Here is a 72,089-nt window from a genome sequence, read left to right as displayed (position 1 = left end):
TCACCAACAAGTATGGAGTCGGTTGGCGGATGTTCAATTCTTGATTCCTCAAAATAAATCTCACTTTCTTCCTCGAAGTTGGACTTTTCTTGAACTCTTTCCACTCTCTATAGTTGGTGGGCATAATGAGCCTCAACCAATATTTTCATTTGATCTTCCAAGGTGAAGGTATTCTCATCATTTTGAGTTAGTACTTGTTTCAAGTCTTCAAGTGCCAAGTTGTGCTTCTCCTCATTTTCAAGAATAGCCTCCAACATGAGCATCATCCTCTCATTTTTAGAATTTGAGAGTTGTTCTTGGTTTTGATCAAGTGCCAAAGAAGGATTTTCGACTTCAACCTCTAAGGAAGGTTCTTGGCTATCATTCACTTCCAAGGCTTTTTGGACCTCTAAAGTTTTAAGCATTTCTCTCATTTGTAAGTTCAACCTTTCAAGTGCCAAATTATTTTGGAGACTAGTTTCCAAAAGTTCCTCCAAGTTATTTTGCTCTTTGTTTCTTCCTTCAAGTAGGCATTCCATCACGAGCTTGAACTCTCCATTTTGACCATGATCACTTTCTTTTACTTCCATTCCCTATAATTATCATCATAAAAAGTAGAATCATCATAGCGGGGGTTGGGGAAGGGAAGGACAAATAAGCACAATTAGTCCAATGACCATTTTGACCACCACACTTATCACATATACTCCACTCATAGGTTTGAGATTGTGCACACAATCTGTCCCGGGAGAATTTAAACAATTTTACCACGAGTGTGGTCCTCCACAATAAGGACAAGGGTCATTAAAGTATGAATAACTACCATCCGACCAATTTTCATTATGCGATGCCATTTTTCAAAACTAAGAAATAAACAACAAACAAACAAAAGAACAACAAGAAAAATAAACAAAGATAAGAAAAATAATTACACAAATATTCACAAGTTTGGACCAAAGCACGTACGCTTACTTCTCAAACAACCTAAATACGCCAAATTGTTCCACGGCAATGGTGCCAATTTTGATGACGTCCAAATCCACTAGTAAAAAGCAAACGGACACGTTCGCATGCAATATAATTTACCCAACTATGAGTCGGGGTCGAATCCCACAGATAGCAATATGTAGACGATTAAGCGTGTAAGAGAATTATCACTTATTATGCTAAGCGAAACACTTAGAAAGGTTTTGAGAAAATATTTATAACTAATTGCGAAAATGTAAACTAACCTAGAAAGCAAGTAAAATGATCAATGGCTACAAGCATGGATGCATTGGAAATTCTTCTTCTTAATTTTCTCCTCCTTCTTTGCAGAAGCTTCGACAATGGGCTGCAGAGAAGCAGAGGGTTTTGTAGATGGGGTTGAGGTCACGGCATCAATGATTTCTTGAAGTTTGGTGGTCTTAGGCAAACCTGTGAAAAAAGGACTTAGTCATAATGATGACAACATAAAAAATGACCCAGAGAAACATTCAATCAAAAAAGGGAGGGCAGTCATCATGAGAACGAGCCTCCCACTTGCCTTTGGAGAGCTTACGCCACTTACGCTTGAAATAGGTGAGTTGCTTGCATGTACCCTCAACCCACTCCCTAAAATGTGGGACCGCATTGGGAACTCGGGGGACAGCTACATGTCAAACGAAACATGTCTTGAGAATGCAAAATAGATACAAGAAAGTACTTTGACGACTTAAGAGGAAGTAAACTTACGGTTTGGGTTTCATTTCTCGGGGAACGACATGAAATCAAAAGGAATGAGGTCCTCGGTCTTTATGCGAACAAACCTACCCTACCAACCTCAGTCCCTGTCTTTGTCTATACAGGAGAAGGGAGCTTTCTTTGCCCGACGGGCAAGTTTGATTAACCTCCTCGGATGATTCGGGGGCCATAAACTTGGAGCATGTGATCGACCGTGAGTTGAGGCTTCTCCGTATCATTCGTAATGACAGAGAAGGGTCACGATCCTCCAAAAGGGTAGGTGGAAAATTTCGTACCTTTTGGAAAACTTGAGGACCACCGTATCAACAGAACCAAATGTGAAAAGATACATGTAAATACTTAAGTATCCTTCCATGTGCGTCGTGATGTCCTCATCAAGATTGGGAACGACTATGTCCTTGCCTTCTCATTTACAGTCCTCTTGGACAACCTCGAGTGTCTCCTCGGTAATGGAGCAAATGTACCTCCACGCCTCCTCACCCCGATCCCCTTGTGCGGAGGCTTTCTCGACTTTAAAGTCATTATCTATGGAGTAGCCGCCGGGGATAAAATTGGTAAGAGGAGGTCCCGAGGCTACTACCGGAGGCACTGCCTTGGTGCCTTTGGCCGAAGAAGGAGTCATCAGTGCGGTGTTTTGGGGTACAAAATTTGAAGTCTTAGCCATCTTTGTCTGGGAATATGAATATTTGAAGGTTTGATATAAAGTTTTGAAGATTTGGTATGAAGATTTGAAGGTTTGGAGATGAACTATGAAGATATGAAGATGTGAAGAACATGTTATGAAGATTTGAAGGATTGGTGAACAGATTAAGGTATAAAAACTCTAGGGTAACTCAAAGAAATTTGAAATTAGAAAGTAAAATGTGAAAATAGGAAACTAGAACTTTTATAGGGAAAGTGTAATGAATGCATGAAGTTTCACATTCGGTAACTACCGGGGATGATCAACCGGCGGTTGGCGCGTGTCCAAAATTAGAGCAACGAGACTGATGAGATGTTTCGGTTTGTCAACATGCAATGGGTGTGCGAGGGAAGGAACCGGGGTCAATTAATCACTTCTCATCGCTCCTATAATCTACTCTCCGAGAAGTGTGGGGACTATTTGTGTACGGGTAAAATCAGGGATAGAGTTATCCCCGATTTCCCATTGAAGAAGTGAGGAACAACGTTACTTGTTGATGACGTCCAAATCCACTACTAAAAAGTAAATGGACGCTATCACATGCAATATCATTTACCCAACTATGAGTTGGGGTTGAATCCTACAAAGAACAATATATAGGCGATTAGGCGTGTAAGAGAATTATCACTTATTATGCTAAGCCAAACACTTAGAAAGGTTTTGAGAAAATATTTATAACTAATTACGAAAATGTAAACTAACCTAGAAAACAAGTAAAATGATCAATGGCTACAAGCATAGATGCATTGGGAATTACACTCAAGTAACGATCTAATGCATTTCATGATTTTACAAATATGAGCGAGTTTATGTTAATTAGCCTCGGGTAATAATTCTATATTAGCTTCTTCTGAAGACTAACAAAACTTCCTAATTGAATTATCCCTAAAACAATTAAGAGATTAAGCACACCCGAATATGGCTACAAGTAGTTCAATCCTATCCCTAGGTAGAATCTATAAAGTGAGGGTTAACGCCTCAGGCTCTTGTTAATTAATCTTTCCCAACCCCAAATTTTCTTTTCCAAAATCAATTTGAAGTTAATGGGCGAGTCCTAGAGTTAGTTAATCCCTTTGAAAATATTAAAGAACAAGAATAATTAAAGAAACAATAACTCACTTCAATATAAATAAAAATCATTCAATAGATAAGCACAACAAGATATTTAATCCACACTTTAAATGTGAATATTCCCATAAACGAGATTCAAGTGTTGAAAAAAATACTACACACTTAGATGTACAATACAAAGCAAGGAAATGAAGAAATGAACATAAATGGGTAAGAAGTTTTCAATCAAAAGTTTCAAATCTTCAAGACCCAAGTGTGTGTGCAAGAACCCTAGCTCCAAAACTTGTCTTCTCTAGTCATGAGACTGAAAATAAGCCAAAGATATCCAGAGATCGGCCAAAGATATTTTACAAATGAGCTAGGTCGTGTATTAAATGGTTTGGGAGTAAAGGATATAAAATTATAGAAGAGCCCGGAACTAAAGCGTGATCTTTGCATATACGAAGCTATGTTCGCATTTGCGAACTTTGACTTTCCTGTTGACTATCACATTTGCGATGAAGGACTTCGCATTTGCGAAGGTTGATAGTCTGGTTTGACTTCGCATTTGCGGACATTATTTCGCATTTGCGAATATTGTTTGACACAGTTGGATTCGCAATTGCGATTCACATGTTTGCATTTGCGAACGTTGACTTTCTTGGTTGACTTCGCAATTGCGAGCTACTGCTCGTATTTGTGACCCCTGAGGCCGATTTTCAGATTTATGCTTTTGAGCCCCTTTTTGACTTGTTTTTGCTTGGTTTCTTTCCGATCACTTTTAAATTACATAAAACCTATAAAATAGAAGTAAACAATATTAAACACACTATTTTATCAATCAAACATAGCAAAGATCTAAGATTAAAGATGAGATAAGTTGGTAAATTACCAACTTATTACTCGTTACTAGCTCGAATGAGACTGAAGGTGCCCACAGACCGGAACCAGGGGCGGACGAATGATACATCGGGAATCAAACATGGCAAACCCGGGAAGAATCAAGCTCGAGTGAAAAGAAGAATCGAGGGAAAAGGAAAGACGCTTAAGGAGGACAAATGGGGAGCCGAAATATCCTACATCAGTTAGATATTGCAGCACAGATCATACTCGGTATTAACTGCAGTTCATGTTTTCGTGGGAGGAAAGGAAGGGAAAGATTTTTACCTTATTTAGACTAATATTAGGGTTAAAACTCCTCTACTATATAAAGAGGAAGACCCCTTTATTTTTTGACACTGCTACTGGCACACATATCAAAGCAATAAAATTTACTTTAGCTTTTCACGATTGTTTAAGAATTCTTCAATTGTTCATCTGTTTATTTGAATTGGAGCCCTATCCCGAAGGCTCAATCGAGACCGACAACTGGCACTTAAGTTGAATCCAAGGCCTAATTACTACGTTAATTCGGTTTGATCATCTCATTTTATTTTAATTCAATTATTTACCGTTCTTTGATCATTTGTGTTAAATTAAACCACATATCCTTTATAACACGTATAAATTTAATTGTTATCCGTTTTAAGGGTAAACAGATAACATAAAGGTACCTTTTTTGGATTTCTCTCGTCTTATTATATCAACAAATATCTAAGGATGATGTTAAAAACAAAGACAAAATAAATTCTAACCACACGAGTTGGATAGTCTCGGCCTTAATGAAATAGCCACTCTCAAACCGAGCTCACTGAGACCAGTATAGACAAAAAAGAACAAGAGCTGGAGACAAAGAAAATAATAATATAATTGCTTTAGAGTTGTGTTACAGTGTGTTTCATGAATTATCTGACCCCCTTTATATAGTAGGAGAGTCCTATTTTAGGTACAACTCTATAAAAGGTAAAGAATCTTTTGATTCACTGATTGCCGGTTCCTTACCGATACGTGCCGAGACCCCGCCGTAATATTCAGCCGGTTACGGATATTTTGGCCTTCTGTTGGCTATGCTGGATTGTCTGACAATGTCTTTCGAAGTTGATCGAGGCTAAGACTGATTCCGAGACCATGGCCGCTATATTCTGGAAGGCAGGTGTCATGCCCCCGGGTTCTGGCCCGGTGAGACTTTGGCTCGATTTCGGTCTCGTGTTACCATATCTCGAGCCTGACTTATTTTGTCGGAGGTTAGGATGCACGATGAGCTCGATTTAACTAGTATACAGCTTTCTATGAAATAAATATAAGTATAATTTTAAGGTTGTTTAGGAATGGATTCCAGCAAACCTAGGGACCCGGATCTGATTAAGAAGACACGTCACATTCCCAGTAGCAGGAAATTAAATGCAAACCAAAAAGTATATGCAACTCATACTTCACTCCTCCGCAACTGCCGTTCTGTTTTTTCCTCCCCCTTCATATATATAATACATACAAATTTCCCACTCTGCTTCATCATATATATCTCTCGGACTAGCTGAGAATTGCTATTATTAGCACCGCCTCTTCCTTAGATTCTCCTAATGAGGTGGAAGGAAGATCTTCTTTCTTCTCCAATTTGCTGGGTAACTTCTTAGCTTAGTTTTAAATAAGGGTTTTTGGATGTCCGGTTTTTTTTCTTTCAGTTGTACCATTTGATTGATTTCATGTGTTGAACTGATTAAGCTGCAAGCCAGTGTCGTTAACTTGATGTGAGTATCTGATTGTCTCAAAATTGAGTTTTGGAGATCCACAGGAGGGATGATTTGGTTGGCTCTGTTGGTGTTGCTATTATCACAAGTGAATGGAAAGGGAGCAGCGGAAGCTTCTAATTACTTAGTCAGGCTTGGAAGCTATGATATTACTGGGTCGGTAGCTGATGTCAACATGATGGGATATGCTAAAACGGAACAGATTGCATCAGGCATCCACTTCAGATTGTGAGCTCGTACCTTCATTATAGCTGAACCTCAGGGGAGGCGTGTTGCTTTTGTGAACCTTGATGCTTGCATGGCCTCGCAGCTTGTAACCATCAAAGTTCTTGAGAGATTGAAGGCTAGGTACTCATGCCCTCCTTAACTGAATCTGTCAAGCATGACAAGATGCAATGCTGGGTACCCCAAGATGCGGAAGGGTGTTCTATAGTTTTAGTTCAGTATCTGTAATTCCTATGGTTTTGAGGCTATGCACAGGTTGCTATGATGTTCATGCGTTGTTATCGCACAATGTTGGTGTAATGGTAAGGTGCTCATTTATGTGTTGAGGTAGTGAATGGCTTGAAGAAAGGATTTCTCAGTGCATGATTAAGGGGTTCAACATTTAATTCATGCGGATGAAAGGCAATTGAACTATAGATGTCCAGGTTTGGTTGATAAAGTAATGAGACTTGATATTTTCAAGCGTGGTGGACTTTTCATTGTGATGCGGTGTCACCGTCCTTGTTTGAACGTATTACGGTTGGCCGGTGTTATGGTCTTCTTGGATTTTGCCTTCAAGGCAGGGTGTTATGAAATGGTGCCTGAGGGGCGATTGTCAGAGTTAACGGTGTGCAGTGGTTCAGAATCGAATTGGTATTTCTTATGTTGATGGCTCGAGGAAGATGATCTTCTAGGAGGTTTAGAGTTGGTAGCAATTCCTTAGTTCCGCTGCTATATGTATGGATTTGATTTGAGGCAACATTTGGGTGGCAAAGTATGAGGAAGGACATGGCGGGAGGTATCTCGCGGCGGATGAATTTCTAGCAAGTCAAGCATGAGAAACGGAGATCAAGAAGTTGCTTAAATGAGATGGTTTGACCGAAGTGGGAGTGGCAGAGTAGCATATGGATTCTGTGGTAGGATAGCCACGTACCTTGAGGAAGATTAGAGCGATTTGGGAGGCATGGTGGAAAGTGACTAGGTCCACAGATTATAATTGGAATGGTGGTTACTGTACTGAGAAAGATTGAATATGGCAGAAAGGAGTTTGCTTGAAATAAAGAGGGATGTGAAGATTTGATTATCGTTTCCGATGCAACATGGCTTCGAGTTGGAATGTGTTATCGCACTTTTAGTTGATGTCAATGGGGAATGAACAGAATGGTATAGTTGGTGGGCGAGCTTGGGCTCAGGAGAGTTTACTAATTTCGTGGTGGTTGTACCTAGTGCATCATCGTTGGAAAAGGTCGATAAGAAATTCCACAGGTGGGTTATCTCCTATGAGCAGGTTAGCGGTTGCGTAATGTTGATAAAGCTTCTACGATGAATACTACTTGCTACCCAGTAAGAGGTCGAATATGTGATTGTGACTGATGATTCAGAATGTTCATGAAAAGCTTAACAAAAGACTTGGAGAAATCTGGCAGATTAACGGTACGAGATCATGGTAAATAAGAAAGAGGAATCGTTGTGGGCTCTACATTATGTTATGGTAGCTTAAACCTAAGTAGGGGAGCCCCACCGTCTATGAGTGGATCGCGTGGTTGTCTGCTTGTGCGGTTTCTGGTTATCAATGCGTTGGTGGATTATTTATGACTAAGAAAAGGAACCATCAGGGGTAATTCAGCAAAGAACTTGATGAATGTATGCTATACTTCGCCTTATCGATTGAGGTGTAGGTTTCGGGAAGACCCATAATTTATGCTTCTTATGGATGTAATGTATAAGGAAAAGAATTCAGCTGGTTGCTTCTTTGAGGGGGGTGTTCATGTGCTAGCAGAGCATTGAAGTTTGGTTATATTCGGGATCAGGTCAGAGTGGGTGACTCTCAACAACGGTCCTAGTGGGCTCCAGAATTTAAATTGCAGTGCTTAAGGATTTCAGGCATGTTGTGTGGTTAAGGATCGAGTTTTCACACTGGATTACGACTGGGACTTGGAATGTTCTATATTATCAGTGGGTATGCGGTGCAGTATTGGAGGAAGTGAAGAGATAGCTTCGGATTCGCGAAAGGTCTTGCAGAATGGGTGTACAAGTTGAAGATTATATTGTGCGCGTAAAGAGGTATGAGATGATTCATGGATATTGAGACGATGTGGTCTCGCGATTCGGGTCACTCGGGATGAGTGCATATTGAGTTCGTTATGTTGTGAATAGAGCTATTATATTTCTAAGTCAGGTCAAAGGTAAATTGAAAGAAGTTGGGTCGATTAGTAATGGTTGAGTCGGCGTGATTGTGGCAACGATCAGTTCCTTCGGCATGTGAAGTCATACATGTGGTTGTGGTTGTACGTGCGAGCTTGACAGCCACCATAACTTGATTGATTTAGGAGGTACTTGATTTAAATGGCCTTGTTGTGTAAATGGATTTCGGAAGAGTCATGGCGGTTAAGATCATGTCTTGAGGTGGTATTTTCTGTGGTTTGGGAATTCAGTTACGTGTTGCATGGGCTTTTTGGAAATGAGCTAAGTGAAAGGTTTATAGCCAATGAAGTGTTATTCTACTGGTAGTTCATAGGTTATGATGTATTCTTGCGTAGCGGCATGATAGGTGTAGTGAGCGGCATGTGAATTTGAAAGTTGAGGACCAAGGTTGCAGTTCGGTGTTGACAAGAATGTCACGAGCTCGGATGAGCCGGGAAGAATTTAATGCTTAGAGTAAGCTGACATTATCCTAGTGTCGCCTGAGAATGGTGTTCTGTGGAAGGAGCATTGTGTATTGATTTGCGGATTCTTGATGTGCTTTACAGAATTTGTACAGTTGGTGGTACGGATGTGCGAACTTGGATACCTGGGCGGAAGGTCATGGGAGCGTACCCCACGGGGAAATTGTATGAGTGTGGCACGCTAGTCACTTGATTGTTAAATATCGAAACCAAGTACGAAGTCTTTTGGTACTATCGTTAATGTGAGAGTTTATGCTTGGAAGGCGCTCTATTCCTTTGGTTGTGAACTGCGGGGGGTTGTGCCGGATTGAGACGTCTTGATTATTCGTACATATGTTGAGGTACCGTGTAGCTTGTGGTGTTATATGAGCTGGATGGCTCTCGAGATGCATGTCATTTATCGCACCTTAGTCATGCTTAGGTTTTGTGGCGTATTGCGCTATCTGTCTCCCAAAGTTGTATCTTTTTTGCACTTGGCGTGCTTGTAGCCGATATTCGGTTCCGTAGGTATATGCATTATGACTTGATGGGTACATCCTTATTTATTGTTATCTGTGGATCGGGTGGCACGCCTCCACGGGTATATTATTTGGATCGGGTTGCACGCCGCAACGGTATCATATTTGGATCGGGTTGCATGACGCAACAATGAGATGTTGAGTACTGTCCCCTATTCTTATTTTGTGTATTTGTTTCTCATTCTCTGAGAAAGATTCATAGCATCTCTTCGGCCATTTTATTCATTACGCGGGTCGGGTAGTTCTTTTTCCAGAGTTCGTTTTTCCTTATGTATCACATTCGAGTTTGTAGCTTATTGGCGTGGTGGTGGTATCATATGAGATTCTAGATGGTGTTTGAGGTGGCTTATTGCCCGAGCAGCTTGTACTGGGTAAGACGAGATTATTGGGCCTGAAATTAGTGCAATCAGATTTATATAAGGTACATTAAAGAGAAAATATCATTATTCAGTTCAGAATGAGGTAATGGTTCTGGTCAGGGGGAGAGACTCTATGATCTATTGATTCGGCAGGTGGTTATGAGTTTCTACACGTCTCTTTCATCGTGGCAATATTGCGAGAATTTGGAACAGGGCTCACATGAGATATAAGGTGTATTGTAGGCATCGAATTCGTGGAATTTCAGCCATTGTGGTCGGGGATGTTATTATGGACAACCGACTTATGTGGTGCATGGTGTGATTTCAGCATAGATGCGTAATCATGTTTTGGTACAGCGTGTGGTGATTGGTACGGTGTCCGTGTGTTAGAATCAGGCCTTGTAAAGAAATTCGGAAGTCGGAACTTGGTTCTAAAGCTTGATTAGCTAAGGTTATAGGGAGGATTTTCAGTCTGGATCGAGCTAATGTGTTCAACTAGAATGTGGTGGCATGGGTGGGTGCACAAGGTGTTGCACAGTGATTTTGGACAACTCCGGAGCAGTTCTTAGCATGTTCGAGGATGAACGTATGTTTAAGTGGGGGAGAATGTAACGACCCGACCGGTCATTTTGAGCTTTAGCACATCATTCAGGGGTTTAAGGCCTTGAGTAGCTTCACTTCAGGTATTATGACTTGTACATGTGGTCGGAATTTAATTTCGGAAAGTTTGGATTTGATTTGGAAAGAAAATTCTAATTTCGGAAGATTTAAGTTAGAAGAATTGACTAAGATTTGACTTTTGAGTAAACAACCCAGAAATCGGGATTCGAAGGTTCCAATAGGTTCGTATGATGATTTTGGACTTGGGCGTATGTTCGAGTTGAGTATCGGGTCGCCCGGGAGCATTTCGGAGCTTATTGTGGAAAGTTGCCATTTGGAAGGTTTTAGAATTTCCTAAGTTTGGTTTGAAGTAGGTTTGGTGTTATCGATGTCCGTTTGGGATTTCGAGCATTGGAATGGGTTCGTATTGTGATTCATACTTGTACGCAAAGTTTGGCGTCATTCCGGAATGTTTTGGTATGGTTCGGATGCGTTCGTCGAAGTTTAGAAGATTGAAAAATTTTAAAAAGGATTTTGGTCGTAGATTTGTAGTTTTGATGTTGTTTGATGTGATTTGAGGCCTCGAGCAGGTTCGAGTCATGTATTGGGACTGGTTGGTGTGATTGGACGGGGTCCCGGAGGCCTCGGGTGAGTTTCGGATTGGAATCGGATCGAAATTTGAAGTTGAGGAATGCTGGTTTTGGCCAATTGCTGGTGCAATCGTACCTGCGGAAACAGGGCCGCAGATGCGACTCCGCAGAAGTGGCAAGGAAAGCGCAAATGCGGATTTTGCTGGGGGAAGGCTAGACCGCAAATGCGGTCGAGTGTTCGTAGAAGCGGAACTGCACCTGCGAGTAAGGCGTCACAGAAGCAACCTCGCAAAAGCGAGGAAGTGAGTCGCAGAAGCGACTGGAGGTGATCAGTGTAGAGGCCGCAGGTGCGAAGCATTTCCCACACCTGCGGGAGCACAGAAGCGGGCAGGGCTGTTGGGCATGACTTCGCAGAAGTGTGGACTTCGCCGCAGAAGCGGAAGGTCGTCTAGGCAGAGGTGTTTTTATAAAAAATGGGATTTGGCCCATTTTCTTCCATTTTCACTTGGTTGGGGCGATTTTGGAGAGCGTCAAGGGGAGATGTTCATCAAGTAACATAAGGTAAGTGACTCCAACCTATTACAAGTTAAATACATAGTTTGTATATGGATTTAGAGATGGAAATTAGTAGGAATGTGAGATTTTGGTAGAAAACCTAGAAATTGGTATTTTCTGATTTTGACCGCAAAATTGGACATGGAATTTGGAATAAATTACATATTTGAGTTAGTAATGTTATGGGTAATGTTTATCTTCGAAAATTTTCGGAATCCGGGCACGTGGGCCCAATGGCTGATTTTATAGACTTTTCGAGCGGGGTTGGGAATTATTATGAATTGAATTATTATGAGCATTGGAGTATATTTTGATTGGTTTGCACCTTGTTTGACTAGTTTTGGATCGACGGGCTTTGGTTTGAGGTGTTAGAGAGGCTTTGGAGCCTGTTATGGAACTTCGGAGCAAGGTAAGTCTCTTGTCTAACTCTATGAGGGGGAAACTACCCCTAGATGATGTATTTGTTATGTGCTACTTGTTTCGGAGGCTACGTACGCACAAGGTGACGAGAGTCCGTGCGTAACTAGATTCATGTTATGTCCGGGTAGACTTAGGTTCCCGCCATGTTATAACTGTACTATTTGAATTGTCTCTTGCCTATTAAATTCCTTTATTTTATATTGCGACTTGAGACTAGACTTGTGTAGAGTGATAGACTTGCTATTGTAGAGATTCGATGGGCTTCATGATTTGCCGCAAAATGGTTGTACTCCTCTTACGAATTTCTCCCGCATTTATGTGTTCTCATCGAAAGGTTTCCCTAAAAATTTATAACTTACACGTCTATTCGTGAGTGGGGTCAAGGACCCGTCAAGCTTCTTATTCTAATGGGATTGGGCCGTTCGCCTCGGCGGGATAGATACATTTATGGTTCGTGCCGTTCGACCCTCGGCAGTGCGCACAGTATGATGGATCGGGTCGTACGCCTCGACAGGATTATGTACCACACTCTCATGGGAGCAGATCATTCGCCTCGGCAATAAAATAGATGTATCTATGGTTCGGCAATGTTATGATGGATCAGACAGTACGCCTCGGTATTTCTATAAAATATTCTTATGAAATCATGCATAATAATTGGCAAGAAGCCAGCATATCTATGAGCTTTTCCTGATTGGACTGTGACGACCTATTTGGTAAGGTCCAAAATATATATATACTCCGATTGAGGAGGTAACTACTAGCTGAGAGTTTGAGTTATTGCTGAGAGGAGGATTGTGCCATGTATTATACTTGATACTTCGGTTATTTACTCTGACTCACACCTGTTTACTTCTACTGTATCTGTCTTATTGGACCACTAGTAAGTGTTGATGTCGATCCCTCGTCACTACTTCTCTAGGGTTAGGCTAGATACTTACCGGGTACGCATTGATTTACGTACTCATGCTACACTTGCTGCACTTTTTGTGCTGGTACATATATGTCTGGCGCTCTTTTGGGTGCCGAGGCGTGACTATTGCGGGGACTTTATCGTGAGCTGTATTTCATGTTACGATCCGCAGCCTGCAGAGTCTCCATCAGGGTTATTTATATTCTCCTGTCTAATTTGTATTCCAGACATATGTTGTATTTTATTATATTTCCTAGTTGATGCTCATGCACTTGTAACACCGGATTTTGAGGGTTCCTACGGGTTGTTCATTATTGTAGTTTGTGTAAATATTACCCTTTACCCTGTAAATTCTATTTCATACTATTTAATTAATGAAAATTATGATTCCAAAACACTAAAATGGGTAATTATTTGATCAATTACCGTTGACTTGCCTAATGTCGATGTTAGGCACCATCACGATCTTTAGCGGATTATGGGTCATAACAGTAGGGGAGTCCTATTTTAGGTACAACTCTATAAAAGGTAAAAAATCTTCTGATTCACTAATTGCCAGTTCCTCACTGATACGTGCCGAGACCCCCGCAGTAATATTCGGCCGGTTACAGATATTTTGGCCTTTTATTGGCTATGTTGGATTGTTCGACAATGTCCTTCAAAGTCGATCGAGGCTAAGACCGATTCCGGGACCATGGCTTCGATATTCTCGAAGGCAGGCGTCATGCCCCCGGTTTCTGGCCCGATGGGACTTTGGCTCGATTTCGATCTCTTGTTGCCATGTCTCGAGTCTGGCTTATTTTGTCAGAGGCTAGGATGCACCATGAGCTCGATTTCACCCGTATACAGATAGGCCCCTCATTTTTTGGTGAGTAAAAGACGAGAAACGACATGAGCTTCCGATTCTTATTTCGATACATCGTGACAGAAACGACAAAACAATCGAAACGTCTCGTTAATCAAGTCATAATGGCATTAAATGCATGTCAGCCGTAGGTCAGCCATCCCTGGAAGCGAAAAGCCGCTGAACTACTATAAATACCCCCTCATTTGATCATTTTAACTTTACATCCAAACCTTCTACCCTCGTACCTTTATGATTTCAATACTCTTTAGCACTTTTACCCCGGTTATTCGAGGTCCTTTGCAAGAGTTTTTACCCATCTTCATTCTCAAGCCAAAAAGTCTAATCCTTCAACTTCCTTTATTTCTTCTCCTTTCTCAGATTTTCCTCCATTTTCATTCTCTAAAGAAATGGCAAAAACTTCCAAAACCGCTCCCCAGAAAGAAACTCCTTCTTCTTCGCGGCCGGCTATTGAGGCCGAGGAGACCGCTTCGCATGCGGCCGTCGACGAACCAGTACCCGAACCCCCTTTAAATGTTCATCCCCGGGGGACGCTCAGTGAACGTCAATTTCAAGGTCAAAAAGCCTTCCTTGCTACAGGGCCAGTGTGAGGAGGTCTCGAGATACATCTGCTCGATCACCGAAGAGGTCCTCCCTACGGTCCAAAAAGATTGCAACTAGGTCGATAAAGACATAGTTATCCCCGATCCCGATGAGGCCATTACCACTTATGTCGAGGGATACTTAATTGTTTACATTGGGCCCGGTGGACCCGGTCATTATAGATTTCTATAAGCGATATGAGGTATGCCTCGATCAGATTCATCCTTCACTGTGGAGGATTGTGATCCTCCTTCGATTCTTTGTGAATAAAATTGATGAGTGCTTGTTCACCATCGACCATCTTCTTCGCTTATACAATCCCTGAATCTTCCGGGGGGGACTGATAAAGCTCATGTGCCAGGCCAGTAAATCCCCGTTCTCAAGTATTAATGAGGACCGGGATCGGGGCTGATAAAGCCGTTTTGTCCGAGTGAGGACTTCGGACTTGATCCCAGCTGAGTGTGGGCCATTCCCCGAGAAGTGGAATACATCACGTAAGTATAACTTACTTTCGAAGCTCGATTTCATACTTACTTCTTTTTTCCTTATCGGTGCTTTGTGGTGGTGTAGCCGTCACTCGGGTCCCAAATGTTGTCCCTCGACTCAAGGAGTGGGTCGAGTTTATCGTATCACAGATGCCCTACTCCGAATGCCCGTGGCGCAAACTCTCGAAGGGCCGTTGGGAGGCTCGTTCCCATGGGGAGACTTCTTTCCCGAGTAGGTAGTATTAGGATTCTCCTTTCTACGTTAAGTCCTTACTCCCTTTACTTCTTTTTGCAGGTTTATCTAAGGATGTCGAGCTGAAGCCTCCAGTCAGTGGCGAGGACTTTCTTGCTGAGTCCACTGTTCCGAGACAGGTAGAAGAGAAGAATAGGAAGAGGGCACCGAGTTCCCCAAGCTCGGATAAAAAGAAAACAAGGAGAAGGCTGGTGCGCAAGTCAAGAGAAAAACCAGTGCCCGAGCACTAGCTTCGCATTCGCTCTATCAGCTGAGGGACGAATCCGAAGAAGAAGAACCTTTTGTTCTAGTGGCCCGCGATCCGTCGCAGCTTGAAAAGTAGGGGGCCTCCGAACCAGAGATTCGTGAGGCAGATCTGCCTCAAGCCAGGGAGGTCGATCAGGAGATCGAGGCCGAGGCTTCCCAGGATGCGGGCAGTACCCCGAAGGAAGCACTAAGTGTGATAGACATCACCGAATCACCTCGATCACCGAGTCCATGTACAACAAGGCCCAAACGATGAAAGAGCGCCCCAACAAGGGCCCCACGGAGTAGACGACCCCTTCCGCTGCCCGTGGATTCCACCGCCACCGAAGACATCACCGGATTGGGTGACATAGAGGTATCGAGGAAGAGTCCGACATTGGGGGCAGGCGGGCCTAACTCGATCCCGAAATTGGTCAACTGGTTTCTTGCCTTGAGTGTGGATCCTGATCGGAAGGTGTCATTGTCATTACCATTCTGAAGGATTCCCAGGTTCTTTCCGCCTCGTAGGGGTGGCTAGTTACCTCCGGTGCCTGGTGACCGAAGAAGTCCAGGCCAAAATGAACGAGGTTGACGTGCCCTGCCTGTTCAACGAATCACAATAGGCGCTAAACCGGGTAACTTTAGATAAATCTCGATGATTTCAATTTCTCCTTTTATACTTGAATTGATTCATTAATAATTCTAATATTTTTCTTCGTATTTGTAGGCCTCGGTGCTTCACCATGAAACTTTCCTCCGGTACCGGGATGAGCTGAACCAACTCGAAGCCGAAGTCAGAGAGCTTACTGAGAAGAGAGACACGTACAAATTTCTCAGCGAGCAGCGTGAAGGAGAGGCTAAGAGCCTTCGAGCTGAGTTGGAAGTGGCTCAGAAAGAACATGCCGACCTGGTTGAACAGGTAAAATATTTAAAGTTAGTGACGATGAGCTGGACACGATGTCTAATGGTCAGAACCCATAGGTTCAACAGAAGATTGATCAGATCAACCAACTCCGAGCCGAGATGGATGCAGTCAAGGTCGAGGCCGAAAAGTGGAGAGGCACGATGGACTGCCTGACCTTGGAAAAGGAGACTACCCAGGCGCAGTTGACCTCGGCGGAGGTCCAGCTTCGAGCGACGAGGGAGAAGGCTGAGGCATGGTCCCAAAAGATTGAGGAGCTCAAGTCTCAGCTAAGCTCGGTTGTTTCTGATCGAGAGACCCTTTCCAAGGAGCTCAAGGCGGCCAAGTCGGTGGTTAAAGTAACCAAAGACGATGTCGACGAGATGGTAGCCCAGTATAAAGCCAATGCCGAGGCAGCCCAGGATCGCCCAAAATATATTGTCGAGTATGTGAAGTGGCAGTCCCGAAGGGAGGCCCTCGAGGAAGTTCATGCTCGGGGTTTTGATTTTTCGGTCGAGGTCGAAAATGCTAAGGGGCTCGAAGCCGAGAGGACGAAGAAGACTCCGATGGTCTCGGCGACGAGGCGAGCTCCGGTGGAGATCAAGCCGTCTAAGTACCTTGAAGATTTTATCTTATTTTTGTACTTTTGTACTTTTTTGTCAAGGTCGTTTGGCCTTTGTAAAGATCTTTTCATATATATATATATATATATATATATATATATATATATATATATATATATATATATATAAGGCTCTTTTTCCCTTCGATAGGTTTTAAGCTCGTTTCCTTTCGCTTTTTTCCTTGTGATTGTAAAGATATCGAATGCCTTAGCTCGTAGTAATTAGGTCTTGTTCGGAGGTTCGAACAGGCCTTACTCTCGATATTATTTTGTTTAAAACTCATGGGGGGCTCAGTATGGCTGAAAACTTTCCCTAACGTACTTAGAATTTTTTAGATTATAATTCGCCGAGGGTAGCCTTTTGAACCAGTTTAGAAATTACGGGCCTCAGACGTCTCCGGGCCATTTTATGACGGTTGTAGCCTTTCTAGTTCGGGTGTTGCCCAGTGGGCTTGTTACCCCGAGTTATCCGTGCTTAACCGAGATATTCGTTCCCGAATGGGGATAGTCATAGACTTTAAAGTTCGGGCACTACCAAATAAGCTTTGTGCCCTCGGGCTTCATTATACCGGGCTATCCGAATCTGCCTTGGGCAGCAGTCCCCGAGTGAGGTGGCCCTTGGGTTCGATGTCTTTAGGGATCAAATGTAAGAAAGCAAATTTTTTAAAGGGCAAATTATTTATCCGCAAGGTAGAAACTTCCTTTCAATTTTGTGCGTAATATACAAAGTTACATATGTGTTCAAGCTTTGTGTCCGGGCTCGGGCAGTCTATGGGCACGATTCATTCGACCGCTTGACCCTTACAGTAAATCCTATCGATCGAGCCTAGACTATTTGAGCACAAAGTTTCTTTCCTTGCCATAATCGTTATCTGAGGGTGATGCCCCCTAGTGTTCGAGGTCGATCATAGAGAAGCCTTGGATACTGTTGACAACCGATCTTCGATCCTAAGTTAGCACGATCCACTGTTGTATCGTTAAAAACCTTGCCGGAAAACCCATTTGGGACAAAACCGGTTCAAGGGAAAATGAGTGCAACGTGTGCTTTCAGGCCTAAAAAATTGTATCGTACTTTGACGGTTACCTGCAAGTGTTAGTCCAAAATATAAATAAATAAAAGAAGTAAACGGGGTCGTACCTCAGTAGTAATATCGTTTCAAGTGAGTTATGTTCCAGTTGTTCGGTAGTCGCTCACCGTTCATTACCTCGAGTTTGTACGACCCCTTTTCGGTGATCTCGATAATTTGATATGGACCTTCCCAGTTCGGACCAAGCTTCCCTTCGTTCGGGTTCCGGGTGTTTAATGTGACCTTCCTCAACACTAAGTCCCCGACATTGAAGTTTCGAAGGTTGGCTCTTCGATTGTAATACCTCTCGATCCATTGTTTTTGGGCGGCCATTCGGATGAGGGCGGCTTCGTGCCTTTCATCTAACAGTTCCAGCTTGTATTCATGGTCTCGTTGTTTGATTATTCGGGTTCATGTCGGAACCTGAGACTTGGTTCTCCGACTTCGACCGGTATTAGAGCTTCGTCGCCATAAAATAAAGAGAATGGGGTGACCCCGGCTGTGATTATTTTCTAAACTAATGATTCGGTGCACGAATGATTTCCGTATGTGCCTTCGTGGATTTCCCTTAGAACATACTCGTTGTCTCCGGGTACTAGACATATTGTGAGTGGGCCATCGAACATTCTCCAGAACAATGTACCATCTTCGGACAGGCTGTACCGGGCCGCCTTCGTACGCAGAGTCCTCGATTCCTTAGGGTCCGAAGGCAGTTTTCTGGTCTTCAGATATTCTACATATTTGTTTTTGCAGTCCCAAGTTAGGTTTATTGAGTTTATCTCGGCGTGACCTTCTTCCACTACTGATATCATGAGTTGTACGACCGCTCCCGAGTTGAACTCATCGTCATCGACCGACGATCCCAAGTTAGCAAGGGAATCGACCTCACTGTTTTGATCCCGAGGCACATGTTGTAGAGTCCACTCCTTGAATCGATGTAATGTTACTTGCAGTTTATCCAGGTATCTTTGCATTCGTTCCTCTCTGACTTCGAACGTCCCATTAACTTGGTTCACCACAAGGAGGGAGTCGCACTTAGCTTCGATCACCTCTGCCCCAAGCTTTTGGCCAGTTCGTGACCTGCAATCATGGCCTCATACTCTGCCTCATTGTTTATTAATTTTACAGTCCTAAGAGATTGTCTAATTATATTACCTGCGGGTGGTTTCAAGACAATTCCAAGTCTGGACCCCTTCGCATTCGAGGCGCCGTCCATAAAGATGGTCTAGATTCCCGAAGAAGTCCTCGAGTTCAACAACAACTCTCTTCATACCCACTGATCTCTACGGCCCATTTGGCCAACCGTCCCGAGAGCCCGGGTTTATGCATTACATTCCTCAATGGGTAAGTGGTTATGACACATATGTGGTGACATTGAAAGTACGGTTTTAGCTTCCTAGAGGCGCTTAGCAAAGCGAGCGCAAGCTTTTCTAGGTGAGGGTACCTAGTTTCGGACTCGCCAAGAGCCCTGCTAACATAGTAAATTGGAAATTGCGTACCTTTCTCTTCGCGGACCGGGACTCCACTTACCGCTATCTCCGATACTGCCAAATACAGGTATAGCTATTCGTCTATCTTCGGTGTGTGAAGCAGCGGTGGGCTCGATAGATATCGCTTGAGCTCCTCCAAGGCCCGTTGGCACTCCGGGGTCCATGAGAAGTTATTCTTTTTCTTCAACAGTAAGAAGAAACAGTGGCTCTTGTCAGATGACCTCGAAATAAATCGTCCTAAGGCGGCTATGCGTCCAGTTAACCTTTGTACGGCCTTTACGTTGTCCACAACAGTGATATCTTCGATGGCTTTAATCTTATCGGGGTTGATCTCGATTCTCCGGTTGGATACCATGAATCCGAGAAATTTACCGAACCCGACTCCGAATGTACATTTCTCCGGGTTCAGCTTCATATTGTATTTCTTCAATTTGCTGAAGGTTTCTTGCAAATGTTTCAAATGGTTCTCTGCTCGCAGGGACTTAACCAACATATCGTCAATGTAAACCTCCATTGATTTTCCTATTTGTTCTTCGAACATCCGATTTACTAGGTGTTGGTAAGTGGCGCCGACATTTTTTAGTCCGAATGACATCACATTATAGTAGTAGGTGTCGTACTTGGTGATGAAGGAAGTTTTTTCCTGATCACCCGGGTCCATCCGAATTTGGTTGTACCCGGAATAAGCATCGAGAAAACTAAGGATCTCGTGGCCGGCCGTTGCATCGATCATGCGATCGATGCTAGGCAAAGGGAAAGAGTCCTTGGGACCCGCTTTATTCAAGTCTTTATAGTCCACACACATTCTTAATCTGTTCCCCTTTTTGGGGACTACTACTACGTTTGCTAACCAGTCCGGGTATTTAACCTCCCGGATGGACCCTATTTTAAGGAGTTTATATACCTCGTCCTTGATGAAAGCATGTTTGACCTCACACTGGGGTCTCCTCTTCTGATTTAGCGGGTGAAACTTCGGGTCCAGGCTTAGCCTGTGAATGGTTATTTCCAGCGGGATCCCTGTCATATCAATGTGGGACCAAGCGAAACAATCTTCGTTAGCTATAAGAAATTGAATGAGTTTTTTCCTGAGCTCGGGATTCAACCTTGTGCCCAGGTATACCTTGCAATCGGGCAAGTGTTCGATCAGTACGACTTGCTCCAGTTCCTCAACCGTTGATTTGGTAGCGTCGGAATCGTCGGGAGCTATGAAAGACCAGGGAACCCCGTAGTCGTCGTCCTCATCCATCTCCTCCTTCTCCGGTTGGGATAGAGTCGGTGTCAGTAGTTGCTATTTGGTTTCTCCCTTGGTGACCAGACCCATCTCCTTCGGTGTCAAAAGTGTGGATATCGGGACCACCTCGTCGACCACAAATATCTCTTTTGCGGCTGTTTGTACTCCATAAACTGTTTTTATTCCTTCCGGCATCGGGAACTTCAACACCTGGTGCAGAGTCGAGGGTACCGCCCTCATATTGTGAATCCATGTTCTCTCGAACAAAGTATTGTACCTCATGTCCCCTTCGATCACATAGAACTTTGTTTCCTGAACGGTCCCCGCGGTGTTCATCGGTAACGTTATCTCCCCATTAGTGGTGTCACATGCCATGTTGAACCCGTTTAAAACTCGGACCACATGCACGATCTGATCTTGTAGGCTGAGCTGTTCCACGACCCTCGATCTGATGATGTTGGCCGAGCTACCTGAATCAATTAACACACGCTTAACTCGAGATTTATTCATAAGTACTAATATTACCAGTGCAACGATGCCCTCAGCGTCTTCGTTGTTGAAGGACAAGTTCCCTCCGGCACATAATCCCGAGTCCATTTTTCCCTTGTGATAGATACTTTGGTACGCTTCAGCATCGGCCCCTGGGGAATGTTGACCCCACCGATGATCATGTTAATGACGTGCTGAGGTTTGTCTTATTCAATCTGTTTACCAGAATCTCTGTTCCTAAAGTGGTTCTTGGCTCAATCGCTCAGGAACTCTCGGAGATGCCCGTTATTGAATAGTCAGGCTACTTCCTCTCTTAATTGTCAGCAATCTTCTATCCTGTGACCATGGGTGCCATGATTTTTGCACATTAAGTTAGGATCCCTTAGGGCTGGATCGGACTATAGGGGTCGAGGCCATTTGGTGTCTTTGATACGTCCAATGGCGGATACGATGGCGGCGGCATCGTCGTTAAAATTGTATTCCGATAGCCTTGGTGCTTCTTTCGGCCCGATGGGCCTGTTGAAACTATTTTTGCTCATGAGTCCCTGGTTGTTTTGACCTCGATCACTTCTTCTTTCACTTTTCACGGGGTTTCGCCCAGATCCACTACCCCTTCGGTCTCCAATGTATGGCCGATATCGATCCCTGTTCGTTCTTGGTTCACGATCAACGTCTCTCCTGACTCTGTCAACTGTTCTGACGGGATAAACGGACCCGAAAGGGGCCCCGAGTTGATCGTCTTTGACCCTGATTTTTGATTGATACTGATTATGCACGTCGGCCTAAGTGACGACCGGGTACTCCACTAGATTTTGTTTCAACTGATGTGAAACCAACGGGCTCCGAGCATTGAGTCCCTGGGTGAAGGCTTGAACGGCCCAATTGCCTGCGACCAAAAGCAAGTCCATCCGTTCCATTTGAAATCGGGACTCGAATTCCTTAAGCATCTCATTATCCCTCTACTTCACTTTGAAAAGGTCTGACTTCCTGGTCTCGACATTGATAGCCCCGGCGTGTGCTTTTACGAAGGAATCTGCGAGCATAGCAAACGAGTCAATAGAATTAGGAGGTAGATTTTTATACTATATCATAGCTCCCTTGGACAGAGTTTCCCCAAACTTTTTCAGCACGACATACTCGATCTCGTCATCCTCCAAGTCGTTCCCTTTGATGGCGCATGTGTAGGAAGTCACATGCTCATTTAGGTCGGTCGTTCCATTGTACTTAGGAATCTCGGGCATGTACAACTTCTTTGGGATCGGCTTCGGCGCTACGCTCGGAGGAAACGGTTTTTGAACAAACTTCTTGGAATACAGGCCCTTCAATATCGGAGGTGCTCCTGGGATTTGGTCGACCCTGGAATTGTAGGTTTTCACCTTTTTGTCATTGGCTTCGATTTTCTTCTCCCCCGATTCTATCCGTTTTGTCAATTCCTCGAGCATTTTTATGATCTCAGGGTTAGTCCCCGATTCATTTTTATTCGGCCTCTCTATGATCGGTTCATTTCTGCGGGTGACTTCCCGGGATGGCTCGGGCTCAACCCTGCTCGGTGCTCGGCTTTGGTTCTGCAACTGGGATATTGCTGCCTGTTGAGCCTATAACATTTTGAAGATCACCCACAAATTGATCCCATCATTTTCACCGCTGTGCGTATTCTGGGAAATTGATCGGACTTCCTTACGCTCGTTGTTCTCGGGATCGGTAGGTAAATTTGTGTTGATGGCCACATGCGAACTGGCGTCGATAGGGTCCGCAATCGGAACTCCGCTGAGATCGACTGGGGGCACCTCGTTACCGGGTGCTACATCGTTGTTCTCACCATGGTGGCCGGACTCCGCATCCATGTTTAGAGGGGCAGACTGGGGGTTTGACGTTTCGATTTTAACCTGGAATCAAAGACACTTCAAAGAACAAGTGTAAAATAGGGTGTGTTACGAGAATTTGTATCAAATTGCCGCTATTATCCTTAGCTCCACGGTGGGCGCCAAACTGTTTACCCTCAAAATCGGATAATAATTAAATTTGTAAGTGGTTTTAAGGATACGCGGATTAATTTGATACAAAGCGATAAATTAAGTTGCTATTGAATAAACAAAGACAAAATAAATTCTAACCACACGAGTTGGATAGTCTCAGCTTTAATGAAATAGCCACTCTCGAACCGAGCTCACTGAGACCAGTATAGACGAAAAAGAACAAGAGCTGGAAACGAAGAAAATAATAATATAATTGCTTTTGAGTTGTGTTACAGTGTGTTTCATGAATTATCATACCTCCTTTATATAGTAGGAGAGTCCTATTTTAGGTACAACTCTATAAAAGGTAAAAAATCTTCTGATTCACTGATTGTCGGTTCCTTACCGATACGTGCCGAGATCCCGCCGTAATATTCAGCCGGTTACGGATATTTCGGCCTTCTGTTGGCTATGCTGGATTGTCCGACAATGTCTTTCGAAGTCGATCGAGGCTAAGACCGATTCCGAGACCATGTCCGCTATATTCTCGAAGGCAGGCGTCATGCCCCCGGGTTCTGGCCCGGTGAGACTTTGGCTCGATTTTGGTCTCTTGTTGTCATATCTCGAGCCTGACTTATTTTGTCGGAGGTTAGGATGCACGATGAACTCGATTTAACCAGTATACAGCTTTCTATGAAATAAATATAAGTATAATTTTAAGGTTGTTTGGGAATGGATTACAGCAAACCTAGGGACCCGGATCTGATTAAGAAGACACGTCACATTCCCAGTAGCAGGAAATTGAAGGAAGCTTCGTAAAATTATATTTTGTAGGATAAATACGTGTAAATGCAAACCAAAAAGTATATGCAACTCATACTTCACTCCTCCGCAACTGCCGTTCTGTTTTTTTCTCCCCCTTCGTATATATAATACATACAAATTTCCCACTCTGCTTCATCATATATATCTCTCGGACTAGCTGAGAATTGCTATTATTAGCACCGCCTCTTCCTCAGATTCTCCTATTGAGGTGGAAGGAAGATCTTCTTTCTTCTCCAATTTGCTGGGTAACTTCTTAGCTCAGTTTTAAATAAGGGTTTTTGGATGTCCGGTTTTTTTGCTTTCAGTTGTACCATTTGATTGATTTCATGTGATAAATCATATACTTTCAGTAGTCGGCTTCAAACCTTTATTTATGTCATCTCAATTAAATTTAACTTTTACACTTCACTTTTAAATGCTGGCATCTTGCTATTGGTATTACTAATATCCTGTATGGTGGTTGGTAATTGCCCGTGGGCCCGGCCCGAGTGTGTTGATATTACTTGTAAAACTTGCATTTTTATGGAATGTTTTGGTTTTTTTTGTCTTCCTAACTACTTGTTCATCGCTAACAGGATTTGAATTTTACTTCTAAAGCTTGTAACTGCTTAGTGTGAAGTTTTCCTTCTATCTTGGAGGATTTCCCATTCCTCCAGCTGATAATGGATAGATCTTTAGCTGCAATCAATTATTTTGTATGTTGAATCTTCAAAAGCTTGTTATTTTGTCATAGGATTAGGAGGATGTGTTGAACTGATTAAGCTGCAAGCCAGTGTCGTTAACTTGATGGGAGTATCTGATTGTCTCAAAATTGAGTTTTGGAGATCCACAGGAGGGATGATTTGGTTGGCTCTGTTGGTGTTGCTATTATCACAAGTGAATGGAAAGGGAGCAGCGGAAGCTTCTAATTACTTAGTCGGGCTTGGAAGCTATGATATTACTGGGCCGGCTGCTGATGTCAACATGATGGGATATGCTAACATGGAACAGATTGCATCAGGCATCCACTTCAGATTGCGAGCCCGTACCTTCATTGTAGCTGAACCTCAGGGGAGGCGTGTTGCTTTTGTGAACCTTGATGCTTGCATGGCCTCGCAGCTTGTAACCATCAAAGTTCTTGAGAGATTGAAGGCTAGGTACTCATGCCCTCCTTAACTGGATCTGTCAAGCATGACAAGATGCAAAAACTTAACATCTTGTTATGTTAACTGGATTCAGTTTCATGGTTGATAGTGTAATAAGCACTATTCTTGTTTGATTACAAATTTTGTGGTATCTTCTGCTTTTGCAGGTATGGGAACCTTTACACAGAACAAAATGTTGCTATTAGTGGGATTCACACCCATGCTGGCCCTGGTGGTTATCTACAATACGTAGTGTATATTGTAACATCTCTTGGTTTTGTCCGTCAATCATTTGATGCTCTAGTTGATGGGATTGAGCAAAGTATCATACAAGCTCATGAAAACCTCCGACCTGGATCAATATTTGTCAATAAAGGTAAGATGATGTTGATTTCTTCTGTATCTTTTGCTGGATAATGAGACATAGGGTTGCAGCTTTAGTTTTCTCCTATTACATCTTAAAAATTGTTCATCATGTGTCATTTTACTTTTTGTTCTGATGGTTGTTTGCCGTCCTCTTAGTTGTTTATTGCATTCTGTTTATGCTATTATGTAACCGAATTGCTAAGTGCTGCCAGGAGAAAGTATATTGGGTAAACATACTGTTTACCTACTTGAATTAGCATGCTGATATTTAGTCTTTTCTTTGATCTTATCCGTCTGGACTATGGTGTTTTTTTTTTTTTAAGAATATCTGTTACTGTTATATTTATTACTAGTATTATTTAATCAGCTTTTTTTAGTGGATGGGTTGTGTGCATTTGACTAAATTGCTCAAATACTGGTGTTTTTGCTTCTGCTTGTGTTCTTTTCAAGTTTTACAACAGTAAAAAAAACTATATATTCCATGGCAGAAACTTTAACAGTTCTTGGGTTATTAACAAGTTCTTCTCAGCATTATACTAATTCAGTTTTGGCTGTCAGGGGAGCTACTGGATGCTGGTGTGAATCGTAGCCCTAGTGCTTATTTGAATAACCCTGCTGGGGAACGTAGTAAATATAAGTATGATGTTGACAAAGAAATGACCCTTTTAAAGTTTGTTGATGATGAATGGGGTCCAGTAGGCAGCTTTAATTGGTTTGCAACTCATGGAACTTCTATGAGTCGAACTAACTCTTTGATTAGTGGGGATAACAAAGGAGCTGCTGCCCGGTTTATGGAAGATTGGTTCAATCAGAAAAGTACTGAAACGTCAAACTTTAACATATCTCAAGTGCGTGAACTTCCCCGAAGAGTCTCAAACATCATACCAACTGTTCATGGAAAGCGTAAGTGATCTTTTCCTTTTCCATATTACGAATTATCACAGTAGAGCTAAAGTGCTGAATTGTAATTACTAGTAATTATACTTACATTGCACTTTCCTCTGCGAATTTTGCACCTTTTATGTGAATCGATTGGGTTTGATTTCCTTTAAACCTCAATATTATCTGGATTAACATTAACCTTGGACTTGTTTGACATGTGCTATTCTAGTCCCGTTATTGAAGTAACCAAACACATTGTAACACGATTTAACTAAGTTTCCTGTCCTTAGCTGCTTCTTTTTTTTGATAGGTAAAAGGAAATTTTATTGGTAACGTTCTTACATCCGAATCATTTTCAAAAACAGCAGTGCACCAACTTTTCAAATAATGGATACATCTGTTTTTAACTAAATAAACGTTTTCCTCCTTTCTGTCAAAGCATCTTCGGTTCTTCAAGCCAAATGCTCCACGCTATGCACAATGGAATGGTCATCCATATCTTTTTTTGTCGCTTCCTCATTCTTTAGTTCTTCCAGCTACAGGGAACTTGTCTGACGTTTGCTTGCGTAACCCATTGAACTTTGTACAGGTTAAATCTGCCACACAATACTTGCAATGTAGTAATAAATGGTTCACTGATCCCCTTCCTCTTTGCACAAATAGCAACTGTGACATACATTAAATCCTCTTGTCTGCAGCTTATCCTGCGTCAACAGGCCTCATGTGCAGCCACCCAGCCAAAACAAGGAACTTTCACTGGAGCCTTTGTCTTCCAAATCATTTTCCATGGCCATTCCACACTACTTCCATAAATGCCAGTCATACTCCTTACCAATATTTGGTAGCTTAACTTAACGGTAAATTTCCAGTCTCTGGTGCCTTTCCACACCAAAGAACCATACTGCAGGCTATCCAAAGCAATGCTGTCAGCAATCTTCAGTAACATCTCCACCCTTTCTATCTCCCAGTCGTTAAAATTCCTTCTGAATTCAAATACCCATGAGCTACCATTCCAGTAGTTAGCTCAGCGGTCGTGCCGTTTTTGTTAATACTGTCCTTAGTTGCTTTACCAGACTCCCAATCCTCGTGGAGGTTGGGGAGAACAGTTGTGGTGGTTGAAGTAGAGAGATAGGGTGTTTTTAGGTGTTCGGGAGGGAATGTGGGGGTTGGAGGAAGAGGTAATTGCAGAAGGTTGAGGTGCCAAAGCTAATAGGTTTATTGAATTTGATGGACTTTGCTGGAAAAGACCTGAACTCAAAAGTCTTGCGAAACATGTCGGTTGATTAACATAGGACTCTGAATCATATCTATGAGAACTGGAAGGTTTTTTCCCCAACATGTATGACTTTTATCAAGTAGTCGTGTCTAACTGTAAACATAATTATCAATGCTTCGTTAGAAATTCCCAGGATTGACTATTTACCTAGACATTGGAGTTAATGCTCGGGTTGTTTGAATTGACAGGAGAGAAAAAATCAAAGGGGCAAAAGTTGAAAAAAAATGGAAAGGTTGTTTAGCTATTTTGTACGGAAGAGTTAGGAAATAGAAGTACATTCCAACTACCACAAAATTGGACAAAATAGGAACTTAAACTCTTTATGCTTTACTAAATACTTCTAGGCAAAAAGTAATTGCTGAGTTTGTCTCCCCTTTGCAGGACTTAACATAGTTTATAAGAATAGTTGTACCCCTCGACTTCCATCCTATTTATCATCAAAAGAAAATAAAATACCCCTTTTATTCTAAAATATTTGACCCTTTTCGTCTTCGGTTCTTTCAAAGTTCTTGATGTCATTTCTTAAATGGAATATTTTTCCTTCATAAAAAGTTCATATTACTTCTTCTATTCCATATGAATTTATATGACATAGTTCATATTACTTCCTCTATTCCATATGAATTCATATGACATTCTTTCCATTTAGGGACGTCCTAAAATGTCTCGATAAGAATCGGGTTAGTCGGTTAGAGAACCAAGACTTGGATAAAGAACTTAAAGAAATGCTGATAGCAAAAACAAAGATTGAACAAGAAACAGAAAACAATAAATAAAGGATATGTGGAAATTCTAGAAAAGACTTCAAGAACAGAAGAAAGGGTGGAAAGTGAGGAAGAAACAGATGTAGAAATAGAAACAACTTCAGAAATGAAGTTGACTAAACAGGAACAAGAGGGATCCACTGAAGAAGAATGCAGCTGAGGTATCCTAACAGATCGGTAGACTTGAACCTTGTTCCTACATGACCTGATCAATTCGATCAGGCACTCACCATCTATTTTCATTGTTCAAATCTTTGACCACACGAAAACACCGCTGTTCAACTCTTTGACAGCATGAAAAAACCAAAAGCTATGCCCTCCCTCTCTATCTATCCAAGAGATGGAAGGGCAGAGGCCTTTGGTGTCCCCTCTAGTCAAGAATTGGGGCCTCACAATCACTAATAAACCTAACTCTATCGCTTTTCTTGAATACCTTGAAATGATCTAAGTATTCGAAAATAATTTATTCTTACCACCTTATGTTGAGTCTTGAAGGTTAAAAGAATAAATCCAATAGTATCCACAAACAAGAGTGCAAGAAGAATCTCTATAATAAATCTAAGTCTAAAAACAAATAAGACACCCTATATATAGGTAGGAGAGATCACGAAATTAAGGCTAAAAAAGCAAGAAAATAAAGTCTTAAACTACTTTGGACAACAAGTCCAACTACTTTAGGAAAAGGAAAAACACTAAAATACAAAAACCAAGTCAATCTTGCAAAGTAATTTCAACAATCTTAAGAAAACGAAAACATAACCTTAACTACCTAGGAAAGCAATAAATCTTGTACCAAAATATATGGAAATAAGTTAAAGCCAAATCTAGGATAGGATCTTGAAAGTCCCAAATCAATCTTGGATAGGATTTTGAAAATCTTGGAAATCTTGAAGGCAACTTGCAAGCAACTTGGCACTGAATTTCTAACACGCCTATTGTATCCTTCTTGGGCAGCAAGTAAGTCCTTTTTAAGTTATAAAAACGTGAATTCATGTAGGACTTCATGGGCTGCAAGTTTTGATACATTTTAGGTGCGAAATTGGTCCAAAAATGGACTGATTTGGACCTTCTTCAAAGAATGTCTCTTGAGCTCCAATCCACCTCTTCTTGGACATTAATTTGGGCCATAAAATAATTGTAGCACCTTGCTGATTTATATCATTTATCCCGGAGCTCTTACTCCCAATTAACAACTTCTTTATTTGCAGTTGAAGTCCAATGACATTGTTTTGCAACTCTTTTAACTTGAGATCTTGGTAAAGGCCCTCTTTGAGATTCCAAAGCTTTATCCTTGTCCTTGAATAGAGTTGAGGTTCCTAGGATGCTATCATTTCCCTCTTCTTGAAGAAAATTCGTCCTCGAAATTTCGGCCTTGCAAGAAAAAGAAGACATGCCCTAGTAAATGGCATCCACTAATCTAAAAAATTGTAGGAATAAAACAAGATAATGACCATGTGTCCACTTAACTCAATTAAGCATGATAGGTATAAATACTCCCCTATGAAGCATATGGACAACATCATCCCAATAAAAATATACCAACTCAGATAAATATAACAAAAATCTCTCTTAGATGCACTAAGGAATGAGACTTGTATGTCCAATTGAATTTTGCCAATAAGTAGTCCAAAATTGTGTATGACAAAGAAATTACAAAAAATTGGCCAAGCATCCATTTAACCAAGTATCTCTACAACTTGTATCAAATAAGACACTTTTATGATATAGCATGTAAGCTATTTAAAGAAGCACATAAATTCTCAAGAAGGCTAGAAGAACCCATAAATCCAAATAGAAATTTCATTACATTACGATCATAACTTTTCCCAATAATATTCCCAACATCAGTGGATTCTAAACAATTTCTCAAACTGTCACAAAATGAGTCATAGATAGGTTCAAGAAAGAGTATTTGATCACTAGCGTCACAATAATCATGTATATCCTCTTTACTAGTAGCAAACACTTTTACAAGTTCATAATCAATATGACTTGAAGAATGACTCCCCATCACATAACAAAAATCATATTCTAGCAATTTATCACATGAAAATCGTTAGACACTTGAATAAGAGATGAAGAAACATTTAACGCATTCGCAAGCCTCTTCTCATATATTTCATGCCTCTTTCCACCAAGTTGGAATACATAATCATTTATGTCATACTCAATTTCAAAAGTAAGCAAATTACTCTTGCACTTGAATTTAGATATTACAGTTAAGGACTTGATATGCATCAAAATATCATCATCCTCAAAAATAATAAAGTCACCAACATAAGAAATAAGAGTACAGTTCATTACCTCCAAAGATACCTTACGTGTTCTAGAAAGCCCAAGAATGCGAATAAACCAATTATACATACTATACTTGGGCTTATTTACCAATGTAACATCATCACCTTGTATTCTTTTATGCATCGGTCCAACTTAGCAATTGTCACGACCCCAAATCCACTATAGGTCGTGATGGCGCCTAACGCCGCCGTCAGGCAAGCCAACGATGATTGATCCACTTAATTACTTATTTTTATTCCTTTTGAGCTCATATTTTTCATTAATTAAATAGTATGAAATAGAATTTACAGGATGAAACAATGATAATTACGTGAACTACCATACTAAACATCCAGTAGGAACCCCCAAAACCCGGTGTCACAAGTGCATGAGCATCAACTAGGAAATATGATAAAATACAACATTTGTCTGGAATACAAATTAGACAGGCGAATGTAAATAACTCTGATGGAGACTCTTTGTGCTGCGGACTCGTAACATGGGATGCAACTCACCTAAGTTCTCGCAATAGCCGCACCTCTACGCCCACAAGACCACTAGACATATATGCACATGCACAAAATGTACAGCTTGTGTAGCATGAGTACGTAAAACACGTGTACCCAGAAAGTATCTAGTCTAATCGCGAAGAAGTAGTGACGAGGGATCGGCTTCGACACTTACTATGGGCTAACAATAAAATACCGAAATTATAATTAAGCATGGATTATGTAAATACAGCTGAAAACTCAATAACAAGAAATAGATAAACAATTCTTTCACTGATAGTAAATCCCAAATTAATTTCCATCATTTAACAAATTAATCTCTCAAGCCAATGAAACAATATCAATTATAATTGGACTCCAAGAATTATTACGCACGAATTATGCCGAGGTCGTACGGCCCAATCCAACATACAAATATATAAACTGTGCACTGCCGAGGGTCGAACGACACGAACCATAGATGCATCTATCTGCTACCGAGGCGTTCAGCCCGCTCCACGAGAAGAGAAAATACTTTATAAGCAACCGATTCAAGATTATTAAGAGGCTAATATTCAAAGAAACACCAATTCTCATAACGGTCAAGTGACCCGTCCAAAACTCAAGGAAATGAAATTTAACCTTTTACAATTCCTTTATCAAGTTCCAATATGATTTAAGTGATTAAATTAACAAGTAGGGTGCAAACATCGCAAGTATAGCATGATTTGGGTCCTAGACTACCCGGACATAAGCATAATTAGTAGTTACGTACGGACTCTCGTCACCTCGTGCGTACGCAGCCCCCACAAATAGAAGCACATATTAAATCAATTCACTTATGGGGTTAATTCCCTTTTACAAGGTTAGAAAAGATACTTACCTCACTCCGCAGTTCCATAACCGGCTCCAAAGCTTTTCTAACAACTCAAACCGGCGCCCGTCGCTCCAAAACTAGGAAATAAATGTGAAATTCCATGAACATATACTCCAATACTCATAATAAATCAATTTATAACAATTTCTAACTCCGCTCAGAAAATTGATAAACTCACCCTCGGGCCCACGTGCCCGGATTCCGAAAATTTCCGAAGATAATCATTACCCATAACACTACGAACCCAAATATATGATTTATTCTCAATTCCATGTCCAATTTCGTTGTCAAAATCCAAAAATACCAATTTCTAAGTTTTCCTATAAAATCCCAAATTTTTACTAATTTCTATGTTTAAATCCATATATAAACCAAGTATTTAACTTGTAATAGGTGGGAATCACTTACCTTGTGATGGGTGACGAAGAAGCTCCTCCAAAATCGCCCCTAGTTTGGCTCCCATGGAAGATTGAGATAAAATGAGCCAAAACCCGTTTTGGCAAACTTATACACTGCCCAGGCGACCCTTCTTCGCGTTCGCGTGAAACGTCTCGCGTTCGCGAAGGCCAAATGCCACTGCCTCAAAATTCCTCTTCGTGTTCGCGTCACCTACGCCACGTTCGCGAAGCCTCAGACCCCTGCCCCTTCGCGTTCGCGGTCCAAGAGCCGCGTTCGCGAACGGCAACCTGCTCCAGGCCCAGCTCCCCCTTTCCTTCTACGCGTTCGCGATCGCCCCTTCGCGTTCGCGTAGGTTCCTCAGGCCCTTCTCCGCGTTCGCGACCCCTGTGTCGTGTTTGCGATGAACAAAAATCAACCGCCCAAAAACCCTTCTTCGCGAACGCGGGACTCCCTTCGCGTTCGCGAAGGACAAAACCAGAACTAGCAACAACAACAGCCAAAACATCCAGAATTGGTCCGAAACCACTCCGAATCACACCCGAGGCCCCCGGGACCCCGTCCAATCACACCAACAAGTCCCAAAACATAACACGAACCTGCTCGAGGCCTCAAATCATATCAAACAACGCTAAAACCACGAATCGCATCCTAATTCAAGCTTAGTGAACTTTAGAACTTCAAGCTTCTACATTCGACGCTGAAACCCATCAAATCAAGTCCGATTGACCTCAAATTTTGCACACAAGTCATAATTGACATAACAGTACTCCCACTTCTGGAATCGGAATCCGACCTCGATATCAAAAAGTCCATTCCCGGTCAAATTTTCCCAAAAATCATCCAATTTCCAACTTTCGCCAATTGACGCCGAAACGACCTACGGACTTCCAAATCAACGTCCGGGCACGCTCCTAAGACCAAAATCACCATACGGTCGGGTCGTTACAACAATGACTTTAGGGAACTCCATGTCATAAACCTGTAAATAAGAATCAAAATAGTCAAAAGGTTCAATAATAAAGAATTTAACCAAGCTTTTATCTTCTACCGTCTAACAAGAATTGACTTCACCAAATTCATGTTGGAATCCAATTGGATCCTTTGCCACCATCTTTTGCGATTCACCTCCCTTTTCAAAAGGTCTTTCAATACTTGGCTGCACAAAAACACACGAACTAAAACAAGAGATTTAATGGGTTAGGTAGTAAACAATTTCCTCACTTATACTCCCTTTTGATTTTATCACAAGACTAATTCTTTTCTCACTCTTAGCCTCTTTTCTCTCACCAAAGTTTTTTCCTTTTTCTTCACTCAAATCCTCTTGTTTTTCTCTCTCTACCTCACAACCTTTTTCTATCTCATGTCCTTCTCTCTTTTCTTCTCTGAAGCTCACTTTTTTCCTTACTTGACAGCCCAATCTCTTCACTCAACACAACCTCTCATTTTTCCTCTATTAGGGATATCAACATGCACTCTCTTACTCCACTCCTTGGATTCCAATTTGCTCTTGGCCTTGTCTTTATGGAATTTGGGAGTAGGTTTCTCCTTAGATTTCGGCCCTTGCTTCTTTGGAGTAGTAGTAGGCCGGCTTCTCCATGAGCTAGATTGCTATCTCCTTTTGTTTTGTCTTTCTATCTTTACATCCAATTCAACTAACTTATCTAATTTGCATATTGTTGTAACTCCACTACATCAACAATATCTCTATTTAAACCATTAAGAAATCTAGCCATAGTAGCCTCCTCCTCCATGCGATGAGCTTGGATTATAGCCATACATGGACTCTTGCTTCAAAGTTTGAAGATGCTGTTGTAGCTCTCTCTGAAAGTGTGATGGCTTAAATCTCTTCCTCATCACCCTCTTCATCTAAGTCCAAGTAGCAATGCGTGCTTGTTCCTTTTGCAATCTGTCCCTAGTAAGCTTTTACCACCAAACATCAGCCATAGTAGCCTCCTCCTCCATACAATGAGCTTGGATCATAGCCATACATGGACTCTTGCTTCAAAGTTTGAAGATGCTGTTGTATCTCTCTCTGAAAGTGTGATGGCTTAAATCTCTTCCTCATCACCCTCTTCATCTAAGTCCAAGTAGCAATGCGTGCTTGTTCCTCTTGCAATCTGTCCCTAGTAAGCTTTTACCACCAAACATCAGCCATAGTAGCCTCCTCCTCCTTACAATGAGCTTGGATCATAGCCATACATGGACTCTTGCTTCAAAGTTTGAAGATGCTGTTGTATCTCTCTCTGAAAATGTGATGGCTTAAATCTCTTTCTCATCACCCTCTTCATCTAAGTCCAAGTAGCAATGCGTGCTTGTTCCTCTTGCAATCTGTCCCTAGTAAGCTTTTACCACCAAACATCAGCCATAGTTAGAAAACTCAACAGCAACAAGTTTAATCTTCTTACCCTCACAATAGTTGTGGCAGTTAAAGAGGCTTCAATTTTTCTCTCCTAATTAAGGTATAACTCTGGATCTCTTGTTTCCTTGAAAGATGGTATCTTCATCTTGATGCTACTAATGTTGTCATCCTCAACTCTAGCTCGTGGTTCCCTTCTTTCTTCTTTGATGAATTTCTTCAAACTCATCCTCAAAGTCGCCAAACTGATCCTCCTCTTGTTGGACATTAGGAGCTCGAACAACTTGTCTCCTAACTTGAGACCTCGAGTTTCGATTGACCCTCCTTAAGTCATCTATATTAACGGGGTTTGCCCTCCTTAGCTCAGCTATGGTGGCGTTCATCTCTGCCATTTTATGTGGACATCATTCGGAATTGATGGACCATGTTATTCAAGTTACATTGTTTCCCCCCTTAATTCCGCCAACACGTAGGGTCAATCTCTCATCTTCGCTACCATCTTCTTCTTTCCATTCGGCATACTGTAAGTTCGACTTTTCAAGTTGTTGAGTCATAGCTCGCCTCCTTTCTTCATAACTACCTATCTGTTTGAGGCATCTTGAACAAAGATTAGAAGAAATATGTATCTCTCAAGTTTGGCTTTTTCTCAAATATGTATCTCACATCTCTTGCCTTTTTTCACTCAAAGCAATTCTTTGTTGTTAATCTTTAGATTTATTAATGAACATTACTAGTCATAACCCGTAGTGATAAAAATAAGGAGTTAGAAAAACAAAAAGTAAAGGAAAGTGAAAGACCAAACCTAGAAAGAATAGGAATTGGTTAGTAGGAAAAGAAAAAGGAAAGAATTTAAGCCAAAAGAATAAGGAAAAAGTTACTTTAATCTTCAAGAATTAGGATCCCATCTTCTTGTTTCCTTTCTTGACTTGGAAACCAAATGACATTTGAACTCTGAAACTAATTGAGCAATAACACTTTTGATTTTCTTTTTTTTTTTGGCAGATATTTTCGTTTTTTTGTTTTTTTTTGTTCAAGAACCTCCCAAGATTATCAAGGTTGAAATCTTGGTTACCCGATGCTCTGATACCACTTGATAACATCTCGTTAGGGGTCCAAGAATTACTAAAGGAAAAATCAAGAAAATCATGAAACGTGCAGAAGCTAGAAGAAAATAAAGAAACGAGAAGACAGAAATTAAAGATAGATTGAATTCAAGAAAGAGTTTCTAAAATTTAAGAGATCTATTCTTGTTGTTGAATCCTAACAACACCAATTAGCCAACGAAGAACTAACCGCCTTTGATAGAAAATTAAAGACGAGTAGATTGTAAAACCCGATCTTTTAGAATAACAAGAACAACAATAAACCTAAATCTATCGCCTTTCTTGAGTACCTAGAAGTGATCTAAGATTTCAGAAAGAGTTTAATTTTGCCACCTGAAGTTGAGTCTTGAAGGCTGAAGAATAAATCCAAGAGTAGCGACACACAAGTGTGCAAGAAGAATCTCACAATTTTTATTGATGATAGTCTGTAATAATCTAATTTTAAAAACAATCTATGTCTAAAAACAAAGAAGACACCTCTTATATAGGTAGGAGGGGGTCATGAAAATAAGTCTAAAAAAATAAGGAAATACAGTCCTAAACTACTTTGGACAACAAGTCCAACTACCTTAAGAAAAGGAAAAACACTAGGAAACAAAAACCAAGTCAATCTTGCAAAGTAATTCCAACAATCTTAGGAAAATGAAAACATGACCTTAACTACCTAGGATAGCAATAAAGCTAGTAACAAAATATATGGAAATAAGTTAAAATCAATCTAGGATATGATCTTGAAAGTCCCAAACCAATCTTGGATAGGATCTTGAAAATCTTGAAAATCTTCAAGACAACTTGCAAGCAACTTGGCACCAACTTCTAGCACGCTCATTGTACCCTTCTTGTGCAGCAAGTAAGTCCTTTTTAAGTTCTAAAAACGTGGCTTCAGTTAAGACTTCTTGGGCTGCAAGTTTGGACACATTTTAGGTACTAAATTGATCCAAAAGTGGACTGATTTGGATCTTCTTCAAAGGATGTCTCTTGGGCTCCAATCCACCTCTTCATGGACATGAATTTGGGACATAAAATAATTGTAACACCTAGCTGATTCATATCCTTTATCCTTGAGCTCTTCCTCCCAATTAACAACTTCTTTATTTGCACTTGAAGTCCAGTGACCTTGTTTTGGAACTCTTTAGCTTGAGATCTTATTAAAGGCCCTATTTGAGATTCCAAAGCTTCGTCCTTGTCCTTGAATAGAGTTGAGATTTCTAGGATGCTTCATTTCCTTCCATTATATCCTTTCTCTAGCTAAGTCTGCATTAGTTTCAAGAATTTGTAGATCTTCTGAGACAACTTTTTTTCACGTAATTTTAGGTCTACTCCTTCCCCTTTTAACACCTTCAACTCTGTACTATTTTTTTTTGATAAGGCTTCAATCACCGTAGGATATGACCAAAACCATCTCAAGCGACCTTCTCTCATTTTATCCTCAATTCGTACTACTTGCACCTTCATCTTATTTAATCTTGTATGACCGCACATCCATCTTAGCATCCGCATCTTTGCAACACTCATCTTATGAATATGTTGGATTTTAACGGCCCAACATTCAATACCATATAACATTGTAGGTCTTATTGCTATTTGGGATAAATAGAATAATGTAAATAAGAGCAAGCCCAGAAGCAAAAAATACTATATTGCTGGTGAAGAAGTTGAGAAAGTTAATCGTTTCATAACTAAGACACTCGTTAATCAGATTTTAACAACATGCAGATCATGAGCTACTAGAACTTGCTGCTTCTTTCCAGTCTTCTCCAGGTAAGCCAGTCACCAGGTTGATGAGTGTCGCCAGACGTGTCAGGAGTGCCTTCAGGTTGGCTGATAGGCCGAGATTTGTTTCTGCTTTTTGTCAAACCAACTGTGGTGATGTCAGTCCCAATGTGCTCGGTGCGTTCTGCATAGACACAGGGCTGCCTTGTGACTTCAATCATAGTACTTGTGGTGGAAAGAACGAGTTATGTTATGGTCGAGGACCAGGGTATGTGTTAATCTATTACTTTTGTTTAGGAAAATTTCCATCTTTGCGTAGTCCTATTTTGGTATTTTGAGCATAATGCCATCCTTTGCTTATGTGGCAGATACCCAGATGAATTTGAGAGCACACGCATCATTGGGGAGAGACAATTTAAAAGAGCTGTGGAGCTTTTCAATAAAGTAACAGAGCAAGTAAAAGGGAAGGTTGACTTTCGTCACACCTATGTGGACTTCTCCAATCTCGAGGTGACAATTCCAAAAGAGGGTGCGGGTATTGAGACGGCTAAAACCTGTCCTGCTGCAATGGGGTTTGCATTTGCTGCCGGTACAACTGATGGACCTGGAGCATTTGATTTTCAGCAGGGAGATGACAAGGTATTGAAAAGAATTCTCTTCTTTATTTGACCTATATCAATCAGAGTGAATGATCTTATTTTATGTTTGCTCATCTTCTGGAAAAAATTTTCAGGGAAATGTTTTTTGGAGGTTGGTGCGAAACTTGCTTAAAACACCAGGCAGTGAACAAATAAAGTGTCAACATCCCAAGCCCATTTTGCTTGATACGGGTGAAATGAAGGAGCCCTATGATTGGGCAGTAAGCAGCTTTCTTCTTCTGTCCCATACTTTGTAAAATATTTAACAAATATCTGTTCTTCTGTCTCAAGTTTCTATGGGTAAAATACTTGTGTGCTTGTGGTTTGAAGCTAAATTGAATACTTGATCTTTTTGTCAGGAAGGGTTTCCTATTAAGTTGCTAAACCAGTGCCTGATTCAAAAAACATTGTTCAGAATCTCAAATATGTTAAAATACTTTAGCATTATTGAACACATATTGCTTGCTCTATTGTTCACATTTCAAAATTTGAGGGCAGAAGTAGAAATTTGTTTATTATCCTACCACTATCAGTTGACAACTTAGCCTGTACAACTTGAAATCCATAAACTGTGTTACTTTACCATTTTAATCTCACTCTAACCATATGCACGTGCACATATAAGAGGAGAGGGAGAAATAATTGTGCTGTCTGTATTTCGTGCTAATGATGAGAAGGTTTGGACTCAGTACTGTTGCTAAGTGAGTAAAAGAAACATTTGGAGTTTGATAAAAGAAAGAGAGTGATGGGCTGTCCTGCTCAACAATATGGTATTTTATGAATTGCTGGTAACATATGATTCATTTGTCTTGCTAATTACTTGCCATACTTGGCCTTTTGGCTTCAACACTTGGAACAATTGCTAAATGAGAAAACCACCTACTACAATACCAGAAGCCTTCTACATGATTTCCTGTTCATAATGTTCAATGATCAGTTCCTTTGTCCTTTTTTTTTTGCAGCCTTCAATACTTCCTGTTCAGATTCTAAGAATAGGGCAGCTGGTTATTCTCAGTGTACCTGGAGGTATCAACCAATGATTCGAATCTCTTTTCTCATTGGGTTTTCTTTAGACATAACTCGAACTAGCAAGAATGCTTATATGGTTTAGTTTCCCAGTTCCTTACCTTGAACTGATTACATACTGTACATGTTTTTCCGCTTCGTTTTGGTTCCATCAGCTACCATATAATAATTTATTGTATATTGAATGAGTAACCCTTACAAGTGATCTTTAGTAGGTTCCTCTGACCTTAATTCTGTCCTTTCCATTAAATGCTGACTCTCTGTGGGCGCTGCATACTGTAATGAAGTAATTAATATCACGGAAAAGGGTCATATTTAGCCCTCTACTATCGAAAATAAGCTATATTGACCCTCCGTTTCTGTTTCTTAGTATAACTATCCCTACCGTTATACTTTTGGATCATATTTGCCCCCACCCGTTAAATCTTGCATCTAAACATATATTTAACACGTGGCACACCTACAATGAGTTAAAAAGACTCGCCCAAATTTAAATTAAAACTCACTCAGCCCTAATTATTAACCCAGCCCCATCCAAATACCCCTCTCACTTAAATTCCTTCCCTTCTTCTTTGTTCATCTACTTAAGTTCAGATGCAGCAATTTGTCTACCATTAGAATTATCAGCAAGTCTATGAACTCCAGTTTACTAAACAACACCATTGATGTACTCAACACAAAAATAGAAAAGCAACCCTATACCGACTTTTTCTTCTTGATGACTCACATCTCTATGAACAATATCCCCACTAAAGAATAAAATCTCACCATGGGAGAAAATGAAAAGTAATAAAATGAAAACTAGAAAATTGATGATAGTAATATTATCAATCTTCAAAGAGAAGGAACTCTGCGGCTCATGCTTATCCTCGGAAGAACAGCCCTCACTGTGTAGATGCTTGGGATCCTCTTGTGGTTGCCGCTTCATGACATTATCGAAGTCTATAAAAGGAAAAGAAAGCAGCATTTTCACGCTTAATGAAATTCCATAAGTTGAAGCTACGTGGTGGCGGCACTGAAACGGAAGATGATAACTCTGGAGCATTTCTATTTGTATTTGTATTTGTTTTTTTTTGTTGGGGGGGGGGGGGGGGGGCGAATAGGTGGATCATTAGTATGGGTTGGGTGGGTTTAAATTAGAACTGGGGTGGGTCCTTTTTATCCAAAAAGGGCCAGCCACGTGTCTTTTTTAAGATGGAACCAAGCCATTTAATGGGTTGGGGGGCAAATATGATCCAAAAGTATGACGGTAGGGGTAGTTATACTAATAAATTGAAAAGAAGGGTAGATATAGCTTATTTCCGACAGTAGAGGGGGTGTCATCTAAGAAATTGAAACGAAAGATAGATATAGCTTATTTCCGACAGTAGAGAGGTAAATGTGACATCTTTCCATTAAAATAATGCATTTATCATCCTTGAAATTTCTGCCAAATTGTTCAGTATCACCTAGGGCATCTAGAAAGAAAGATGTTTTTTCTGGTGATTTCTTATGCAGAAGATTCTTAGATTTCTTCTCACACTTCACATAAATCTTCTTTTTATGCACAAAACAGAATTCAGTACCATGGCGGGAAGACGTCTGCGAGATGCTGTGAAGATGGTGCTCGCAAGTGGGGGTACCAAGGAGTTTGATAGCAATATTCATGTTGTGATAGCTGGGTTGACTAATACATATTCGCAATATATAACGACCTTTGAGGAGTACCAGATACAGAGATATGAGGTCAGTTGATTAGATAATACAGTGCATTATATTATAAATGTTCAGAGGAAGTCTTATATAATTGCACATTAGTACAGCCTTCTATACTCGTTGTACATTACTAAACCTAAAGCAATTAAACCCTCTATCCCCATCCAATTTGAAGAATCAAGGAAAAAATAAAAGGAATTGGTATCCCATAAAGTAAGGTTGTAAATACAGTCAACAATAAAACTGACTCCAGTGATATCTATTCACAATGAGATTAAGCATAAGGAAAATGGATTTTCTTGTGTGGGAAATAAAACGTCTATGATTCTCATTTCATAAAAAAGTTTCTTTATACGGCACACTCCTATGACTACACCTTGATGCTCTTCAAACTCTGAAATCTAGGTTCGTCATTTTAGTTGCAATCGCTCTCTGCTGCTAGCTTATTTTCCCCCGGTCTTATTAGGCAGTCTGTCAATATATCTGGAGAAGATCTCTGAGGAGTTGATTTGTTATCAGAATGTTTGTGGTTTTAGCAACACCAAAAATTTGTTTTTCTGCTTTTCTCTTCTGAAATTAGGACATTATGGCTAAAAATTAAAGAATCTCTTTTGGCATGTTAATATCATCGGTTGGTTGTCCCTTGGAACTAGCATTTCAAATGTTCAATAAGTTGCTGTACTGTTGATCTAAACTTTCTTTGTGAAATTTTTTTAGGGTGCGTCTACACTGTATGGTCCACATACACTTAGCGCTTACATCCAACAGTTCAAGACGCTAGCAGCTGCTCTCATCACAGGACAGACCTTGCAAGCAGGCCCTCAACCCCCTAATTTGCTAGGAAAGCAGATAAGCTTGTTGCCGCCAGTTGTAATGGATGCGACACCACTTGGTTCCAAATTTGGGGATTTAATTACCGATGTTCCTCAAAGTTCTGCCTTCAAGAGGGGTGACCTTGTCACTGTTTCTTTTTGGTCAGCATGCCCCAGAAATGATCTCATGACTGAGGGTACATTTGCTCTTGTTGAGATTCTTCAAGGAAAGGACACTTGGGTTCCTGCTTATGATGATGATGACTTCTGCCTTCGCTTTATATGGTCAAGACCTGCTAAACTCAGCACTCGAAGTAAGGCGACAATCGAATGGAGAATACCGGATTTAGCTGCTTCAGGTGTATATAAAATCAGACATTTTGGTGCTGCAAAGGCTCTTTTGGGTTCAGTTAAGCATTTTACAGGTTCATCTAGTGCTTTTGTGGTTGCCTGAAAAGAACCTTGGGGAATTTTCTACGTCATCCAAATTATGTGGTTTCAAATATATTACTACTATATAATTATAATAAGAGACGAATCATTCGTTGTCTTCCAACCATTTCCATTGGTTTTCATAAACCAGCTTGCTAGTTTCGACTTACTTCTACTATATCTTCAGTACAATAAAAGACGGTGATTTAAGCGAAACGTAATCTGACAAGTACTAGGAGTTTTTACCATTTTGTCTCTTGTTTTTTTTTTTTTATCTTGAGGAGAAATTAAGCAACCCGACTCTTTTAACCAAAATTCTCTTTTGCACTTCGTCCTCCACCTGTTACCGAAGAAGTTGTATGGACCATGTGAAGCTTGAAAATGCTATATTGATGGCTACAATGATGAGAAAGGCAATGTAGTATTTAACCTATAAATACTAGCTAGGAGACTTACGAGTTTTTCTCGCGGAAGCTGATCGTCTGTTTCAACCACGTCTTAAATTACCGGTCAATTCAAAGTGAAAAATTCATTGGTTTCGACAACCTAGATATCCCCTCAGAGATGCAAAGAGTTTTTTTTCATAAACCCTAGCCGTGACGATATAGAATGGAAAAGCGTTGTCTTTTCCAATACCTATAATGCTGTTATATATAAGTTTTAGGAGGAGCACTAGCTAATGGGCTAAGGGGCCAATTAGCACCCTTTTGGGTGGATCCGGCCCAATAGCTTTTTCCAACATCTCCTACTAACACACAAGAGAGTGCGCTAACTCCACCAAGCTAAGGAAAACATACTCTCCTTTAAATTCTTTTGCATCATTTCATACTAGATAAATAGACTGTGCAACCAACATACTATGAGAGCACGTCTATACATCTATTAGGAATATATAGCTTCTCGTTGTCATGAAAATCTTCAAGTAGATCATACAAAGTGTGCTCAGTTCCCTAGATCACTTGAATTACATCGATACCTTCTCGAAATCTCATGTATCACAGTTTCTTGTGTTCACAATCATGACCCGTAAGTCATAAACCGGTACCAGCAAACACTACGAAATGAGATTCCATCAGTGATCTTCCTCTTCTCACGAGTCTGTTAACTTGAATTCAAGTCGCTTTTCTTGTCATGCTCCGCTAAACCGAATCTCTCATGGTCATTTGGTAGTATGCTAAGATAGCGAACATCGAATCAAGCTTTCAACCACTGATAGGAGTCGTGAGGGTACTCAATTTGGGGTCTCACACAACAATAAGTCGAGATAAAACTTATGTTAACCGTTTTGGTCGACATTTACACACATTGTATGAAAACATGTGCTACAACATTTTCTCCTTTCCCATGGAGTGTATGTCTTTATCTTACAAGATAATGTTGTACAGATGATATTCATATACCATATTGTTTACCCGTAAAATGGTACAGTTGAATTTATATGTGGTTTCTAGACAAATGAATTAATTTGATCCTGAAATAATAAAATAATCGAAGAATTATGCAATACTTAGCCTTAGGATATAGACGAAACAACAGAAGCAACAGTTCCGGGAACAAGGTTTCCGGGCACAACAACAACGAAATCAAAAAGTAAGAAGATAAGATTGTATTGAGCTTTGTATAGAATGTAGCGTAAGTTTGCCAGAAAATTCGTGTCCTTTATAATGACAATTGAGCTCACTATTTATAGCTATGAAGGAGGTCCTATGATCGTGACCTTCTTTAATGTCAATTATGAGGGGCATTGATGAAATTGTGTAACGATGAACATAAATGCCAAATTCCCTGTAACGGGTAATTGCTCTTAATGCCATAGAATATTCTCTACTAAATGCTACCGGGCGAAGAGCATTTATCACACCTTTATGAGTGTTATTCTTTCCGGTGACAAACGAAACGGTTGCCTTCGGTCTTTGGCCATTCCCCCGTCTTGGGTTCCACGTGTCCCTTTTTTGGACGGCCACGTGCCATAGCATATTTTACCATATACAAATAGTCTCCCTACTTTCCGGTGACATAACTTTGTGTTACCGGAAAGTTGGTAGAAACACTCTTTTGGCGGGAATTATTATAATTCTCTCTAAAGGCTTCTGACGGTTGATTAGACGCACGTCTCTTCGCATTTAATGTCCGAACACGCGTCATCCCATGATTCAACACAACTTTTACCGATTATCGAGGTAATCATGGCCATGAATTTAGCCGCCAAAACTTTTACTTATACGTATCAACTTTCTCCCTTATACTTCATAATTTTTCAAGCTTCCCTTATCTAACTTGCATCTTGCTCTTCATTTTTTTTTCTAATTCTCTTCAAACGAAAAACCTTCTCCTTCTTCCATACAATGGCTTCTTCCTCAAAGCGTACCGGTTTTTTAAAAAGCAAGAACAAGGCCGAGGACTCTGCTCCTCCAACAGTGGGCTCCATCATCCCTAGAAGTCTTATTACCACAAAAGACTTCGAAGAGAAATTCCCTACTGCTAACTCTCATACATGGGTCGCCAGTAGGTATCCTTCTTCCATACGTCCTTTTAGCATTCCTGCTGTGATGGAAGATTGCCGTTGCCATGACTTGGATATTACTGCTCCTGATCTATCAGAGCGAGTCACCCTACCCAAGGAGGTTTTTACATATTTTTACACGTATCCCTTTACTTTGGGTGCGTTCTCTTTGAGCGGAGAGCTAGACACCGTAAGTAAGTCCTTATGTGGGGAGGACAGTTGCTTGCCTTCGGCGTTTGTGCCAGGAGACTGGAGAGGAGCTAACCTTAGCTCATATGATGAATCTCTATTCTCCCAAAATCTTCCGCGGGGGAATGATAAACCTCTCCAAGCGTTGCCACTATGCTCTGTTGTCTAGCATGGATGATGACAACGACCGTAGGTGGATGGAACGGTTTGTTGCAGCTGCCACCAACGACATCATTCCGGCAATAGCTCCATCCTTTCCGGGCGCTTGGAACCACACTTGTAAGCTCTTTGTTTAGTATTTCCTTTTACTAAATATTTTTCTATAGCCGTATTGATCCTCCATCCTTCTCCTATTTCAACAACTCGATGGATCCCACCGGTGGTTGAAGGTTTGGACTGGTGGGTACAAAAGATCTTGGACGTTACGACGCCTGAGACTCGCTTGTGAAAAGAACTGGCCCCTAAATACGGGTGGAAGGCCAAGAATCATGGTAATTCAAACTCACCTTGTTTCAATTTTTCATGTGAAGAACTTGATTGATCCATTCTAACCTGTCTATGAAATTAGGTCTACCCGCGGGCTCTGTTGCTGTTCCCGAGGAGGATGTCTTGGTTGATCCCGTTGATGCAACGAGGCTGCTTCAGGAGGCGCTTACTCGAACAGGTGGCTCCGGGCCTGCTTCGGGAGCAAATGTTTCTTTACGGAGTCCCCGACTGGAAGATAAACAACCAAAAAGAAGACGCTTCTCTGCAGCCGGGGAAAAGAATAAGAGGGCGAGGACCGATGCCCCCGAGTCATCTCCGGTAGCGATGTGACTGGCCCTCCTTCCGGGCCGGTCATAGACACCGTGACTATCGACGATGATGAAGAAGCTAGTGATGAGGGAGCTTCTCTACATAGAAGACGATGATCCTTATCGTCTCAAATGGATGCTCGACCTGTTGAGAGAGTTACACCAACCGAGGATGATGCCTCAGCACTTTGGGGAGAGTTTGATTTGGTAGATAATGTCAATTCCCGTTTTCAGGCCCCAATTGTTGTGCCCGATACTGTGGGGCTGAGTACCGGGTCCATGCCGTCTTTGGTTGGCGAGCATCCAACAACTAGCATTGCATTTGATGCTGCTGCTTCTCACTCTTCAACTCCATCAGCTTCATCTCTATCTTCACCAACACCAGCAACTGCTACATCGCTTCCATCTTCATCCACTCTTCCACCAGCAATTGCTACATCATCTCCACCGGCCGCACCTGACCATGAAGAAGGTGTTCCTATTCCACAATCCCCAGTTCATGGGAATTTGGGGCAAAATTATGCTGCCTCTTCTGAAGATCCACAATGGAGGAGGAATGTTACTCTTTCGGTCTCTACCGGATGCAACTTGCTATCCCGGCCGGTGGAGCTTGCTAATTATCTGAAGCCTTTGGCTTCAGAGAAAGATTGGGAAAAGATTCAGGCACTCTCGGGAGAGTGTTTGTTGAACAACGCCATGCACAACGCCGCAACGGTACGTTCCTTTCTTCCTTTATTACTCCTTCTATTTTTGGGTGTGAACATATCCTGAATTTTACCCTTCTTACTGTGTAGGCCAACTTTCTTGCTTCCGAGGGATTTCAAAGGTTGATTCGTGAAAAGGAAGAGATTACCTCCGCACGGGATCAACTTTTGGCAGAGCAGGAGCAACATGTTGCTCGCCTTTCGGAACTAGAAGCCAAAGTTGTTGAAGCTGTTGTATTGGAAGCTCGTTTGTTGCAAAGTGAGGAAGAAGTGGTAACCCTTAGCCAAGAAATTGGCCCGCTGAGGGTTAGATTTGACGAAGCCAGGGCCAAATGGGTTGAAGTCCATAACGTCATTCTTGCTGCAACCGAACGCGAGGCTGCCTCCGCTGAAAGAGTGATCAACTAACTTAGAGGCAGCCTTGAACTCCAAAATTGAAGAGATTGCTACTACGGGGGCGAAACATGCCCAGCTGAAAGAGAAGTATAGGAAAACTATCGAGCATAATAGGCTTTTTAGTTCAATTATCCGCGACCTTGATGTTAGCCTCAAATCTGCTAGGTCCGCCCGGGAAAACCTTTCTGCCGAGGTAACCCAACTCAAAGAAGAACTTAAGCGCCGAGCGGCTTCCCTTGTTGTTGAGAAAACTTAAGCGATGTACAGCATGAGGAGAAAAGACTTGGAAGAGGCCAAAACTGGTGTCATTTATTTTGATGCCTAAATTCCTAAGGCCCGTGAACTTTAGTTAGCTACTAAAAGTGGACTCCGAGCGAGGTCTGATGCACCTGGTCCTTCTGGTTCCGGTTCCGAGTTCTCAGGAACTGAAGAAGAATCGGAGGATGATGATGCTGAAGGCCAAAATGGTGAAAATGTTGAGCCATCGTTGGGTCTGTCTACTTCTCCCGGGGGCGCGGATACTGCAGTTTAGCTTTTCTTTTCTTTTTCCAATTCTTGTACCTGTGCCATTTTGACATGTTTTTATTAATAAAAATATCTTTTGCTCAAGTATTGTTTGAGTCTTCCTTTCATTTGAATATTCATGCAAGTCTTTAATCTTTGCATTTTCTTCCTTTTAAGAATTTTGCGCAAGCTGTTTTGCGCCTTATTATGTGAAGCTTTAGGTGTATTCTCCCCGAAAGCATTTTTGGCTCTGGGCATCAGCCCTTTTTCGTGAGGGCTTTGATAAGTATTTGCGCAAGTTTACTCTTTGCGTCCTTTTGTATACGACTTCAGGTGTATCTTTCCCCGAAAGCATTTTTGATTCCGGACATAAATTCTTCTGGAACCAACCCTTTAACATGAGTGTTTTTATAAGAGAGGGCCCTCTTATATTTATAGTGCTCTTGAAGAGGACGTCTCATGTTCATTACGACACTAGCATTTGAAGTACTTGTTTAACTTTCAAATGACAAAGTTAATTCATCGTTCAGACAAGAAACAAGATAAAAATAAAAGGATTTTATTTTATTCCTTCTATTTTCATAAAGTACATACATAAGCATTTGCTATGCTGAAAAGAAATTGCCATTACTTGTGGCTAACTTGTACAACTTGTTTTACGGGGCTGGCCGCGTAGTCCCCGATCCCCGATGATGCAATTGTATTTCCCATTTTTCATTTTTCGGTCGACGTGGCAGTCATTATTGCCGTATCCTCATATTATTTCCCCCAGTGTTCGAATGTGAAGAGTGCGAATTAGAACACTGGAAGTCTTTTATCTTCGAAGATTCCACTAATGCATTGCTAGATAATCCTTAACTTAATAACACACTTTACTTCCCTTTAGGAATTTATGCTATCGTACGAAGGACTATCTAACAATACTCTAGTGGTTTGTGCTCGTGAACGATCATGTAACCTTTGCTCAATAACAAACTTAACTTCCCGGTGGGAATTTTCTTTAGAGCAAAAGATTATCTAACCATCCCCGAGTGGATATTTGCTTGTGTGCCTTGCTATTAAAAGTCTTATTGCTGCTGTCTTCGTAGTATGCTTTCTGTTGCTGCCTCGTTAAAAACCTTGCCAGAAAAACCCAATTGGGAAAAAAACTGAACGAAGGAAAAAATAGTGCAATGCATACTTTCTAATCGGATAATGTTCATCAGCAATAATATCTTTTGAGGTATGCCACATTCCAATTGCTGGGCAACTTTTCTCCATTTTGGTTTTCCAACTCGTATGAACCTTTCCCGGTGATAGCTGAAACCAGGTAAGGGCTTTCCCACGTTGGACCTAGCTTCCCCGCATTGAGCTCCCGGGTGTTTTGAGTTACTTTCCTTAGGACCAAGTCTCCTACTTTCAAATAACAGAGGTTGGCTCTTCGATTATAAAACCTCCCCATTCTCTGCTTTTGAGCTACCATTCTTACATGCGCCAAGTCCCTGCGTTCATCGAGCAGTTCCAAGTTGTCTAACATTGCTTCGTTGTTCGATTCTTCATCTGCCTAGAAATATCTCAAGGTAGGTTCCCTTACTTCCACCGAGATTAAAGCTTCTGCACCGTACACGAGGGAGAAAGGGGTTTCCCCTGTGCTCTACTTGGCCATAGTTCGATATGCCCATTGAACTCCAGGTAATTCGTCGGGCCAGTTACCCTTAGCCGTTTCCAACCATTCCTTGAGGTTTTGAATAATCACTTTGTTTGTCGACTCCGCTTGACCGTTTGCACTCGGATGGTAGGGTGAAGATGTGATCCTCTTTATTTTTAAATCTTGGAGGAACTTTGTAATTTTTGCGCCGATAAACTATGGCCCATTGTCGCATGCTATCTCTTTTGGTATTCTGAACCTGCAAATTATATTTTCCCACAAGAAATCCACCACTTCGCATTCTCCGATTTTCTGATAAGGACCTACTTCCACCCATTTAAAAAAATAATCAGTCAAAATTAATAGAAATCTTACCTTTCCGGGAGCCGGTGGCAGTGGTCCGACGATGTCCATCCCCCATTTCATGAATAGCCACGGGGACAGAATCGAATGTAAGGGTTCTGCCAGTTGATGCACCAGTGGTGTGTAACGTTGACACTTATCACATGATCGTACGAAGTCTTTGGCGTCTTGTTCCATATGGGGCCAATAATATCCTGCCCTTACCAACTTCAGCACTAAGAAATCTGCGCCCTAGTGGTTGCCGCATATCCCTTTGTGAACTTCTCTCATGACATAATTAGCTTTGGATGCCCTTAAACATCGGGCCAACGGGCCTTGAAAAGATTTTCTATACAATTGGCCTCTCTTGAAGCTATATCTCGCTGCTTTGGCGTGCAACGCCCGGGGTAGTTTGGGTTCTTCAGGTAACTTCCCGTGTTCGAGATAATCGATGATTTCATTCTTTCAGTCCCACACCAGATTAGTCGAATTTACCTCATAGTAACTATCTGTATCCAGGACTGAGTTCATCAGTTGTACTACCGCCCAGGACTCCGATCCCTTTATTTTTGTCGATGATCCTAGGTTTGCCAATGCGTCTACTTCTGCGTTATCTTCCCTTGGGATATGAGTAATTGACCACTCCCGGAATTGCGCTAACAGAGCTTGAACCTTTACCACGTATTGTTGCATGCGCTCCTCTTTGGTCTCGAAGATCCCGTAGACCTGATTTACCACCAGTTATGAGTCGCATTTGATTTCGATGACCTCGGAGTCAAGTCCCCGAGCCAATTCAAGCCCTGCAATCAAAGCTTCATACTCTGCTTCATTGTTAGTTAAATGGACCGTCTGATGACTTGCCTTAGGTTTTCCCTGAAGGTGTGATTAAGACTATACCGAGCCCAGACCCTTTTAAAATGGAAGCTCCATCCGTAAATAAGGTCCAAACCTCTGATGTCAATTCCGACACCATTACTGCTTCCTTGGTTGCCAGAGGCTATAATCCTGGACTGAAATCGGTCACGAAGTCAGCCAAGACTTGCGACTTAATTGCAGTCCTTGGTTTATATTCTATTTCGACAGCCCATTTGGCCAATCTACCCGAGAGCTCGGGTTTATGGAGGATGTTCCACAAAGGGAAAGTAGTCACCACGACTATCGAGTGGCATTGGAAGTAGGGCCTCAGCTTTCGAGCAGCGACTACGAGAGCTAAAGCCAGTTTCTTCAAATGTGGGTAACGAGTTTCTACTCCCATTAAAATTTTACTAACATAATAAATGGGAGATTGCGTACCTTCGTTCTCTTGGACTAAAACCGCACTTACGTGACTTCCGAGACCGCGAGATAAACCGGCAACGTTTCACCTTCTTTTGGTTTTGAAAGCAATGGAGGGCTTGGAAAGTATTTCTTTAAATCCTTAAAAGCCTGCTGGCACTCCGGGGTCCATTCGACATTATTTTTCTTTTTGAGAAGTGCGAAGAAACGATGACACTTTTTCGATGACCGGGAAATGAACCCGCTCAAAGCTTCCAATCTCCCAGTAAGCCTTTGGACTTCCTTCACGTTTGATAGTTGGTCCAGGATATCTTCTGTGGCCTTGATCTTATCGAGGTCTACCTTAATTTCCCTTTGTGATACCAGAAATCCCAGAAACTTACCAGAGCTGACCCCGAACGCACATTTCTTGGGATTAAGTTTCATATTATGCTTCCTTAGGATGTCGAAAGTTTCTAGCAGATGTTTAAGATGATCACCTGTATTTAAAGACTTAACGAGCATATCATCTATATAAACTTCCATAGTTTTTCCTTTTTGATTTTCAAATATTTTGTTCACGAGCCGTTGATAAGTGGCTCCGGTGTTTTCCAACTCGAAGGGCATCACATTATAGCAATATATACCAAAATTTGTTATAAACGAAGTTTTTTCTTGATCCTCCGAGTTCATCTTAGTTTGGTTGTACCCGGAATAAGCATCGAGGAAACTCATTAACTCATGCCTGGCTGTGGCATCAATCATTTGATCGATGTTTGGAAGTGGGAACGAGTCTTTCGGGAACGCCTTGTTAAGATCTTTATAATCTACACACATGCGAAACTTATTGTTCTTCTTAGGAACTACTACTACATTGGCTATTCAGTCTGGATATCTTACCTCTCGGATCGAACCGATATTAAGTAAGCGGATTACCGCTTCTTTGATGAATTTATTGCTGGCTTTGGCAATCGGGCATTTCTTTTGTCTTACCAGAGGTATGTTGGGATCCAAGCTTAACTTGTGTACGACTACCTCTATCGGGATGGCTATCATATCTTCATGCCACCATGCAAAACAATCGGCGTTAGATTTAAGGAATTTAATGAAGTCAGACCTGAGTTCCGGGTGCAGTTCTATCCCCAAGTGGAATTTACTTTCTAGGAATTCTTCGAACAATGCCACTTGCTCCAGCTCTTCCGCTGTGGACTTCATTGCATCGGTCTCTTCTGGAACATGGAAATATCTCGGCACCTGACAATATTCTGATGCCTGGCTAACTTCATCTAGTTCGGGAGTAGGTTCTGGTCCATGTAATTATTATGCAACGTGTTCCTTTCCTTTGCTACTGGAGACCGAAATTATATTCATCTCCCTTGCCGCCAATTGATCACCCCTTATCTGCTTAATTCCTTCGGCCGCTGGAAATTTCAACAATTGATGATACGTTGACGGTACAACTTTCATCTCGTGCAACCATGGCCTTCCCATAATGATGTTGTATCCCATATCACCATCTACTACTTCGAAAAGAGTTATTTTTATTACTCCTTCAGCGTTCGTGAGTAATAAATTATGGTCGGAATAATGCTTCTAGTGAGTTTAGCTTGCTCCAATACTCTCTATTGTATGATATTAGCCGAACTTCCTGGATCCACTAGAACATGTTTAATCTTAAAATCTAGCACATTTAAAGAAATTACCAGTGCGTCGTTGTGTGGTAGCAACAATCCGTCTGCGTCCTCCTCCCAAAAAGTGATATCGTCTTCCCGAAGCCTTTTGCTATGCATTATTGATACTTTCATCTTCTTTGATGCTGAAAAGGTGACCTCGTTAATCTCGTTCCCTCCGAAGATCATGTTGATTGTTTGTCGCAGGGGATCTTCTCTTGCTTTCGAGGATTCCGCGTTGTCCCGGTTACGACCATAATTGTTCTTAGCTCGGTTACTCAAGAATTCTCTAAGGTGACCATTCTTTAATAATATTTCCACTTCTTCTCGTAGGTGTCGACAATCCCCTGTCCGGTGGCCATTCGCCCGTGATATTCGCACCACAAGTTGGGATCCCTCTGGCTGGGATTAGATCTCATCGGTTTTGGGAACCGTGCTTCTTTGATGTTTCTCATGGCTGACATCAATTCCACTATACTGACATTGAGGTTGTATTCCAATAACTTGGGGTAAGAAGGATCCTGCGATCCCGACACTTGTTTATCCTGCAGTGATCGATTGTTCCGACCGCGATCAGTCCTCCTGTCATCGACGAACCTGTCCGCTGTCCGAAAACCTTTGCTGCGGCCTTTGATTTTTCTCTATTCTTTTCTCGTCCTTTGGTTGATGATGGAAAACCAACCTGATCATCTTCGATCTTTATTTTTGATTCGTACCGGTTGTGGACATCCGCCCAGGTCGTTGCTTGAAACTCGAGTAGGCTTTCCTTCAATTTCATGAAAGCGTCTGAACTCCTTGTATTCAATCCCTTGGTGAATGCTTCAGCCGCCCATTTATCCGGGATAGCCGGGAGCAACATTCTCTCCTTCTGGATTCGGGTAACGAACTCTCGTAGCAGCTCGGACTCTCCTTGCGCAATCCTGAATATGTCGGCCTTTCGGGCCTGTATTTTTCTAGCCCCGACATGAGCCTTGATGAAAGAATCCGCGAGCATTTCAAAGGAGTCTATGGAATGCTCCATAACAGCGAATACCACGTCAAGGCTCCCCTCGTAAGGGTTTCTCCAAACTTCTTTAGCAACACAGATTCAATTTCCTGAGGAGCTAAATCATTTCCCTTTACCGCCGTTGTGTAGGTGGTAATATGCTCTTGGGGGTCTGAAATTCCGTCATACTTTGGCACTTCAGGCATTTTGAACCGCTTCGGGATTAACTCTGGTGCCACACTTAGCTTGTATGGCAATTGAGTATACTTTTTCGAGTCCGGACTTTTCAGCACTAGTGGTGCGCCCGGATCTGGTCCATGCGGGCGTTCACTTCCTTCATAAACCTTAAAAGTTCATTCTTGAAAGGATCATTCTCGTTGTTGAGGCCAGATCCGTTCCCCCCTACCCCATCAGAGCCAATTTCACCCCTGGGAGTGTTGTTGTCGACCCTATGCGTTGTTTGATTCCTGGGAACCCCGGGAGGAATCGGATCTCGTATGTTTGCATTATTTGAAGCTCCCGACAACGCCTGCTTCAACTCCGTCATAACCTTAGACGAAACAACAGAAGCAACAATTTCGATAACAGGGTTTTCGGGCACAACAACAACGAAATCAAAAAGTAAAAAGATAAGATTGCATTGAGCTTTGTATAGAATGTATTTGAACTGAGTTCCTTGATCTTCTACTCAATAAATGCGAAATCACATCCGGCCTCTTAATAAGATAGATTAGGTGAAATCTATTTTCACCATTAAAATACTATAATGATCCTTTGTCATTACTTGTGCGATGCTAACTATCTTTAAGACATGTGCTCTCAAATTATCCATTTGATAATTTGCTTAAGATCTTGTCTCATCTCCCATCAACACTACCCGGCATACTAAAAGTGAGAACAATCATATCATCCTATTATACTAAAAGTAAGAATAATTTACTTTCAAAGTCAATTTACTAAAATGTCCTTAAAAAACTGAGTGATCATTTTATCCTTGAGCCATTCCATCAATTTTTGTAAGAATAATTAAGTTAATTAATTATGTTGCCTTGATTGTTGGTTTCTTTATCTTCCACGGTTATAATTTTTTTGCATTGCAGCTTTCTGACCCATAGTAATTGTAGTCTGTCAGTTTTCTAAGTTTAAACTTCTTAATTATTCAGCCTTCACTGCATTTGTCTATTCTATAGCTCAATATAGACCAAATTCAAGTGGTGGCATATTTCAATAGTCAATCTTTTTTAATGTATTCATTGATGCGTTAAAAAGGAGTTTCAAAAACGTGTAGGACTTTCTTTATCAGAAGCACAAAGGAATACCTTAACAAATAGAATCTAAAGCGACTCTCTTTATAAACGAAATTAGACCACAAATCGGTACTTTATTGGTTAACACAAAGCACAGATACAAAACTTCCCAACCAATTGAATGTTTGATTTGGTGCATAGAAGAATTGTTGGTTTCCATGAACAGTAATATGGGCAAGCTGTTACAGTCTTTTCCTCTATCCAAGCTTGAATAATCACGTGTAGATTTTTTTCCATATATTTGAAACTATTCATATGTTATCTTCTGTTATTTTTGTTTTGGGTTATGTTTTTTCGTATTTTGAAATGTCGATAGTATTTTTTGGTTACTTCAATTGATTCTGTTAATATCTATATCTCTCTGCTTTTCTTTTCAAGTTCGAGCAATGGATGAAGTAGTTTGTCGCTCTTAGGGTCCTTGGTGCTTAAAATAGCAACTTGACTACAATAATATATAGTAATATTACTTTTATTTTTAAAAGGACAATAAATTGATAGAATATCCCGTTATTTAAAAAATAAGACAATATCAATAAATTATTTTAAGATTAAAAAAAATGTCCAAAAGTAGTGGTATTTAACTAATTGCAATAAAATGATAAAAATTCTTATATTTTGTGATTATGAATAATTATCAATAAATTACATTTAAAGCTAAATAATATGCTAAAATGCTATATTTTATTATTTAATGACTAGGAAGCCTGCAAAAATTAATTTTAAATACGAAGGGTCAAAATTGAGTGTCAACACACATTAACTCAACTACGAGACATTAGTACAGAGAAAAGTACTCTGACTATATCAATATTAATTGATGTACCAACAAATAGTCTAAGGCCCTTTTTTTAACCAAACAATTGCTACGCTACTGAGGAGAGAGCCACAAACTTAGCTCCCATCAAAGATAAAGCTACATTGACTGCTTTTCATCCTCTCTATGATATGGCGCCATTACAAAGCAGAAAATACATTTGGAGGTGGACCTAATCTTATTCATAACTCCTCCACAATCAGCATTAGTGTATCCCCTCAGTTCATGTTATGCCCTTATGGCAAAATGCATAATGAGAAGTTCCCCTGTGGTACCTCATGATTCTCTTAACTGCTTTGTGATGCGCTAGTTCTAGGTTGGTTTCATATTTGTTTACAAGCCAATTAAAAGTAGATAATCAGGTCTAGCAAGCATATCTTACATTAGACTACCCACCACACTGGAATAAGGAACTCTACTCATTTGTATCTTTTTTTTGGGTCTTAGGACACAGTCTAGCATATATAGCATTGTCTTTGTCGATCGGAGTATTGATACCGTCACAATTTTGACCCATTTAAAGAATAATTTCTTTAAATATTTTGTCGAAATCTTTATTTCAAGAATGTTTTGCATGTTTAACCATATCTTTCATCTCTAAGTGAGGAGATAATAAGGTCTTTGCCTTATTTATATACTTTAAATTATTTTCTATCTATATATATGTCATTAACATATAACAGCATAATTACAAAGTTGTTTTAAGATCTTTTTGGTATAAGTGTAATGATCCCTTATGAATCGTTATTAAGTCAATAGATGTGATCACACTAGGAATACACATATACCACTGTCTTGAAAATTGTTTAAGGCCATAAAAAGACTACAAAAAAGTCTACAAACCATATATTTGTGGCCTTCTTGGATGAAACCCTCAAGTTATTCAATTTAATTCTTCACATAGTTCTTCATTGAGAAAGACAGTCTTTACATCCATTTGATGCAATTTTAGATCCAAGCCAGTACTAATAGCCAGAATTAGACAAATACAGGCGATTCCACATAAAAAGTGAGAATGTCTCATTGTGTAGTCTTTCTCTTATGTGGCGTATACCCCTTAGCATCAAGTTGAGTCTTTATTTCTCAATTGTGTCGCAACCCATATGCTTAACTTTGAGAACCCATTTGGTTCCAATAAGTTTTGTTTTCTTTTGGAATTCCAACTAGTTACTGAACTTGGTTGCTTCTTTTAGACTCCATTAATTCTTCCATTGCATTTATCCTTTGAAGGGTAGGAAAGAGCCTTTCTAAATTTCTCATTTTCATATTTAATACCATGTATTGGTTAATTCATGTAATCTTTTATTACTACCATGTAGATCAATTTCACTCTTACTCAGACCAGAACTATTCATCTCGCTCTCACTTGGAGAATATTTATATTTGCTCCCACTTGAAGCAGGATCACTTTCAGTCGCATCCAATGATAAAGGTGGATCTTGATGCGAAACTAATTCATCATCGCTTAAAAACCCTCCAACTCGAATGAAAAGACACTATTTGATTTTGATCCTCAATTTTATAAGTAGACAAGTCTTAACATATCTCACCCTTCTTAGAAAATTCATTCCTAAGAATATGACATCTTTTTATTCAAATTCAGTTACGCTCCCACTATCTTGCAGCCCCATGAACAAGTAGCCTTTTCAGGTTTTAAAGTATCTTATATAAACACACTTGCTTCTTCTCTAACCCAATTTGTTACGAGAGGATTGTTCACTTTGGCCACACATCCTAAAATCTCAAAACGCTTTAGGTTAGTTTCCTACTAGTCCACAGCTCATGTGAATTAGGTGTAACTGATTTTGTTGGCACATGGTCATAAATTTAGGCAACAAACAATCAATAATGTATCTCCTCAATAGAAAAACAAATTTGCTTCAGCCATCATCGATCTTACCATTTGAGGAGATTCTATCTCCTTCTCTCTGCAACAACACTTTGTTGTAGAATTTTAGGAATGGTCAACTGATGAACAATTCTTTTTTCATCATAAAAACTCGTTTAATTAATTTTCAACCATATTCACATATTTTTTAAAGCAACTAATTGCCATAGATTAATGTGACACCAAATATATATAACCAAAACGAGTACTTTCTATCAAATAATATGATGATATTAGAAGCTCTACGCCTTACTTTTACATTTATAGGATGGCAGATGTCCTAAAGTCCTAGTATTATTATCAAATGATTTTCTGGTTAGCTTTATTTTTCGGTTATGTTCACAAGTGGACTTATCCACATGTTCAAACTTAGCCAACAAACTTCCTGTGAGCCATATGACCAAGTCTAGCATGCCAAATTTCATATTATCCTCATGATTACGTGACAAGGCAAATGTGAAAAGCTAACAAATGGATCAAAGGAACTAATATCCAAATTCATTTAAAATCATTTATGGTAAAACTAGAACAAAAATGAGTTGTTCCTATGCCTCAATGTCATGAATTGTTTTTAATTATAAAATCCAAACATAATAAAACTAACATAGAAACAATATTCTTCATATCTAAGGAGCTAATATGTCACGGCCCCAATTTTTCACATTAGGATGTCGTGATAGCACCTAGTCTCTAAGACTAGGTAAGTCTAACACATGTTGATTTAATAACAGAATTGAACTATTTAATCATTTATCATAAACCATTAAATGACATACATAGCCGCAAGTGCTCAATAGTTATACATTTCTCCAAAATCGGTAGTACGGAGTCATAAGCCACTACTAAAACACACTAGAATTTCTAAACACAATACTGTTTTGAATTACAATTTAACAGTAGTATAATGAAGTAAGATGGTGACTCCGACGCTTGCGAACGTCAAGTAGGTATACCTTGAAGTCTCCCGCCGCGCAGACGCAACTCTCAACAACACAATCAGAATACCTGGATCTGCACAAAAATATGCAGAAGCGTAGCATGAGTACACCAAAACGGTACCAAGTAAGTATCAAGCCTAACCTCAGTAGAGTAGTGATGATATCAGGTCAAGACACCTACTAAACATAGAAACATGTTTAAGATATACATAAGCTAACAATGGAAAGAACATCAATGTAAGACCAACGACGAAAAAATTATTGATTTACAACCAATAATAAAGTAATAGGAACATAAATGGCAGTAAGTAGTAAACGAGTAATACAGAAACAACATAATCAGAACATCGATGAGCTGTAAATGAACTCAAATAAGAAAAAAAAATGGATGACAACTCAAATAATCGAACCGCTCCCAACGCATGGACTTACAACAAGAATTACCCCGAGGCACCTCAACTCATAAACCATCAGTCATGAACCACAATTTCTAAATCTTACACATATGGTACATCGTGCCCACGATAACAATCATCTTTGCACGGCAAAACTCACGTGCTACCATGTACTTTGCAACTGTGATAAATATTAATTTAGATGAACGAAATATATATTTAGACATCATAAAATATAATAACAATCTTGAATAAGGTAAGGTGTCAAATAAAATAATGAGTTTATTTTAGAAATCAAGTGAAGTAAAATAATATACAATTTGTACGAAACAAAGTATAAGATGAGTTTAGTTTAGAAATCAATAAAATTAAGTAAAAGTATCATTTTTAAACAAAGCAAAACATAAGTTTAATTAACGAATTAAATATAAAATTTATTAAAAAAAATATGATAACAATTTTAAGTAAGGTAAACATCTAACAGGGTGATGAGTATAATTTGAGAACCCAATTATAGTGAAAGTGCGACAACCATTTAGAATAATAAGGCGCCGAGTGAGATAACAAGTTCTATCTTAAGAGGCACATAGAATAAAACATGTTAATAGTTCTTTTATTTAGACCATTATGTTACCAGCAACTCAACAGAATATGATATAGTGACTCCACGCAATTAAATTCACATTGACAATCAATTCACCAAGTTATAACGGAGGCACAGATTGGCATGTTAAAGCAACACAACAAATCACGTAGAATGCATGACTCACACAAGAAATCATAATCGTTCCAACACCAAGATAACAATGAATAACCAAAGACAATAAAAATACAGATGAATGATTGAAGTAAGAACAATGCCCGTCCAAATCAACAAGTTGTCCTAACGTGGAATGTACAATGAAAATCACAACCAAGGTACCGCCTCGTTGTAAGGCCCTGCAAACTTTGACCTAGAACCAGGGATTTCGTGATGCCAAGGTGGACTTATGTGTTGATGATTGTAGTCTCGCTGCGGTACAGACTTTTTGGGTTGAACAGTGCGTTGGGGAGTTTGAGGAAAATTTTTGGCAGAGCAGGGCATTTCTGCGGTCCACTATGCGACCACATAATCACTCTGCGGGCTACAGATCGGCCGCAGAGTACAACAGAAAATGGCCAATTTTGGAGGGTCATTTTGTGGTCCAATATGCGACCGCATCATGCTTTCGCGGGCCGCACAATCCATCACAGATTCAACATGAAGATTTCCGTAGGGGAGTTCTGCGACCGCAGACCTGCCGCAAACCTGACCCGAACAACCCAGTTGTTAACATCACTTCTGTGGCCCATTTTGCGGACCGCATATCCATTTTGCGGTCCACTCTGCGACCGCAGAGTTGTGTTCGAAGGGTCCATTTTTTGGATTTTATAACCCGACCCTATTTCGATATATAGACGTTAAAGACCATTTGTAAGGTAAAAATCTAATATTTTGAGAGTGAGGAAGTGCTCTAGAGTGAGAGGGGGTTCTTAAACTAATTGTTCATCAATTCTTGCTCAAGGCTTGGAGAATTAACAAGGAAAACTCACTAGGTCTTCATTCTAGAGGTAAGATTCTACTCCCTAGCCCTCAATTTCGGGATTTAACTGAAAATAGGTAATGAGAAAAGCAATTATTGGGTGCGGGAGTTGTTCATTATGCATGCATGTGCTATCAAGATTTGTGGGAAGATTGTTGAGCGCTATTGGCTAGACTTTCGGTAGTGGGATGAAGGAATCCACCATAGGAGGACCTTGAAATCATAATGCCCACCTAGTGTTTGATAAAATGCTCAAATGAGTTGGAACCATAAACTCCTTCCTAATTATTCAATTTTGTTATATATCCAAATAGATCGAAGTGGCTAAGATTTTTAAATCATTGTAGTAAATTAAGGAAGCTCAAGACGAGGTATGTTGGCTAAACTTCTCTCTTAAAATTGAATCCCACGATGTTCTTGTAAGTCCCGAGTTATTCATTATAAATTGACTATTCCGAATAAGCTTTGTGCTGAAAAGATATATATATATATATATATATATATATATATATATATATATATATATATATATATATATATATATATATTCAAAATGTGTTCCGGATATTTTTATCATATTATGTTATTCTTCGGGAGCGTGTTCAAAGTATGAGTTATGTATTAAAATGTTGTGACTTCATGTTCAAGCCGAAATAAAAATTATTATGCCAAATTGTGTAAGAAATCTCTATGTGCCTAGGACTCTTATTTGCTCACATGTGTATTTAAAGTCTTAATTTGAAAAGCCTTGTTGTTAATGACCCATGATGATATTTGAAAGTGAAAGAAGGGAGTATGAAATATTAAGTACGACCAACGTGCCAAGAATGATATTGCGTTATGGCCATTGGTGCCAATGACATGAATGATTTGTAAAATATTATGAAATGAGTGGTAAATCCTTTAAATAATAAGTGCTTTGGGAGTATAGTTTATCCACCGAGGAAGGGTAGGTCGAAATAACCTAACCCCAAAACTACACGTGCCGGTGTAGGGGTGATTGAGGAGTAAATCCCCGTGTTAATGTGATGAGGTTGTTTCCTCTTATATGGGATGAGATTGATGTGTTGAGATGTTTCCCCTTAAATGGGATGAGATTATTGCTAGCGAGATGTAATGTGATGTCGACCCACACAACATTGTGGTGAGACGGCTTAGCCGGTTGGGCCGAGATCGGATGCCATGCCGCGCACATGGTGGTGTTGTGAGTGGATGTCTCGGGGTGAGACGGCTTAGTCGATCGGGCTGAGATCGGACTCCGTGCTAAAAACATGGTGGTATATCGGTACTAAAGATCTCCCAACTTAAAAAGATTGAAACTTACTTGAAATTTACCTTTCCCCTAAGTCGACACCTTGATACTGTTTGAGTCTCTTATTGATTTCATGTTTCCTTCTCCATTTACTGTTACTCGTTCTATTGAGAGGGTGTTTAGTTTTACATACTGGTACTATTCCATATGTACTAATGTCCTTTTTTCCGGTGGCGCTGTATCTTTGATGGATGCAGGTGATTCCATAGCAGGTGGTATTGATCAGTGATAGCAGCACACCCTCTCCTCAGCTGAGCCCTACTTCATTTCGGGGTCCTGTATTTCTTGTCCTTTGTACATAGGTGTCACGATCCAAAATTCTAACCTATCATGATGGCGCCTATCATGGTACTAGGAAAGCCGACATTTCGAAATATTCCCAACACTTTTAATAGAAAATGAATTAAAGTAGTTTAAATAATAAAAGTTCTCATAATCTGGGATAGAAACCCAAAATTTAACGCTGAAGTTCCCAACTATCGGGGTGTCACAGAGTACATGAGTATCTATACATCACAAGACTAAACAATACTGTCTATGATAGTCTGAAACTAAATACAATAAGCGGAAAGATAGGGAAGGAGAGACAAGGTCTGCGAAATGCGGGGCAGCTACCTTGGAATCTCCAGAAGATCAACTGTGCGCTGAAATCAACACCCACTGCGTCTGGAAATACTTGGATCTGCACACGAAGTGCAGGATGTAGTGTGGGTACAACCAACTCAGTAAGTAACAACTAAATAAAGAACTGAAAGTAGTGACGAGCTTCATAGTTAAAGTTCAACTACAGTGATTTCAACATAGGAAGGTAGGCATGCTTTCAAGTTTGACAATTAAGGCCAAAACAGTTAATTCATGTCAAGTTCAACTGAAATAGAAGATAATATCCCTCAGAATTTTCAAGACAGTGATATATGACAGCTGGAATGCAACAATAATGAAGTCAAATGCATCCTCAAAGAGCAGCATTCACTGAGTCCTCCCATTCACTCCAATCTCACAATCACTCATGTATTACAGTCACTCATTCCTCTCAGTCGCTCAGCACTCGGCACTCGCACTCAGTAGGTACCTGCGCTCACTGGGGGTGTGTATAGACTCCGGAGGGGCTCCTTCAGCCCAAGCTCTATAACAAGCCAATCAGGGCATATATCAATGAAACATGCTGCGGCGTGCAGCCCGATCCCATAAATATCCTCACAATCAGACCCTCGGCCTCACTTAGTCATCAACCTCTTGAGTCTCTCGGGCTCTCAGAAATCATGATAAGCAGCCCAAACAACAATGATAAAATGCATCAATAATGAACAATAGAGACCGAGATGTGATATGCAAGTAAAACTGTGACTGAGTACAAAACAATAATTTAACAGATAATCCAATATGTACACGATATTTGTGGGTCCCTACAGTGTCAACACATGGTCTAAATATGACTTCTAACATGATTTGTAGTTCAATTCCTCTAATACGTGAAAAAATATACGGATAATAGCAGATTATTCAACTACACAGTTCCATAGAATTTGGTCGAGCCACAATTCCTACGGTGCACGCCCACACGCCCGTCACCTAACATGTGCGTCACCTCAAAACCAAACACATGACACAAAATATGGGATTTCGTACCCTCAGAACCAAATTTAGAATTGTTACTTACCTCAGTCCGAGCAAATCTCTACTCCAACACACCCTTGCCTCGCGAAAAAGCCTCCGAATGCCTCGAATCTAGCCATAAACAATTCGATATAATCAATACGGGCTAAAGGAATCAACTCCATAAGAAAATGCTAAGTTATTAATCAAAAGTCAAAAATCGACTCAAAAGCTGGCCCCCGGACTCACATCTCGAAATTTGATAAAAGTCACAAAACCCAAAAGCCCATTCGACCACGAGTCCAACCATACGAAAATTATCAAAATATGACACCAAATCGCCACCCAAATCCCCAAATCAAACTCTCCAAATCCCTAACCTCAAACTCTCAATTTACACCTTAAATACATACCAACTAGGTGGAAAAATCAATGAGGAAGCAAGATTATTGATTGAAAATGAGCACAAGGGACTTACCTCAAGAATCCCTTCGAAAATCCTCTCAAGAATCGCCAAAACCCGAGCTCAGAATGTTTAAAATGAACCAAAATCGCAAACCCTTGTATTTAAGTGTTCTGTTGAGCACTTCCGCTTCTGCGGAAACTTAACCGCTTCTGCGGCGTCGCAGAAGCGACCTCTCACCTGCATCTGCGGCTCCTTCTGCTCCTTCGGTCCCTCACTCCGCTTCTGCGAGCATCCAAGCCGCTTCTGCAGACCAAGCTCACCTGCCCAATTCTGCTTCTGCGGTCCCCCTGCCGCTTCTGCGGTCACGCAGGTGCGGCAATTCCCTCGCACCTGCGGCCACCTGCACACTCCCATCCAAACTCGGACCTGTGCATTCCAGTACGCACCTGCAATCAAAGCTCCGTAGGTGCGGTTACACGAGCAGAGCCCAGCTTTAGCAACCTTTCAATTCCAACTTTCGATCCGTTAACCATCCAAAATCAACCCGAGGCCCCCAGGACCTCAATCTGTTACACCAACAAGTCCTAAAACCTCATACGAACTTAGTCGAGCCCTCAAATCACATCAAACAACTTCAATAATACGAATCGCACCCCAATTCAAGCCTATTGAAACTAAAGAATTCCAACTTATACAAAACGACGTCGAAACCTATCAAATCACGTCCGATTGACCCCAAATTTTGCACACAAGTCACAAATGACATTACGCACATAATCTAACTTTCAGAATCGGAATTCGACCCCGATATCAAGAAGTCCACTCCCGGTCAAACTTTTCAAAAATCCAACTTTCGCCATTTCAAGCTTTATTCCACTACGGACCTCCAAATCACAATCCAGACACACTCCTAAGTCCAAAATCACCCAACGAAGCTAACGTAATTATCAAAACTCAATTCAGGAGTCATTTACTCATAGATCAACATCCGGTTAATCATTTCAACTTAAGCTTTCAACCTTGAGACTAAGTGTCTCATTTCATTCTGAAATCTCTCCGGACCCGAACCGACTACCGCGACAAGTAACATAACAGCTATAAAGTACAAAATAGAAGTAAATGGGAGAAATGGGGCTATAACTCTCAAAACGATCGGGCGGATCGTTACAATAATATTTTGAGGTATAGACGGAGCTTTGTTGCCGGCACTATCATAGCGCTCTTTTGTTTCTATTAGAGGCTCTATAGACATAGTGTGAGTTGTATCTTATTTTCGGGAAAGTTAAACTAAAATTATTGTAATTGTATCTCATGTTCCACTTCAACTACGAACGTATAGTGTACTATTTTGGAGACTTGTTAATGGCAAAACTAATGAAAATGAACTAGTGTTATTCACATGACCTCTTACTGTCTAATTAATTAAATGTATCTTCTCTTTATTCAGGGGTGAATTGGGTAGATGACATTATGCAGGCTTGCTCGACCGGGATATCTCGGTTGAGCACCGGTCGCGCTCCCCGAGGTCTGGGTGTGATACTCGTATTCACATTTCATAATTTCAATCACAATCTTTCTTTATACCGCCGCGTGAGCCTTACATTTGAAATAGGTTTTGAAAATAGTTTTCCCGAAATAGGTACACGCACTTTAGCCCATCTTATGATGCCACGTGACTTCACATAGTTCCCCTTCAAGCAACACGCATATAAGTCCCTCCTTATACAACCGCATGCACATTAACCCCAAGCCTGATACCGCCGCATGCGTGTTAATATCACATCACAATAACAACTCGCATCACAAGTGCCCACATATCACAATATGCCAACAATCAACAATATCAATATTTCCACAACAATAGCTCATGGCTCCACCACAATGGGTACAAGAATAACAAAAACAACAATGAATGTAAAATGCCCAACAAGGAAGATGTTTCAACAATAACAATTTTGCCTCAACATGCTAGCGGCCTTCACAACCTCGACACTAACAACTCAACAATGAGATAATGAGTCCGTTTTGATTGGCTTATTTTAAGTACTTTTAAGCCAAAATAGCTAATGTTTGGATAAAGTAAAAAAATACTTTTAAACACTTATTTTTAAGCAAAAATGACAAAAATAAGCCAAAAGCCAAAAGTTAGAATTCCTAACTTATGGCTTAAAAGCTATTTTGGCTTAAAAGTCACTTAAAATAAGCTCATCCAAACGGGCTCAATGTATGACCACGATATTAAATAAGAATGACTTACAATGGAAGAAATAACGTATAACAAAGACTTTAAATAGTGGAAATCAACAAGGAAAGAGTTAACTTGAACAATAACTTCAAGTAATGATAATCAAGAATGAAGGGGATAACACGAACAATAACTTCAAATAATAATAATTAACACTGAAGAGATAGCATGTAACAATAAAAGAGGCATCGAGTTCTCTCTAATGATATTCTGTCACGTACAATGCACGACTAAGTAAATTTAAGATAAATTAAACACGTTTTTACTGGAATTAACAGCTCAATCCAATAATGAGTTCCAATAAAAATACAAATAGAAAATGGGAACAACTACTGCTATTACAAGTAACTAAGTATTCGATGACTACTCCAGTTACCATATCCGACAAGCTTTATGAATTAATCTGGAATTGTAGAAAGAAAAGAGAGGTGGGTAAGGACCAAGTGAGAGAATAGAGAAATTTAAATAGGAAAAGTGGGAGAGAAAAAAATAGCAGAATTAGCTAAACAAAATCTACATTGCTTTTTCCTGGATATGGTATTTATAAGTGCTCTTCCCATGAATCTGGATTCTTGATCTCTCTAAATGAAAAACGAATCTCCACCGTCCACCTATCCAGGCTTATTACTTAACCAACTCATTACGTTTCTCTTAATCCTTAACTTATATTTTGTAAATGGTGAGTCGTGAAATTCCCTTCACTTAAAGGAGTTCTTTTTCTCCTAAAAAGCTAGCTGCAAAGGCTGAAAATTTGGCCCTGATGAACTCAAAGTCTTCCCACTCGCCTCTTCTGGTGGCAAGTAGACCACTGTACTAGCACATTTTACCCTTACTTTGTTGACTTACTTTAATACTTATCTATGTAAAATGGCCAATGGTTGGACCAGGGACGGATCTATTAAAGGCCCGAGGGGTGGTACGTCACCCGCAGGCTTCGGCCGAGACTGTATGTTTTGTTTACCCTCAAAATCGGATAACAATTGAATTTATACGTGGTTTTAAGGATACGTGATCTAACTCGATACAAAATAAAAAATCAGATTAATATTGAAATAATCGATGAAAAGGTAAATGCAAACCATACAAGTTGAACAATCTTAGCCTTGAAGGTTGATCACTTCTGAGTCAAAAATGCTTTAATCGAGGCTGAAACAGAATAATGAGATAATAAAAACTAGAAATAACAGTATCAGACTCCCCTTTATATAGTAGAGGAGTCCTATTATAGGTACATTTTTATAAAAAGTAAAAATCTCTTGATTCGCTGATTACCAGTTCCTTACTGATACGTGCCGAGATTTTCGCCGTAATATCCGTCCAGTCGCGGATATTTCGGTCTTCTGTTAGTTATCCTCGAGCTCGTTTGAGGCTAAGGTCGACACCGGACTCAATTTTTCTCAAAGACAGGTTTTCCGACCTCGGGTTCTAGCTCGGTGAAACTCGAGGTCGATCTTCAGTCCGTGGTCGCCATGTTCCAAACCTAATCTACCAAGTTGAAGTCGAGCTTGACTTCGATCGTATACAGATAGTCCCCTCATTTTTCGGAGAATAATCAACGAGAAACGATATGAGCCTCCGATATCTCTCCTCGGTGTTCCTCGTCAGAAACGACAAATTGAATAAAACATCTCGTCAGTCACATCTTCATGGCATTAAATGCTCATCAGCCGTTGGTCGGCCACTTACGGCTTTGAACCGTTATTTGGGAACTATAAATATCCCCTTCTTCATTCATTCAAACTTTTTACATCCAAATCTTCTCTACTCTTGTTTCTTAGAAATTTCAACACTTTTCCAGTATTAAATCTTTGGCTATTCTGAAATCTTTTCACAAGAACTTCAGATTTGTTTTTACCATCAAACTTAATCTTTAAATTTCCTCTCTTTCCTTCACCTATCAAAGAAATGGCGAATACTTCAAAGTCCGTTCCCCAAAAAGAAACTCCTTCTGCCTCACGATCGGCTGCAGAGGAAAATGTTTCATCTGCTGCTACTGAGGAACCGACATCGGAACCGACACCGGAACTTCCTATGAAGATGTTCGTTCCTACGGGGGGACCAAACGGTGCCGATTTCAAGGTCGAGAAAACTTCCTCGGTACCGAGTCGGTGTGAATCGGTCTCGAGATATATGTGCTCAGTTAGCGACAACTTCCTCTCCAAGGTCAATGAAGACTGCAACTGGGCTGATAAGCACGTAGTGGTTTCTTCGCCCGAGGAAGCGATTACTACCCACGTGGAGGGTTTTTAAGTGTTTACACTTATCCCTTCACGTTGGGCCCCTTGGATCCGGTCATAATCGCCTTCTGTAAGAGGTATGAGGTGACTCTAGGTCAAATTCATCCCTCTTTCTAGAGGATAGTAATTCTCCTCCGCTTCATCGTAAACAAAATCGAAAGGTGTCCTTTCACCATCGATCATCTCATGCGCCTGTACAGTCCCCGACTCTATCGAGGGGGACTAATAAAATTTGCCCGCCGGGCTAGTAAGGCTCCATTCTCGAGCATCGACGAGAATCGGGACCGAGGCTGGTTAGGCCAATTTGTTCGAGTGAAGACCTCAGATTTAATCCTGGCAGAGGATATGCCATTTCCCGAGAAATGGAATATGAAACTTAAGTATAACCTTGCCTTCAAGATTTCATTTATCTCCTTTTCTTTTTCTTCCCTTCTCACCGATTTTTCATGGTGGTGCAGCTGTTGCTCGGATGCCGGATGCAGTTCCTCGACTCAAGGAGTGGGTCGAGGGCATCGTGTCCTAGAAATCATATTCCGAGCGCACATCGTGCGAACTTTCAAAGGGCCGGTGGGAGGCCTGTTCTCATGGTAAGATTCCGCTCTCGACTGAATAACACTTATGTTTCCTTCGTGCTGTCGAGCCTTTACTTCCTTTTCTGTTTTTTGCAGGTTTTCCCAAGGATGTTGCAATGAGGCCACCCTCTGGTGATGAAGATATCCTCCCCAAACCATCTCCTTCGAGGCAGGATAAAGAGAAGAAAAGAAAACGGGATCCGAGTTCTCTGAGCTCCGAGAAGAAGAAATCAAGGAGGAGGCTGGTGCGCAAATCCACCGAAAATACTAGTGCCCGAGATCTCCCATCGGACTCACTCCGTCAGTTAAGGGATGAGTCCAAAGAAGAAGAAGAAGAAACGTCGGAACTGGTGGCCCGCGTGCGACCACAGTTCGAGGGACGAAAGGGCCCCGAATCGGAGAGGGGCAGCACCGAATCACCCCGAACCAGGGGGCCGATGGAGAGGCAGTGTCCGAGGCCTCAAAACCAGAGAGGGGCGAGGTCATTTTGCCTCAAGTTAGGGAGACTGATAAGGAGGCCGCGGACAATGTTTCTCGGGCAGAGGACAATGCCTCGAAGGACGCACTTAGAGTGATAGATCTCTCTGAGTTGCCTTCATTTACCGACTCTATGATCAACGAGGCCCAAAATCTGAAAGGTCACCTTGGTGAAGGGCCCCAAGGGGTAGCAGACTTTTACAACTTCTTTGATGGTTTAGATTCTACCGCCTCGGAGGACGTCACCGGGTTGGGCGACTTACCGGTACCAAAGAAGAGACCGTTTTTGGGAGCCAGCGGGACTTCTACAAGTCCGAGACTAGTAAATCGGTTCCCAGCTTCGAGTGCAGATCTTGACCGGAAGCGGTCGATTATCATGTCCATTTCGGAGGATGCCCGGATTCTCTCTACCCCCATAGGGTTCTCCAGCTATCTTCGGTGCCTGGTGACCGAAGAGGATAAAGCTAAGATGGACGAGGTGGAAGCGCCCTGCCTTTCAACGAAGCACAACAGGCGTTTAATCGGGTAATTTTGAATGCCTCTTTATTACGTACTTAGATTAATTTGCAAACAATCGTAACTCTTTTCTTTGTGCTTGCAGGCCTCAGTGCTTCATCACGAGACGTTTCTCCGATATTAAGAAGAATTAAACCATCATGAGGTCGAAACTCGAGAGCTCACTGAGAAGAGGGCTGTTTATAAGCTTCTCAGTGAGAAACTCCAGGCCGAGCTAGAAGCGGTTCGGAAGGAGCATGCCATCCTGGTCGAGCAGGTAAGAATAGTATTCAAAGTTAGTGACGATGAGTCAGACACAATGACTAATGGTCCGAACCCGCAGGTTCAAAAGAAACTTGACCAGATCGAGCAGTTCCAGGCGGAGGTGGACACGGTGAAAGCTGAGGCCGAAGAATGGAAAAGAAACATAGACCGCTTGGCCTCATAAAAGGAGACTGCCCGGGCACAATTGGCTTTGACTGAGGTCCAGCTCTGGGCTGTAAAGGAAAAGGCCTCGGTACAGGCCAAAAAGATCGAGGAGCTCCAGACTCAACTAAGCTCGGCGGTCTCCGGTCGAGAAAATTTGGCCAAGGAACTTGAGGTGGCCAAGTCTGAGGTTGCCGTGGTCAAGGACGAGGCCGAGGCCAATGAGAGGGTGGCCCAGCACAAGGCTGATGCTGAGGTGACTCAGGACCAAGTGAGAAATATGGTGGAGCATATGAAGTGGAAATCCTGAAGGGAGGCCCTCGAGGGAGTTCATGCTCGGTGTTTTGATCTGTTGGCTGAAATCGAGAATGCCAAGGTATTCGAAGCCCAGGCCAGGAAGCTGGCTTTCCCCGAGGAGGACGATTCTGAGGGGTCTGAAGATTCGGGTGAGTCCGAAGGTGACGGAGACCCCGAAGGCGATGATGCGGCCCCCGACAAAGACTAGGCCATTTAGGATATTTTTGTCTTTTGCTTTTTGAGGCCGTTGTAAAATTTTGTATCGGGGCTATTTGGCCCTTGTAAAAAGAATTTTGGATATGAATATATAAGGCTTTCTTTCCCTTTTACAACTTTTGAATTTTTCCCTTTGCTTTATTATTTGTATTCACAAAAATTGAAATGCCTTAGCATGAAATAATTAGGTTATGTTCGAAGGTTCAAACAAGCCTTGCCTTTACATTATTCTGTTAAAAGGCATCCTGGGAGTTCGGTGTTCCAGAAGACTTTCTCCCGAAGTAAGCAATTTAGATTATAGTCTGCCGAGGGTAGCCTTTAGAACCAGTTATGAATTCTTTTTCGAAGGCCTTGTTTTTGTTACGGGTCTTGGACGTCTCCGAGCCGTATTAATATGGCCGTAGCCTTTTTAGTTCCAGTGTCACCCAGTGGGCTTGCTTTTCCGAGTTATCCGGGCTTGCCTAAGATAACAGTCCTCGAGTGGGGGTGGCCGTAGCCTTTGAAATTGGGGGGTTGCCTTATAGGTCTTATGCTCCCGAGGTCAAATAGTTTGGACCGTCCGAGTTTATTTTCGAACGGCAATCCCTAAGTGATTGTTCGAACTCGGTTTAAGGCGGCCCTTGGGCTTGAAACCTTTAGGGGATCAGAAGTAGGGAATTCTTAAGAAATGCAAAGAAATTTTTTTTAAAGGATAAGATGTTTGCAAAGAAAAGACTTTTCTTAATTCTTGTGCATAATAGTAATACATGGGTTCATGCTCTGTGTCAGGGTTCGAGCAGTCTATGTGGGCACAGTTCATTTGACTGCCTGGCCCTTACATTGAATCCTATCGATTGAGACCCTTCAATCCCGAAGTCTATTTCCATGCTAAAGTCGATATCAGAGGGCAACGCCCTCTAGTGCTCGGGGTTGATCGAAGAGAGTCCTCGAATGCTATTGTGATCATCGTCACCGATTCATTATCGGCCTTTGATTCTAAGTTAGGACGATTTACTTGTTTCCTTGTTAAAAATCTTGCCGTAAAAACCATTTGGGACAAAACCGATTCAAGGGAAAAAGAGTGCAACGCGTGCTTTCACACCTAAAATCTCGTATCGTCCCTTGTTGGCTACCTGCAAGCGTTAGTTTAAGATGTAAATAAAAGAAAGAATAGGGCCGTACCTTAAGAGTAATATCGCTTCAAGTGAGTTATATTCCAGTTGTTCGGTAGTTGCTCGCCGCTCATTGTTCCGAGTTTGTAGGATCCTTTTACAGTGATCTCGATAATTTGGTACGGTCCTTCTTAGTTCGGTCCCAATTTCCCTTTGTTTGGGTTCCGGGTGTTCAGTGTCACCTTTCTTAGTACCAAGTCCCCGGTATTAAGGTGTCGAAGGTTGGCCCTTCGATTGTAATACCTTTCGATCCGCTATTTTTGTGCGGCTAACCGGACAAGGGCGACTTCACGCCTTTCATCTACTAGCTCCAGGCTCGTACTCATAGCTTCATCATTTAATTTCTTTGTTGCATATCGGAATCATATACTTGGTTCTCTGACCTCGACCATTATCAAAGCTTAGGTGCCATAAACTAAAGAGAACGGGGTAGCCCCGGTAATAGACTTCGAGGTCGTACGGTATGCCCATAGGACTTCGGGTAGCACTTCCTTACATCTTACTTTGGCATCGGCTAACCTATTTTTGAGGTTTTGGAGTATGATTTTATTGGTAGATTCAGCTTGTCTATTCTCACTAGGGTGATAAGGTGTTGATAGGATCCTTTTGATCTTGTGGTCTTCAAGGAATTTCGTTACTTTGTTGCCGACGAATTGTTTCCCATTATCGCATACAATCTCGGGC

At 41.0% G+C, this 72,089-nt stretch overlaps 1 protein-coding gene across 1 annotated transcript; it reads left to right on the top strand.

Annotated features, from left to right (window-relative positions):
- The first annotated feature begins 23,784 nt into the window (after positions 1–23,784).
- Positions 23,785–42,227, top strand: LOC107821788 (neutral ceramidase 2-like). Its single transcript, XM_016648242.2, has 10 exons — positions 23,785–24,120; positions 24,609–25,011; positions 25,167–25,375; positions 25,924–26,268; positions 37,504–37,768; positions 37,869–38,139; positions 38,234–38,359; positions 39,101–39,164; positions 40,720–40,889; positions 41,577–42,227. The coding sequence occupies exons 2-10, from the start codon at positions 24,662–24,664 to the stop codon at positions 42,123–42,125; spliced, it is 2,349 nt and encodes a 782-aa protein (XP_016503728.1). The 5' UTR covers positions 23,785–24,120; positions 24,609–24,661; the 3' UTR covers positions 42,126–42,227.
- The last annotated feature ends 29,862 nt before the right edge of the window (positions 42,228–72,089 follow it).

This window comes from Nicotiana tabacum, chromosome 2 (assembly GCF_000715075.1).
Source record: "Nicotiana tabacum cultivar K326 chromosome 2, ASM71507v2, whole genome shotgun sequence".
NCBI lineage: Eukaryota > Viridiplantae > Streptophyta > Magnoliopsida > Solanales > Solanaceae > Nicotiana > Nicotiana tabacum.
This window is presented reverse-complemented; position numbering and strand designations above follow the sequence as displayed.

What these genes read in the sequence shown, in the direction of transcription:
- LOC107821788 (XM_016648242.2), top strand. Translation starts at nt 24,662, where the DNA reads ATGGGAGTATCTGATTGTCTCAAAATTGAGTTTTGGAGATCCACAGGA. An exon ending in ATCAATATTTGTCAATAAAG is followed by an intron (nt 25,376 to 25,923) that starts GTAAGATGATGT and finishes TTTGGCTGTCAG; the next exon opens with GGGAGCTACTGGATGCTGGT. An exon ending in TATTCTCAGTGTACCTGGAG is followed by an intron (nt 39,165 to 40,719) that starts GTATCAACCAAT and finishes TGCACAAAACAG; the next exon opens with AATTCAGTACCATGGCGGGA.